The following is a 55,552-nucleotide window of genomic DNA, read 5'->3' as shown; positions in this document are numbered from 1 at the left end:
GTAAAGAGGACTTGTGCGAGAGGAAAGCGCGAGGGGATGCGGATGGGTCTGTCTGAGATAGACAAGGACGGTCGATTCTGCTACCAGCCACTCGTGTTCAATTTTCTGGTGCGCCAATGTGCTACGACCAAACTGCCTAGGTCAGTTGACAGTTGGTTGGGTCGCGCCGCGCCCTTGTTTGAGGGGTCTCCGCAGACTGGTGTGAACTGACACAGTCTGGCGCAGACTGATGTGGTCTGCAGTCTGTAGTCTGGGCAGACTGATGTGGTATGCAGTCTGCAGACTGGCGCAGACTGATGTGGTGTGCAGTCTGCAGTCTGGTGCCGACGTCGCCCGTCACAAAGTCTGGTCACAATGAGCCGCAGCTCGCCGCTCCGTGCCGGGGGCCGCAGGTGGCGGCCGACCTCTGACCGCCCTCCGCCCCCGTCAGCCACACGAACACCATTGGACGTGATTCACCCACCGCCGCTTCGATGACTGTCGGACTTCGACGAACCGCCGAAAGCACGAGACGACTCTGTTAGCCATTTACATGCAAATGTCATTGAGCTAGCTTATTTTCGTATGACAAAAAGCAGGTAAATATGACGAATAACAGGTTACGGCCAACCTTCCGCGCATTCAGTGTGGCCAATTCCAGGAAAGACGGGGGGAATAGGGACTTATCAAAAATGATCCGTCTCGTGACCAAGGGTAACTCGCCATGGAAGAATACCCACCAAGTCAGGTAAAGTGTCCCGTTTGAACGAAACTCTTACATATCGATCGAAACTCATAGGTATCCGTACTTGATAAATATTGGACAGATAAATCTCGGAATAGCTGTGAATGTTTGTTCCGGGCTGCAGCCCTGCTTATGGGCTAGTTTAGCGGCCGAAGTTACCCAAGGAAGCTTAGCCAGTTTTTTTTTAAATCACAATTTGTGTAGCCACGGTGGTAAATAACTACATGCACGGCTACAGCACACGCCTACATCACATTTACATACACTGAAAACAAATTGATCCGGCGACAGCGGGTAAAACCTGCATTTGAAGGATACCCCTATCCACCACCATTTTTGACCACTCTGGAGCGGATACGAAATATACGTGCCTCGCGGATACTGTTTATCCGTTGACAGCGGGTTAATCCGTATAGATTACCCGATCAAGGAGGGTTACTCGAATCTAAATATCCGCTACTGCCGGGTACCTCGATCCGTTGACGCAGAGTAAAATCCGCAACTGAAGGGTATCCCTATCCACCACCATTTTTGACCACCCTACACCAGGTATCAAATATACGCCACTGACTTATACTTATTACCCGTTTACTGCAGGTTAATTGGTGCAATCTATAATTTTCGTTAACTTTGAGCATCCAATTCCCCCTTCCCATGCATTCGGTTGCTGTCACATTCGTAAGCACTTAAATATGGTCTTATTTATTTATTTAGTTAGACGTACAACAATATCCACACACATGAATCATACGAGCTAAATATGAGTTAAGGTCATAAGGCCCCGGTGCCTTGCGCCATGCACCACTCCTCCACCGGTTGTTTTGTGTCTGTCAACGTCTCTCCACTTGGCTTTCAGTGGTCGAAACCTCCCATTTCGATTCGTACGCCTGAAAAAATAGCCCGTATCATAAACCTTTCCCAAATACACAAAACCGAATTGTGTATTGTCATCTGAGCTTTCGCCTTACTGGATTCGCCGCACGATATGGCCTGTGGCCACAGAGAAAAACGATTACGAGTCCACGTGGTCACCCAATGGGTACCTATATCTACACGAGATGCATTGCAAGAATCATTTGGAATCATTTTGGTGAATTGGTACACTCACTCTGTATATCTCTCCGGGTTAAAAAGTTAGTTTTGAAGAGCGTCCTTACCTCTATCCGCGAAATTCAGCAGCCAGAAGTCCATAACAGTACCACAGCCAAACCACAGCACCGTCAACACAGTCAGGAAGATGGCGTCGCACGAGATTCGTTGCCGGAGGTGCACCGCCGGCAACGCGCATGCGCACGCGCATGCGCGGGAAGTGTATCCGCAGTTGGCGGGTGAAGGAATCCACCAGGCAAGCTTGACAACCCGGTGTGAGGGAGTACGTGACACTTATCCGCGCTATACATATATAATGAATCCGCCTGGCGAGAGTAACCGATGCCTATCAGTCCCGGATTTTCCCCGCTATCCGCCACCGTCGGCTAGCAACTACACGTAAAAAGTGTATCAAGCCCCTGTCAGCGCGGATTTATCTGTTGTTTCCAGATATCGCAAGCAGGTACCCTATCTACTCGCATGGTTCTACCCGCACTTGAGCGATTAACCCCGACGTACCTTACACTTAATTAAAGGATAACCCGCCACAGCCCGGCCAATTTGTTTTCAGTGTACACGTATATAGATTGGGTCATAACCAGTGTTATTCAACCACGAACAGGATGGAAGAGTGGCCTCACTGACTCGGCTCTTGGCAGACGCCCTGCTGCGTCCACGCTTACTACAACTGAGAGCGCTGAGAAGCTGCTGCATTTTTTGCGCACAATGCATAAGTTTGCAGGAATGACATCATAGGTCACTGAGATGACCTTAAATGATAATAGGTACAGATAATGTCAAAGGATCTGACATAAATAAAATATCAGGTACATATAGGTACCCTAGTGGGCTTTCATACTTCGCCAGCACGTTCCAAGCCAGGGCGAGAAAAAAAAACTTGTTGTGATTAAAGGTGCCAATCGGATACCAGCTTTTTGGAAACTATACCGATACGAAACCGATACCAACTTGGTATTTGGCGTTTCAAGGCGAGTGCATTTGGTATTTTGTTGATAATATGAAGTCTCACTAACGTTGAAAAGGCTGATAATTTGGTAAAAAGTTGGTATTTTCCTCATATCCCCAAGTCGGTTTGGTATCGGTATTTTTCCATGGATATTGTTGGTATTTGGTTTGATATCGGCATCACGATGTTCCGTAATTGACATCACTTATTGTGATACCCCCCCCCTCCCTCTCCTCTTCGGTCGACAACAGTTAAATCAGTGGTAACTAGAAAATAATAGATAGGGCTTCTGTGAATTTAGTTACAGAAGATGAAGATGTATTGAAAGATGTTTACTAGCGAGCATGATAGAAATATGCTACCTACTCATTCTTTGTATCATCATTTACCTACAAGCGACTCTCCCGCGGTTACGGGTTGTGTCGTGGGTGGAGCATTTCCAGGGAAGTTGGAGGGGCAAAAAGTTTCCAAACCTACAATGTCTGATCGTCAAGTTGAATAAAATGCCACGCTGAATCAATATCTATCATTACAGAATACAGATACGATATTTTGCATTACACAGACATTCCAAAGCTCCTCAATGCGAAAAAGGTTGAATTACAAAGCAACAAAGTCCCACAAATCAGCTAAAGTTGGTGGGGCAAACCGCCTATTGGTGGAGCAAAAATCAAAATGGGAAGTTGGTGGGGCAGCTGCCCCACCATTAACTGCATGGGAAGCTCCGCCCCTGGGTTGTGTAGCAGCTTCGGTGGCCGCGTGTTGGAGCGGAATTGACGACGGCCGAGTGCTGGCATCGGCCGCTGCGTGGAACGCTGCAGGAGGATACGATGGACTTGGGCTACAAAAACCATATGAATCGCGCTCCATTATCGGCCCAATGCTCGAGCACCGGCGACACGGCATGCCGATTTTTCGCGTATACGGAGCTCCGTATCACTGCAGATCGCGCACATGGACATTCTGTCAGCGGCGTCAGGGACGCTTATGGTCCGCCTATCGGCCCGGCTACCGGTTCTGCCAGACCGCTATTTATTCATACCAGCCCGTTCGACACGAAACACTGGGAAAACGTCACCGGGAGGCGCCCGGCGGGCAGTGTCCCCCCCCCCCCCGGCCTTGGCGCCCGGCGGGCCTATATAAGTGGGCGAGTGCGCCCGGCGGGCAGGCACTTACCTGGACCTCCCTCCGACCCCAGACGGCCATCATGCGTGCTCAGGTAAGTGGCGGGACGCCCCGTGCCTAGCTGACACACGGTGAACTCAGTGGAACTCAGCGGGACACAGTGGAGCTCAGCGGAACACAGAAGAACACAACAGCCGAACACAGCCGAACAGCAGGCCTGGCTCGACTTGCTCATAATATATTGTCCAAAAGGGTCTGAATTTAGAAAGGCTATGATGGTTCTTTGATGCCATTAAACAGCATAATAAAGAAATCACTTCAATGTTAAAAAACAAAACTTAAAAAGAAACATATTCTTTAGCAAATTTATAAAAACGTATGGTGTTCTAGAAGTTCTAGCAAGACCGGACTTTCTTAACCCTATTCCGGGCGGGGGGTGGCCTTTAACCCGCGCCCTGGTGGGGTCTGTTTATAACGCGACCTGGTGGGGGGGGGGGGGCTATTTTTTGCCCCCCCTCGTATCTCCGAAACTACTGGACGGATCCGCAAAATTCAAACGGCGTTCGAAAGGCCTGTCAAATTTGTCGAGGGAAACCAAATTTTATTGACCTCGGGGTCACCGATGACGTCACAGGTCACAGGGCGTATTTTAAGGGATTTTCACTGGGTCGGCAATCACATTTAGGGGCGGCATTTTGCACTCATAGGGGCGGCACTTGGCATCTGAGGGGGGCGCCATACCTACTGATATTTAATGACAAAAAAGACACGTTCGACGGTTCTTTTATAACTCTTTCTAAGTAATGATTTCAGATTCAACCTACCTAAGCTCAGCGGTATTACGTCTATTTTTCCGGGATATAACTAGTATTTCTCGTGTCATAATGCGACAAATGAACTATAATTTGACTTTACAAAAATTAATTTAAAGATTTTACCTGAGGTCAAGTTCATGAACTCACCATAAATAAAACATGTTGCATACCAGTCGATCCGTATCGTCAAGCTTAAAACATTCACGGTGTTTTATGGCTCTAGAACAGTGGTCGGCAGGTCACACGAGTGGTGCCCACTTTATGGGCGCTGGACGGGGCCATTACCCCCACTTGTCATACCCCATTGCAAGCCCCATTGCTTACACAGCAAGGGTCGCTGATATTCGGCCATATCCTTTGACGCCTCTATTTTTCTGCATCTAAATAAAATGCAACACAATTAACTCTTTTTATGGGGAGGGAGAGCGGGTGGAGTAAGGATGAAGTCATACATTTTTTATTCATTAGTTTCTCGCGTAATGAACAGCGTATTGATTTGTAACGATACGTTCATCCCCCCCCCCCAAGTTAATGAATGGTATACCTACCTACTCAAATAGTTTCGTGACCCCAGTGACATTTTCATTTAGTTTTTGAAATTTGAATGACCTTCACTCGGTAACTTTCTCTCCGGATCGGCCGGCGGACAAAACGCAAGCGAAGACAATGCGGGGAGTCCGGTGCTCTACCAACTGAGCTACGGAACAGGCAAATGCTCACCATAGATACACCGACTGAACGATCCCTTTATAACTTCAGCGATTGATAAGACAAACAGTGTGTAACTGTATATATAAAATGTAAGTCTCGAAATTGCTATGTCTTTGACCAAAGGTAAGGACAATTTTGCGACCCTTCCATTAGGTATAAGGAAATGGGAGAAAATCAGGGCATGCATGCCTCTTTTTTAGGTAGACAAATGTCAAAGTTAACGAATTTAAACATCATAAAACAATTAAAAATGAAACACTTAATCGGAAAATTTCTCCCCCACGACCCCTCGTTATGTCCTTGAGGTCATGTCAGGTCATGGAAGACCTCCATCAGTTTTTTTTCAATAACTTCTGATAGAGACATGCGACATGCCTGAGCGATGAAAACACCTTAGATGATATCAGTTTGACGATACAAATCGACTGATATGCAACGTGACCTTTACCAGTCAGGTCATGACCTGGACATGAGCTCAAATTTCCCAAATGACATTTGAATGTCAAATTATAGTTCATTCGACGCATCTCGACGAGAGGAGCACAGTACTGAAAAAACAATGTCATAACTTTCGTGAGTCAATAATTATTACAGTAAAAAGGTTCTTCATTAAAACAGCTCAGTAGAGGGGCGGAGGGGGGTCCACTGTCCACTCCAACCCTCCCCGGCCCGGCACGGGTTAACCCTCGCCCTGGCAGGGGGGGGGGGGGTCGATGCGACCCCCCCCCCCTAAGGTTTTTCGAAGATAGCGTAAAAACGGCGGCGCGCAGCGCCGCCAAATTTGGCACAGCCTATGGGGCAACCTTTTTACATATGACCTGAAAATTTCAGGTCCGGGTGACCTTGGGTCAGGTCACCAGGTCAGAAAAACCGGTACAAGGTCATGGTCAAATTTCAACTTTCTTTTTGCACCTGTCCAACTCACATTTGTTGACTGATTTCCTTCAAACTTTCAGGATGTGCTAAGTTCACCGAGTTGTATAACATATAGTCCGGCTTTTTTGAGGTCACTGACCTGAGGTCAGTTAGAGGTCATTACGTCGTAATGTTAAGCCTATGGGAAAATACTAAATTCGGAAAATACTGGAGATATCCGCTTCGTTCTATCACTTTTGTGCTTTGAAACCACGGTACTTAACAGCAGGTCACTTGGTGCTTCTTTGTTTGGTGTACTTATCCATGGGTCAGGTCAAATGAGGTCAAATGAGGTCAAATGACGTTTTTACCAATAACTTGGCACATAATGACGCTAGAGCTTAAAAAATGGTATTATTGTGTTCCTGGTGATCAGCCGAATCGAATGATATGCGATATGATGCAATTTGGTTAACTTGAACTTAATTTATTAATTTAAGTTTACTTAAAATTTAAGAAAAACTTTAAGTGCACTTAAGCAAGCTAAAAAGTATATCATTCGACGCGCCTTGACGTGCTGAGCTCACTGGTGCTTTTCTTTTTGCTCTATCTTAATTAGATCAAAAGTTATAAGCGAAAAACTTTTGGCCTGTTTTTAGCGAAATTTTTACATTTATACCCCCCAAAACCCCCCTAAATATTGACCTAGAGCAACCAAATTTGCACAGGGGCGAGAACTCCAGGGGGCCCACCTACCTACCAAATTTGGTGTTTCTAGGTGCCATAGGAGCCAATCGCGAGGGGGGGGGGGGTCGCATCGACCCCCCCCTGCCAGGCCGTGTTATGAAAAATGCCCTGCCAGGGCGAGGGTTAAACTAGTTGTGCTCTGGAGGTTAAGCCGTTGATGTTAGGTCAAGTCTGAGGACTTTACATATAGGAACGTTGAAGAGCAATCGAATGCTTTTTTTCGCGGTGCTGTAGTTCTATTCTTCCCCGAGTTATCGCCAGTTTGTCAATAAATGTTGAAACAGACAACATTTCACCTTTGATGGACCTCTGGTCACCTTATATTTGACATTTGACTTGACCTAACTTAAGTACGGTTAACCAACTAACCCAAGTAGTTTTTGACACTCTTTCGAATGCCGCTTACCGCGTGTCGCTACGTGGCCCAGTAGCCAAGTTATAGGGGTCGGGAGGGGGTTCAAACCTCAGCCCGGCGCCGGTTAATTAACCCTCGCCCGCACATGCCATTTTCCCATCCTAGAACGCACATGGGGGGGGGGGTTGCCACCTCCCCCCCCCCGCGCCGTTTCGTTCCTGTTGGAGATAGAGCTTAGCGGTAAAGACCAAAAAGATTCTTTGGGAAGAGACGAATCCAATGATGCCCGATTTTACCTTCTCAGGTCAGGTCAAACTAAAAAATGTTGCTGTTTTGGGTCACCGTTGGATATCAAGTGCGCTGCTTAGCATATACCGATGACGATGCCGTTTTCTGGTGCCAAGCCAGCTAGAACCTCTTTGTCACACTACCCGACCAGATTTTTGCTGCTGAGGTCATTTCAGGTCAAGTTAGGTCAAGGTCAGTTATATGTGTTTGTATGTCTGTGTGTGTCTGTGTGTATACTGATGTGTGCACCGATTGTTTTTGTGTCCATATTACATGAAATCATGATCTGAGAAGCTTTTACCAAAAATGCAGTCAAAAAAAACTTCACAAAAAGTAAATTCAGCTTGCCTAAAACGCAATTATCTTAGATGACCTAGGTTGACCTTGACCCTGACCTTGACCCCTGTACATCGTCGAACAACATGTTCCATGATAGGTGGGAGGTAAGACTGGCAAACAAGGCCGAAATCAAGGTGTCAAAAGCTCACAAGGCCCATGGCAAACGCAAGATGTTGAGAATTGGCCATTTGGGTCATGACATGACCTAACAAACAAGGTCATATCTCCGAAACCAAAAATCACAGAAACTTGAAATTTTTAGTGGACATCAAGAAAGGATAGAGGAGCAGCTATACCAAAAATCAGCCTTCTAGCTCTAAAAATGTTGAGTGCAGAGCAGAAAGACTACCTGGGGGGGTGGCAACCCCCCCCCCCATGTGCGGGCGAGGGTTAAGGGAAGGCACTATCATTTTGGAGGCGCTGCAGATATGCTAAGGGACGACAGCATCATTTTGAGGCGCGCCACCAACTTTTTTAGGGCACTTAAACCACTTTGAGGGGCACCACCGACACTGTGAGAAGCGCAATTATCTCTTTGAGCGTTGGGGGTGGCGTACCATTACATTGAAGGGCGCCATGTGCGCAGTGATGTGGGGCAAACTGACAATGAGGAGCGCCTCCGATACTTAGAAGAGACGCCAACATTACTCGGGGGGGGGGGGGGCAACATCACTTTTATTTTGAGGACGCCACCCCATTGTAAGGGGCGGCACTGTAACTTTAAGGACCGCCGCGGATACTTTAAGGGGCGGCTCCATCATATGGAGGGGCGCTACAGATCGTTAACCCTAGAACGCCTAGGGGGGGGGGGTTGTATCAACCCCCCCCCCTGAGGTTTTTTCGAAGTCCACGCTAAACGGCTTGTCGTAGCGGGCTGAAATTTTCAATACCCTCTGGGGCAACCTTTGCGCATCTTTTGCCGAAAAAAATTTGATCGGGTCATGTCAGGTCACGGAGTTATGACGTCATAAGAGGTACAGCCTCCGGCCGACAGTTACCAAACGTGTGCGCCGAATCCCTAGGTTTTCTGCCGGTGATACCCACATTGTTTGATGGATCATGATGAAACTTCCCATGCATGTTGGGGCAAGCATTGGCTATCGTGTGGTGCAAGAAAATTGACCGGGTCAGGTCAGGTCACAGAGCTATGACGTCACAAGAGGAACAGCGTCCGGTACTATTTTTGAAAAGCGCCCGAACCACTATTTTGCTAATTCTTGTCACCTCAATGGGAATATGCAGCAATAATAGCTTCTATAGGGAGCAAATGGACCTCCCAAATCCAAAAATACAATCAGATTTCAAAAATTTAAATTTTGATTTTTCGAATTTCTGCCGCCGACTGTGACCTTGCCGACTTCCGGCGCTCCCAACGCGCCATTTTTAGAGCTAGGGAAACGAAATACATACCAAACGATAGAGAATTGATCAAGGAACACGATAGTGAAGGTTTCAAGTCGATATATCCCACCGTTTTGCCGCAATCGCCGCGGAAAGTTGAAAAAGTTTGATTTTTTTTCGGAAAATTTGACCTTTGACCGGTCATAAGTAGGTCAAATGTTGACCTAGGACCAAAAAATATACCACCAATCGCGAGATCTCGTTGAGAGCAATCCGTTGGTTTTTTCCGCTAAGCTCTACGACCTTCCGTTTCGAAACGCCAGGGGGGGGGTCGTAACAACCCCCCCCCCCTGGTCGTTCGTGTTATGAGAAATGGCCTGGTCGTGCGAGGGTTAATGGGCGGCAATAGGTATGATATTTAGGGACTCCGATACTTCGAAGGGCGCCACCGTTTGTTTGAGGGTGACATCATCACTTTGAGGGGCACAACCGATACTGTTCGGAGCGCCACCGACACTGCCAGGAGCACAGTCATCACTTTGACCGGCGCTTCTATGACATTTAAGGGCGCCGTGAGCACATTGGGGGGGGGGGCGGCACCATGACGTTGAGGGGCGTTACGGAAGGTTTGAGGGGCGACAACATGACATTGAGGAGCGCCTCCGACACTTCGAGGGACACCAGCATTTCTTTGAGAGGCGGCACCTTGAATTTTGAGGAGACACCACCGACACTGTAAGGGGCGGCACCATCACTTTGAGGGGCGCCACGGATGGTTTGAGAAGCGGCACCATTATGTACATATATGGAGGGACGCTACAGAAAGTTAGAGGGCGGCAACATTGTATTGATGAGTTCCTCCAAAACTTTGAAGGGCGCCACTGACACTGTAAGGGGCGGCACCAGCACTTTTAGGGGCGGCAGCATCATTTTGAAGGCCGCCACCGACTCGTTGACAGGAGACACCATCACATTTAGGGGCGTCACTGGCACTTTGAGGGAGGCACCATCACATTGAGGGGCGCCACCGATGCTGAAAGGGGCGGCATCATCTGCTTGAGGGGCAGCTCCATCACAATGAGAGGCGATGTGGATACCTAGAGGGGCGGCACCATTATATTGGTGGGTTCCTCTGACACTCCGAAGAGCGTCACTGACACTATGAGGGGCGGCACTAACACTTTAAGGGCGGCAGCATCATTTTGAGGGGCGCCACCGACTCGTTGGCGGGCAGCACCATCACATTCAGGGGCGGCATCATCTTCTTGATGGGCGGCATCGTCTGCTTGAGGGGCGGCTCCATCACAATGAGGGGCTATGTGGATACCTAGAGGGGCGGCACCATTATATTGGTGGGTTCCTCCGACACTTCGAAAGGCGTCACTGACACTGTAAGGGGCGGCGCCAACACTTTAAGGGGCGGCAGCATCATTTTGAGGGGCGCCACCGACTCGTTGGCGGGCAGCACTATCAATTCAGGGGCGCCACCGGCACTTTGAGGGCGGCACCATCACATTGAGGGGCGCCACCGATACTGAAAGGGGCGGCATCATCTTCTTGAGGGGCGGTATCATCACATTGCGGGGCTCCACAGATGCTTAGAAGGGCGGCACCATTTGGTACATTGAGTGGGGCTACTAACAGATTCAGGGGCGGCACTGTCACATTGAGTTGCGGGATCATCACTTTCTATAGACGGCTGTTTCACTTTAACCCGCGCACCGACGGGGGTCTGCGCCAACTTAGTACCGACGGGGGGGGGGCGGATGACCGCCCCCCCCCCTGAGATCTCGAGAACGAAGCAAGATAGCGACAAGCGGTAAACGGCATCGGATACGCACGGTCAAGATCTACAATTTTTACTAAGGTCATTTTCAGGTCAGGTCAAAGATGACGTCACAGGGGTCGAAAAAGTCAAAATGGCGGCGCTAAATATGGAGAGAGTTTTTCTCGAATAACTTTCGAATTAGTCAAGATAGGAACAAACTAAGGGCATCATCGTGATCCTCTCGTCAATCCCCATCGAATGATATATATGTTGACCTCGAAAGGTCAAGGTCAAAGGTTGACCTCAGGTCACGTGACCTCGAGGTCATCATGTATATCATTCGATGCGTCTTGACGAGCTGAACACAATGAGACCATCCACGCGTCTGTATCTTGTTCCTGTACGGAGTTATTGGCCAAAAACCTTTGGTGACCTTTGATGACGTCACATGACCTCACAGCTGCCTAACAGCAAAACAGACCTCAAGGTAGTGAAGGTTGATCGTATATGAAGTCATGTATGGTATATGGGGCCATTCCGACCCGTTTTAGTGGTAAAAACAGGGAGTTGATTTTTCCCCCATTGACTTATAATGGGGAGGTCGCGAAATTGACCTGACCTTAGGTCACCGATATCAAAATTCCGAGATATACAAATTGTAGCTACTAATGACCTAATAACATCCTGCGACTTTCAAAGGCCTCCGACATCTACTGTAGCTCTGGCACGGTGACAAAGTTGCAAAAAAGTGACTTGAGGTTGGGTCATTCAAAGTGACCTGGTGACCTGACCTTGAAAGGTAGGAGGTTCAAACTTGCACACCATGTGTAAAATTGATAAGGGAATAGTCATACCAAATTTCGCGGCGCTACGCGCCGCGGTTTTCCCGCTATTCGAGAAAAACCTCAGGGGGGGCGGATATCCGCCCCCCCCGTCGGTGCGCGGGTTAAGAGGCGGCATTATCATTTCGGAGGGCAGCAGCCTCACTATGAATGACGGCACCTAGCCTGCATGTGCGTGCTGCATCCTAGAGGGGGCGGCCACTGGGTCGGCAAACGGCTGTCACTGGGTCGGCATTCTCCGTGACTGGGTCGGCAATTGCCGACCCAGTTAACATGTTAAAATACGCCCTGTCAGGTCAGGTCAAAGATGAAATGTTTCACCGTTCACGGGTCTTCTAGGGAATGCGCTATAACACCGAGGAAAACGCATTTTGTCGGGAATCAGCGATAGGGCGTCAGTTGCCTAGTAGATATGTTGCTGTTAGAGGTCACTTGTCATACCAGGTCAGGTCATAGGTCAGGTCACCAAAGGTCACCAAGGGTCACCACATGAACCCAACTTTACTAAGGTTATGCGATGCATGTTTTATGGCCAGTTTTTCATTTCCAACTCAATGGTGTTGGTTATAAGACCATCAGGTACGGTTTAGGTCACTTTCTGGTGGAGGTCAGGTCAAGGTCAGGTCAAAAAAGGTCAAATTTCAAAGTTGATATTTTTGCATAAAATGGGTATTGATTCGATGCAGCTCGTCACGGGGAGTCTAATGGTGGTCTTTGTTTTGCGCTACGAGGTCTAGAATTGCTGAAAATTGAGTTTGAAAATTTGACGTCATCAATTTTGAACAGTTTTTTCGCTATAACTTGGCCAAAAAAAGAGGTATCGATCTCAAATTTGGTATGTAGATAGAAGGCGGTAAGGACTATCACATATATTCCGTTTTTTTCGAAATTCAAAAAACTTTTTGGATTTTTTGGCTATTATATTCAAAAAATCTATTTTTTTATTTTTGGGGGTCAAAATCCAAAAATTTCAAAAATCCGAGATAGCAGTTTTGTAGCCCTGTCCATTCTACAGCTTTTGTGTCTGAATCATTTTTCTGTATTTGCAAAGCTTTAGGCCTGACAGCTCTTCCCGCGAAACCCTTTTTTGGGTCGAAAACGGCAGAACATGACGTCACTCTGACGTCATTTCCGGCCAACCTATCATAGCCTTTGGAAAAAATTTTGGTCACAATGTGTAAAATTGATGTCCGGGAGGGTACTGAAAGTTTGGTGACGATCGGCGCAGTGGTTCTGGAGATATATCGAAAAGTCTGTCTGGAGGGGGGGGCAAAAAATAGCCCCCCCCCCACCAGGGCGCGGTTTAAGGCCCCCCTTCAGGTTTTTCTTGTGCCATTGCCAAACGCCGCAAGACTGAAAGCTCATACTCGGTGACTTTTTCTAAACATTCATTGCGCACATTTTGACAAAAAAAGTTGCCGGGTCAGGTCAGGTCAGGTCACCAGAGGCGGTTTGGTGACCCCACCTCAAAAAAGTTTGCAATCACGCCAGAGCTAGAGTTTTTGACGGAACCATTTCTTCTCTTCAGGTCTTAGCTAGGGTACCAGTATGTGCAATTTGTATGTCTCAGAATTTTTATATCTGTGACCTGAGGTCAGGCCAGACTCGTGACCTTTACATTGCAAGCCTATGGGAAAATATTGAAACGCCTCCTGCTGTGTGTAATCGAGTCAAAACCACCCAATTCTTTCAGTATTATGGAAGATTATCTCATCGGATATAATCCTGGTACCGCTAATTGACAGGGGCACCGGGAAAGGTCATCTGAGGTCATGTGACGTCATAAATCGTTTTTCTGTCAATAAATCACGACATGATGGTGCTAAAGACTTGTAATTGGCACCAAATTGCTCGCCTGGTCAAGGCACGTCGTTTGGTATGCAGCATGACCATACCACACAACCTCATTGATGAATGACCTGACCTTGACCTCGGGTCAAATTTCAAATTGATCTGTGAAGGTCATCGCATACTTATTTCGCATCGCCTCGACGAGAGCAACAAAAAATGTATTAATTTTATGTCTCTATGTTTCCTAGTTTAAAAGTTATATAGGTAACTGATTCCAAAACATTTTATCGTTGATGACCTCTGGTGACCTCAATATTGACCTGACCTGAAAATGTTTTATGTAAAAGTTGTAGATCTTTAAACGACCTATCAAACGCCGTTTGTCGTTTGTCGCTGCGATGTGTAGTTTTTTAGATCTGAAGGGGGGGGGCGAAAAGGCCCCCGCCCAGAATCGAACTTTTCAGAGTCCGCCCGGAATAGGGTTAACATTTCCCCCTCCGTTTAACACACAGGGTTAACGTTGACCTCAAACTTAAAATCTTAAGAGTGCTTTGGGAAGGTCTCGTAGAGACCTTTCGAACGCCCCCCCCCCCCCCCCCCAGGCTGTCGTGGGCACGGAAATAGCCCAGGCGGTGCCGGGTTAAGTTCAGCTGCAATTTTTAGACAACTGATACCTATAGTTAAGAGCTAATGTGTGCATGCGCTGTGGCCTGTGAGCACTGAGCATGCATCATTTCCCCATATATATATATATATATATATATATATATATATATATATATATATATATATATATATATATATATATTTGCATTCAAAATGAATCTAGGGGACACACACTTCCTTTTGCTGTTCAATATTAGTTAACCGTCTGCTGTATGAGTATTCATTTGCCGATGGTAGGACCGAACTGGTCGCTAGTTGGCAGCAGGTGCTGGCCGTTGGCTGACTGTCCGCCGTTTTCGCAGGTGCTGGTCACCCTGCTGCTGATGGCCGCCATGGCCTGGGCTGCGCCCATCCCCAGCGACGAGCAGGTCTCGTCCAAGGTCTCCGGTGGCGCCTCCCTGAGCGCACTCGGCCGCAGCGCGGCCGGCGCGCGAGGATACAACGATGACGACGACGATCAAGATGACGCTTATGATGACGACGATGACGACGACGACGATGACGACGATGATAACGATGATGATGATGAAGATGATGATGATGATGATGACGATGATGATGAAGATGATAATGACGACGATGATGATGATGATGATGATGACGACGACGACGACGACGACGATGGTGATGATGATGATGATGATGATGATGATGATGATGATGATGATGATGATGATGATGATGATGATGATGACGAGGATGATGATGACGATGATGATGATGATGATGACGACGACGACGACGATGATGATGATGATGATGACGACGACGATGACGAGGATGATGATGATGATGATGACGACGACGACGATGATGATGATGATGATGATGATGATGATGAAGACGACGACGACGACGATGATGATGATGATGATGATGATGATGATGATGATGATGATGATGATGATGATGATGATGATGATGATGATGATGATGATGATGATGATGATGATGATGATGATGATGATGGTGATGAAGACGACGACGATGACGATTAAGCAATCGGCATCATGGAAAGCTGAAGACAAGCCAGCACTGTTACTGACGAGGCAGCTGGGAGGTGCCGGGGCGAAGTGGGCGGTGAGACAGACTGCAGGGCTCCGCCGCCTGTTACAGTGCATTCACTTGTTCCCGTTCCGCGCCGGATAGCCCTACTCCGTATTGAACGGCAGCTGCTTTCGCACAGTCCTTCCACGTAATAGTGTGGCTGGTAATGTGAATCTCGCTGGACCAAGACCTTGTCGATGAGGCTCGTTCACATGCTGTGCGTTTCTTCTAGTTCTGTCTATCTCTACCTTTCAAATACCGGCTCCTTATGCCAGTACCCTACTATGCCGGCGACTGATGTTGCTACTTCCATGCTCGAAGAACCTACTGCTTTCCCTGCGCATTTGTTAACACCTGGGTGTGCACAGACCATCAGTGTCATCCTTGCATTTCCAGCTTTTGTCCTGTGTTAGTGTCTGGTCATAACGACTGCCGATACTCAGAAGGTCTGCCGTGTTGGTCTTTCCATAAGGCGCTGAACATTGCTGAGTACGTTGTTTTTAAAGAATTCTTTATTTGTTCGACTGTTTTGCATATGAAACTGAATAAACAGTTTACAAGACCTCTGCTAGCATTTCATACCGGAAGTGAATCTCGAAATATCACCAGTCTGTTCCGTCAGTGTTATTTTTGCGCATAAACTGCGTCGTCCGGTGTTTTTACATTCCTCAGACTTTTCGCAATAACAGCTATAGCCGATCCTAGCAGCTACGTCTTAGGAATGCCTCCAGCCTCATAGTCATTACTCCTTTCCGCAAAGGTTGCACGAAATTCAGTGCCGGGTCATTTAACCATCGCCGGACATAAAGGCCTGGCTACACTATGCGTTTTCTGCGTGCGTTTTTTGCGGGTTTGCGTGTTTTGCGTATTATCGTTCTAGAAAAAAGTTATAAATACCTAATATAACTTTTACATTGGTTATATACAAAAGTTAATAAAAATATTATGTAAACTAAAACTTAAGGTAAAAAAACATCACAAAACGTAATATCGTTCTTTTTTCTAGAACGATATCACGCAAAACACGCAAATCCGCAAAAACGCACGCAGAAAACGCATAGTGTAGTCAGGCCTTAATGGTTTTCTACATAGATAAAGCATACCTAACTATGTATGTCCCGTACGGGAGGGAGAGCAGGAATGACCCCCTCGCCGTTTCGCCCCTAATCATAAGCTAGAGCCTGGCGGAAAAAAACGAGCGTATGCGCCATTACAAGTTGAAGCGAATTGTACCCAATTTCAAGGTCTAATGTAAACCAGTCACCTCTGAGGTAAGGTCAAGTGCACCAAAGTAAAGGTTAGGATTTTGGTTAAAAAAAAAACTTCGCAAAAAATGACGCATGGCCGCGTGGGTTGCACCATGCTCAAGTGCGTCGAATGATATAAATTTTGTTTGAGTGAGGTCCACTTTAACCCGCGCTCTGCTGGGGTCTGATTATAACGCGACCCTGGTGGAAGAGGCTATTTTTTCGACTCCCCTTCATATCTTTTTTACAATATTTTTGGTGACCGACCCGAGCTTTTGTCGTTAGTAGCACACACTTACGCTGGGTTAGTACACCTTTACACGGGAGTACATAGTGTACCACATAGTGTAGTACGAAGCGTTTGCGGCACCCGCAAAGCGGGACAGCCTTGACGCCTTGACTGCACGCTTTCTGTCACGCACGCAAAGTGGCACCACATTTGTGCGCACGCTAGGGCTATCCCGATTTCTCGGGCCCGGCAGGTCAGAGGGCTGCTCCGGGACATGAAGCGAGACCGTGTCCATCCTCTCCATGGCAGAGCATTCTTCATAACACGGCCTGGCAGGGGGGGGGGTTGATGTACCCCCTTTGCGATTGGCTCCTATGACACCTAGAAACACCAAATTTAATAGGTAGATGATCCCCCTGGAATTCTCGCCCCTGTGCAAATTTGGTTGCTCTAGGTCAATAATTAGGGGCTGGGGGGTGTAAAAATGAATGTATGAATGTAAAAATTTCGTTAAAAACAGGTCAAAAGTTTTTCGCTTATAACTTTTGACATAATTAAGATAGAGCACAAAGAAAAGCACCCGTGAATTCAGCACGTCAAGGCACTTCGAATGATGTACTTTTTTGCTTGCTTAAGTGTACTTTAAGTGTACATCTTAAGTACCACTCAAGTCTTAAGAATGGTCGAAATGCTTAACCCTCGCCCTGGCAGGGGGGACGATGCGACCCCCTAAGGTTTTTCGAAGATAGCGTAAAAACGGCAGAGCGCAGCGCCGCCTAATTTGGCTTAGTCCATATGGCAGCTTTTTTACATATAGTCTGAAAATTTCAGGTGCAAGTGACCTTGGGTCAGGTCACCAGGTCAGAAAAACCGGTACAAGGTCATGGGCAAATTTCAACTTTCTTTACGCACCTGTCTAACTCACAGATTTGGACTGATTTCATTCAAACTTTCAGGATGTGCTAAGTTCACCGAGTTGTATAACATATAGTTCGTTTTTTATGTTACTGACCTGAGGTCAGTTAGAGGTCATTACGTCGTAATGCCCGCGCCCCACTGGGGTCTGCGTTTAACGTACCCTCCTGGGGGGGGGGCTCTTCATAGCCCCCCTCCTAACTCCGAAACTGCTAAGCTGATCGTCAAAATTCAAACGGCTTCTGAGAGCCCCGGAAAAACTGTCCAGCGAAACCTAGTTTCATTGACCTCGAGGTCACCGATGACGTCACAGGTCAGGTCAAAGTAAAAATTATTAGCATTTTGGCTTGTTCACATTTGGGCTCTGGCCGCCTTCTTACAAGTCCGATAACCCGCGCGGGGCTGGGGTCTACAGCCGAACGCGCGGGGCTGGGGGGGTGTAAATTTTACCCCCCTGTTATCTCCCGAACTAATGGTCCGATTGGAAAAATTCAAACGCCAATCGAAAGATCTCATCACGAACAACTAAAAACATGTACTTAATTTAAAGTTTGAGGTCAAGGTCAAGGTCAGGTCAAGGGTACAAATTGCAAGTTCCTACAGTATCGGCCTTGCACCGTAGTTGCCGAAGAATGGAGTCATGGATTGAGACTGATTGCCCAAAACGTGTTCTTAGGCTACCAAGACAATATTCGTTGCATACAATATCATTCAGAGGTCAAGGTCAAGGTCAGGTCAGGTCAGGTCACCAAAAACAAAATATAGAAAAGGGCATGTGCGACACATGTTTTATGGGTCATTTTACTCATAGAATTCAATAGGCACACTCAATAAGTGATATGGACCACCTCTGGATGAATTTCAGGTCGAGGTCAGGTCAAGGTCAGGTCAAGTGAGGTCAAATTTCGAAGTTGGTTGTTAAGGCCTAAAAAGGTGTCTATCTGATGCAATTTTTCATGGCGAATCGAAAGGTGCTATTTTTGTTTCCGTACCAGGTCTAGAACTTTAAAAAAAAAATCATTTTTTTTTTCTTCAAAATTTGTATGTGTCCTGACGTCATACATTTTTGAATAACTCCCACATTTTCGAACCGATTCTTCTAAAAATTGCTATGTAGGTGCACATCGACCACTTCTCTGACATATATTCCGTTTTTTTCGATACACTCAAAATTTTGGATTTTATAATTATTTTCCAAAAAAAGTCAGTTTTTTGGAAAAATTTGGGCCAAAATCCAAAATTTTCAAAAAACCAAGATAGCCATTTGATAGACAAAAAAGAGTTACGTATAACCTTTTTGTTACGTCTTGATTCCTTTAAAAATGAAAATGTTAGCGGCGTTTGAAATTTTGCCGTTTTTGAGGCGAAAATGGCGAACATGACGTCACTAAAACGTCAATTTCTCAAAAATTTTCCGACGGATTTCGCTCAAATTTTCAGGGAATGTGTAAAATTGATTTAAAAAAAGATACTGCAAGCTTGGCGGCGCTACGCGCCGCCGTTTGTGAGATATGCAAAAAATTCGCGAGGGGGGGTAAAATTTACCCCACCCCCCAGCCCCGCGCGGGATAAGACTCATTTTTGGTTTACACACTCGTGAACAAATGCTTCAGATACCCTGAGCGTACCAAACTTGTACTTTGATTTTCAGGTCAGGGTCAGGTCATCACAGGTCACGGAAATATTATCCCGGCACCGCCTGGGCTATTTCCGTACCCACATCAGCCTGGGGGGGTCGGATCCGACCCCCCCTATTATCTCGAGAACCAATGGTCGTATCGAGCCCCGCGAGGCGGCGTTCGAAAGGTCTCTACGAGACCTTCCCAAAGCACTCTTAAGATTTCAAGATTGAGGTCAACTTTCGGGTCAAGGTCAGGTCAAAGGTCAAATTCAGGGGTTTTGCATGATTAGGCTTACGGACAGCGGAATCGACAGCTGCTGCTCGAAACTCACCACAAATGACCTCAAAGACCTAGTCAAGGTACCATGTGCGTATAGGGGTCATACTAAGTACGGGTCAAGGTCAGGTCAGGTCACGAAAGGTCACGGTTTTCACTTTCTGCTACATGGGCGTGCGACACATGTTTTATGGCTTATTTTTCACGCCAAATCCGATGGTAATGGTTATATGTGACCCCAAGTCACTGTGCTGGTGATAAGTGTGCATTGAAAGCATAAAAAATCGTTTATACTAAACGAGGGCTGAGAAAAAAGGTCAATTTTTCAACTTTTTATTTTTGACATAAAAATGCACTTTTCTAGACGAGCTTTGTCCCAGGAATCTAGTGGTGCCATTTGTTTTCACATGCAATGTTCAGAAGTGCCTCTAATTCGCGAAAATGCTTATGACGTCACCATGCCCTATGCATGTTGGAGCTATTTTTTACAATTTGGGGGTCAAAAATCAAGATAGAAAGTTGAAATTTGGGACATCTAATGTTCTAATAGAGCTCTATAACATATATTCCGGTTTTTTGGAAATTCTCAAAATTTTGGATTTTATTAGCTGTTTTCCAAAAAATATAGTTTTTTGAATTTTTAGGGGTGAAAAACGCATTTTATGGAAAATCCGAGATAGCCATTTTAAAGAACTCGTTAAGCTGCGTCTTTTCATGTCCTTAATTTGCAATTTGCTTAAAGCCTCGATTTTTGGCGATTTTTTAAACATTTACCATTTTTTGACTGAAAACGCCATGTAGTTACATCACTAAAATCGATATATCTCAAATATTTTTGAAAAATTTTCTTAAAAATTGCACAGGAGACGTCAAATCGATGGGGGAGAAGGTATGCGTAGTTTCAAGTTGATAGCGCAAGCGGTTCATGAGTTATTCAAGAAAAACGGAGGGGGGGGGGGTCGGATCCGACCCCCCCCCAGGCGGTCGCGGGTTATGTCATGCGTCGGTCACGTGACACATGTTATATGGTCCTTTTAGGCCATAGATTTCGAAGTTGATGTCGTTTGTGTCATTCGGGGTCATTTTAAGTTGAATTTAGCTTAGGTCAGGTCACTTTCACGTCAAAAAAGGTCAAATTTTGAAGTTAAAATTTTTCAACAAAAAAGGTGTCTGCGAAAAACTAAAATCACATTTCGGGGTCGTTGAACTGACCTCTGACCTCAGTTCACCAAAAATAGTTTTTTATATGTTTCTCTAGGTCAAACGCTACACAACCGTGCTCGTAATTTGTCTTTATCTCTAATGCTCTATTTTTAGCAGCTATTTGAAGTTCGCGTCTGTGACGCCGAAGTTTGCCGTGCAGCGGTCTAGAAATATCGACCCTGTGACGTCATCAAGGAGGCTAGGTCCAAATTGTATTATTTCAAAAGATGTCAAATTGATGGGAGAAAAGGTATCGAATGTTTCGCTCTCCTATCCCTAAGCGTTCGGGAGCTATCGCAAATGCTTGCTGGGGGGGGGGGGGCGAAAAACGCCCCCGTGGCCGCGAGGGTTAAATGCGGATCAGGCCCGTGTACCCAAGGTAGGGGTGCTGGCTAGTGGCTAGCATAGCGGTAACCGAGCGAACACTTATCAGCTACTGCCATCTCCTGGTTAGGAGCCGGCCAAGGAAAACGCTGCCAGAGGTCAGCTTTGATCCAAGGAGCTCCCACACCACTAATGCGAATGCACTTGCCAACTGCGCCAGAAGGGTGGTCCGCCTCCCCCCCGAATCTTTAGAAGTAACGAACGAATTTACAAAACTGTTCGATAGCCCTGTAAAAGCTTTAGTGAGAATAATAATTTCATTAACCTTGGGGTCACTGATGACGCCACAGATCAGGTCAAAGCTGTCATTTTTCACCTTTTACGGGCCTTCGGGAATGCGTTATACCTAACATGGAGTAAAAGGCACGTTACCAAAAATCATCGATAGAGCGCCGGTTGCCTAATACATATGTTGCCTAAGGAGGTCACTGATGCCAGGTCAGGTCACAGAGCTCTCAGGTCACTAAGGGTCAAAATATGAGCCGAGCTGATTTCAGAATAAGTACGGCGGCAGTGAGACAATCAGCGTCCGGCGGCGTCGTTGGACGGTGGAGCATTGGACGCCGATTGTATCCGTTATATCCGTGTGTACACGAGGGTTCACCGGAGCACGACCTGCTGTCACCCGGACACCAGACAGCTGGGCGAGGGGGCGCACCCCCCCCCCCCCCCCCCCGTTCCACCTGGTGGACACCGCGTGTCCCGCTCCGTGTCCACGTCCGCCAGAGCGGGGCCGTGTCCGTGTCCACGTCCGCCAGAGCCGGGGCCGTGTCCGTGCACCGGCAGCCGGATATCAGACGGATATCAGATTGATATCAGACGGATATTAGACTCCTATCCACTCCTAGCCACCCCTATCCGACATAGCCACCGAGCCACCCGCCCCTGAATCTGGCTGCTGAGTCTGTGGCTGTGGACTGGACCACATTCATTGATTTTGTTTATGTTACCAGCCTGTGGTGGTGCCTCGAGTTAAGCATCAGCTTTTGCACCACCACCTGGACTATACTCTCATTTCCATCTTATGGTTAAAGGGACCCTCCCACCTTAACATTAGATTTGAGTTGAGATAGCCAAAATGGGGTCCCTGACTCACAATTACCGGTTTCGGCACTCACAACATCGAGAAATGCCTTAAATCGGAAATATTGAATTTCAAAATTGCAGCATTTTGATTCAGAGGGGCTAATGCATAGGAATACCCCTCTGAATGTGTGACGTCAGCGCAGATATCTAACGATCTTTAAATGTTTGACTAAAACGTTTTGTAGCACGCGGTGGTATATGCTGCTTTGCGCGCAACAAATGCCGCGCACTTTCAAAAAAAGTCGCTAGGAACAGCGGAGATCCCAAAAAGTAAACAATCGTAAAAGTCTAATATCTTGAAAACCAGTGAATATTTTTTCGATGAAATTTGGTAGATATTCGTTTTCGCTCTTTTTGAACCGAGCGACATCACTTTCATGCCAATTCATTAACTTTTTTGAAGGTGTGAGGGTCCCTTTAACAAACGTGTGTTGTTGTTGTTGTTGTTGTTGTTGTTGTTGTTGTTGTTGTTGTTGTTGTTGTTGTTGTTGTTGTTGTTGTTGTTGTTGTTGTTGACTGCACCCGTCCCCGACCGCGGCTACTGAGTACTGAGTCACCCCTTCCCTCCTCGGATACTGAGTCTGGAGTAACCTCTCCCCGACTACTGCAAGTAGGTACTGGGTCACCCGTCCCCGGCTACTGAGCACTGAGTCACCCCTCCCCGACTACTGAGTCACCCGTCCCTCCCCGGCTACTGAGCAGGTACTGAGCCGTCCCTCCCCGGCTACTGAGCAGGTACTGAGCCGTCCCTCCCCGGCTACTGAGCAGGTACTGAGCCGCCCCTCCCCGGCTACTGAGCAGGTACTGAGCCGCCCCTCCCCGGCTACTGAGCAGGTACTGAGCCGCCCCTCCGCCGTCCCCGTGTCGCTGCGCGCCGCCGCCGTCCGACAGGCTATTGTTTCCGACCGGTTAGCGTCACCGGTCCGGGCGCTGACCGTCACTACGAGGGAGATCTACATATGACATTTAAAAACTCAGCTCCTGCCTCTTCTTAGCATCGCCCTTCAGCCTCGAAATCATATAGCATTAACCACCTACCATCAGTTGTCTAGCCGCAATCCTAGCCACCTACCACCTTATCACCTTAGCCCTTACCACCTAGCCGTTACCGTCTACCTGTGCCACTTACCGCCTAACCATTACCATCTACCGGTGTCGCTTACCACCTACACCGGACAACTGCTGCTGCCACTCCGGTGCCGCGTTCAGTGCAGCCCTCAGCCCTCAATCCTCAGTCCTCAATCCTCAGCCCTCAATCCTCAGCCCTCAATCCTTAGCCCTCAGCCCTCAGCCGTCAGCCGTCAGCCGTCAGTTCTCAGCCCTCAGCCGTCAGCCGTCAGCCGTCAGCCGTCAGTTCTCAGCCCTCAGCCGTCAGCCGTCAGCCGTCAGTTCTCAGCCCTCAGTCCTCAGCCCTCGGCCCTCGGCCCTCAGCAGCCTGCAGCAGCCCGCAGCCGGCTGACACAGGGCACACGACAGCTCCCCTGCTCCCGCCCGTGACTATATCCCCTGCTCCCGCCCGTGACTGCCGCCTGCTCCCGCCCGTGACTGCCGCCTGCTCCCGCCCGTGACTGTCCCCTGCTCCCGCCCGTGACTGTCCCCTGCTCCCGCCCGTGACTGTCCCCTGCTCCCGCCCGTGACTGTCCTCTGCTCCTGCCCGTGACTGCCGCCTGCTCCTGCCCGTGACTGTCCCCTGCTCCCGCCCGTGACTGTCCCCTGCTCCCGCCCGTGACTGTCCCCTGCTCCCGCCCGTGACTGCCGCCTGCTTCCGCCCGTAACTGTTCCTGCCTGGTGGACGATTGCCACGTAAACTAAAAATTGAGGACATAATAGAACACTTGAAAATACCATAACAACAATTCACACCAACTTAGTCCATTGAGCAGTTTTAGGAGAATTGAGAAACACAACATGATATCCGAACAAGCTCTTCTGTTTCATGGACTGATTCTCTACTGCTGAAAGGACAGCTCATAACATGAACAGAGCACAGCTAGGTACAATTGTAAGGATACAATGGTTTCTAATTTCGCCGAACTGGCCGTGCAAAGTGCATAGCTGTCGCATCCGTTGGCGTGCCTATGTACACTTGTCGGTGGTTTCTGAGAAGCACCCAGCTCACCGCAGCTGTCCTGCTACCTACCACTACCTATCACTAACGCTAACCGCCAACCGTGTAGCCAGGTGCTTTCTAAAAGTGACGAGTGGCCCTAAAGCATTATTGGGCAGCTAGCATTTAGACCATTGTCTTGATAATATTATATGTATATCTCTTTAACCCGGCCGGGCCCGGGGGGTAATCCCAACCACCGCAGCCCGGGGGGGCGTTTTTCGCCCCCCCCTGTCTAACTCCGTAAATAAGGGAGCTACGGAAACAAAAGCGATACCAAACGAAAGGTCCTTACGAGACGATTCTGAAGCACCTAAAATTTTTGACCTCAGGTCAATTTTCAAGGTCAGAGGTCAAGGTCAAAGGCAAAAACCGGCACATGTGTAGTGATCTCAAAGTAAGCCTTCTAGAAGACGGCAGGCGGCATCAAACCGGCAAAATTGGGTGTCAAACGAAAGAAGAGAATCTGAGGATTCTGAAAATTTGCTCAAAGTGAAAGGTCAAGGTCAAGGTCACGCTCAAAATTGACCTCAAACTTGGCACTTTTTCGCACATCTTGCGTGCTAACTTCCAAGATGTTTTGAAATGTTTTGAGGCTTATCAGTTCCCTATTTGTGGTTCATCTTACGATGCAAGGCTGCTCAAAGGTCAAGGTCACTGAAGAGTATCCCTGCTAGAGGCTATTTCACTAATTCAAGTTAGAAATAATAATTAAGACAATTTTGCCATCCGGAAGCTCTAAATGAAGGCTTAGAGGAAAATAGATGCCAGATTCGTGACCAGCGGGTACAAATCCATCATAAACGACCTTTCATGTGTCAAGGTCAACCAGAGGTCATTCGAGGTCACATGAGGTCAACATAAAACTTGACCTTTTCCGAACAAAATATATATCATTCGACGCGGCTTGACAAGGCGAATGCGATGGTACCACTGCCGTAGCTCTAGGACCATTTTTGTCGAAGTTATTTGCGAAAAACTAAAACCACATTTCGGGGTCGTTGACCTGACCTCTGGCCTCAGGTCACCAAAACTATTTTTCTATTTTTCTCTAGTTCAAACGCTACACAACCGTGCTCGTAATTTGTCTTTATCTCTAAAACTCTATTTTTAGCAGCTATTTGAAGTTTGCGTCTGTGACGCCGAAGTTTGCCGTGCAGGGGTCTAGAAAAATGGACCTTGTGACGTCATCGGGGGCTAGGTCCAAATTTTGTACTTCAGAAGATGTCAAATTGATGGGAGAAAAGGTACTGAAAGTTTCGCTTTCCTATCCCTAAGCGTTCGGGAGCTATCTTAAATATTCGCCAGGGGGGGCGAAAAACGCCCCCCCCCCGGGCCCGCGAGGGTTAAAAGAAATGATACCTACTGCACACACAGAACATAAAAACAAAGCTAAAGGCACACACCATCGGCGCAAAATACTGAGTTAGGTGAAGTACGTAAAGTTTAAGTAGTTATGGGTAGTAAAGTTTAAGTATAAAGCCAACGGCCGCATGTTGGCTTTACCCTCGCATGTGTAGGGGGGGGGGTCGGATGGACCCCCCCCATGGTTTTTCGCGAATAACTCGCGTAAAAAGCGGCCGATCGCGACGAAACTTTCAGTACCCTCGCATTGATCAATTTTACACCTACCCTGTAAATTTCATGACCCTGACCCAAATGACCTTTGACCTGTGACCTCTTTTCCGAGACCATGTTTGGCCGGAATCGCGATTTCGCGTATGTCGGCTCGCACTAGCCGCGTGTTTGCAAGCATTTTGTGGTTTCAAACGTTCAAACATGTGATTTGATGTTACTCCCGTGTGTGTCAAGGTCACCCGAAGGTCAGGTCAGGTCATTGACCTTTGGTGACCTCGGGTGACCTCGGGTCACTTTTTCGAGTTTTACATGTTTCTAGGCTAGTTTTTGGAGCTGAATTCGAATTTAGCAACCATTTGAACATTTACTAAGTAGTTTTGGTGACTTCGTAACATGTTACGAAGCTGTCAGAGGCGGTTGACACGTACTACGATTACCCGTCACCACGCCTACTGGTTGACCTGACCTGACCTGACCCGACCTGTTCTAAATGCTTCAAGACATCATCTGTGATCAAAACTAACACGATATTCGTGATCAGCACCCCGAAAAACCCCTTAGCAGCCACACTTTACGACTTTCTAACAGGTGCCGATTTTCCCGACTTTGGGTCATTGACCTGACCTGGAAGGTCAACCAATGACCTAGGACCTTAAAATTGGGTATCATCGGCTTCCTCTCGTCACGGACAACACGCTCGTTTTTTCCGCGAAGCTCTAGCTCGATCAGGGGCCAAACGGCAAGGGGGGGGGGGTCCAACCGACCCCCCCCCCCCTACACATTAGAAGCTGGCAAACACCGCACACATGCGAGGGTTATGGGAATCGACTGCAGGAATCAACTAGCGTATCAATGTTTTACCATGTATAGTGTGACGATGTAGGGTGATAAGGTGCGATGATCTGAGACATCAGCATTCAGCAGCAAAATGACCGGTTCGGTGTTAAATGCGGCAAAAGTGAGTTTCCGTGTACCGTTGTAAGGAAGCATTGAAATATCTGATCAGCTTTGAAATCTACGCCTGCCTGTGTCCGTGTCACGTACAATGCACATTGTTGGCACGTTTGTATCTGCGCTGTGCGCGGCCAGTGCGTCCACTTCCTCGTGGTGTGTGACAGAGAGACCTTGGTGAACTGGAGCCGGTATTTAAGGGAGCGGGCCCCGAACGCAGCGAGACAGTGTGACGCGGTGGGACGGACGCAGAGTGGGACCCTCCCCGAGCCGACACCGGCGCCAGAATGACTCCTCTGGTGAGTACGGCCGCGGCCAGTGTCTGCCGTCAACCAATGGTGACGTAATTCAGGGCAAATGAAATCGTCATCGCTTCTACATGTTACTCATATTTGGACGGGAAAGCTGCTCTCTAGCATCATTATCAAGGTGATTATGTAAGAGAGCAATTAGAGATAGTAAAAAATAATAGAAGTTTCCGCTCAAAGTGATGATTCATTGTGCATATTTTCCGGTGAACTGTAGCCAGAATCCGTGTAATATGACACAGTTACATGTATAGCGGTGGTCTGTCCTATAACTCTCGACCACCTTTGACGCCCTGTGTTGCCCTGTTCCAGGCCCTCCTCTGTCTCCTCCTGACCCTGGGCTCGGGGACGGCCCGTCCGGACGGACGACTGCTGTATGCCGCCACCTCCGGCCCCGCGGCAGCTGCCCCCTCTCTGGAGCAGGCAGCAGACACCGCGGGCCCCTCCGCCGCGGGAGCTGCCCCCTCTCTGGAGCAGACGGCAGACACCGCCGGCCCCTCCGCCGCGGGAGCTGCCCCCTCTCTGGAGCAGGCGGCAGACGCCGCCGGCTCCTCCGCCGCGCGCGGGGCACACACCGACACCGGTCTGACACCGGACGGAGGTCGGCCGGCAGCGGCGTCAGAGTCGCCGGCGGGTGACGCAGACGACGACGGAGGGTCGGCTGCCCCGCGGCAGGGTCAGGACTCGGGCGAGCTCGGCGCTGACGCGTCCAGCGCTGACAGCGGTGAGGACGGCAGTGCGGACCTGCTGAGCGGCGGGGGAGCGGCCGCCGCAGCGAGCCAGGGTGACTTGGTGGACGACATGGGCCAACAGGAGGACGGTGGAGTGGAGGGTGAGCAAATGGACGATAGCGAAGGTGACGGTGCTGACGGAGGTGACGACTATGACGCTGGTGGTGACGAAGGCCACAAGGCCGGCAGTGAAAACGATGCTGATGATGGTGATGACGATGACGACGACGATGGCAATGATGCTGCCGATGATGATCAAGACGACGATGATGAGTATGATGAAGATGATGATTCTGAGGATTATGATGAAGAGGAGGAAGATGAGGATGAGGGTGATGATGAAGATGATGAGGATGAAGAGCAGGAGGAGGATGAGGAGGATTATGAGGATAAGGATGAGGATGATGAGGATGATGAGGATAATGAGGATGATGAGGATGAGGATTATGAGGATGAGGATGAGGATGAGGAGGAGGAGGATAATGAGGAGGAGGAGGAGGAAGAAGATGGCGATGAGGAGGATGATGAGGATGAGGATGATGAAGATGATGAGGAAGATGATGAGGGCGGTGAGGACGATGAGGATGAGGATGATGACAATGAGTTTGATGAGGATGATGATAATGGTGATGACATTGCAAAAACTGAAGATGATAAAGACTCCGTTAACGACGACAACAAAATCGAGGATGATCACAAGGACGATGGACAAGAAACCGTCGATGGCGATCAGCTGAAAAGTGAACTCGAGGAGGGTGGACACGGGGACGACCAGGACGGGCTGGCGTCAAGTGCAGAGGGAGCCGCCTCTGCTGAAGCCACCGAGGGAGCGCAGCCGGCGGCCCCGGAGAGCGGCTCTGCGCCGTCTCAGCCGCCCTCTGATGATGCTGCTGATGCTGCTGCTGCTGCTGATGCTGCTGCTGTTGCTGCTGCTGAGGTGACAGACGGCGAGAGTGGTGTCGCCAGTGACGCCAGTGATAGTGATCAGGACACCAACAGTGACTCGCGATGAATTTTACCAGTACCAAGCTGTTCTATCGTCTGTTTTTCTTTCTGAGGCTATTTTTTTATACATACTCTTCTGAAGGCTGGGTATACTACAGGCTATTTTGATGTGTTCTATTGTCTACATTTGCATGTTTTGTTTGCTCTATTTAATACACGTACCAGGGTACCTATTATAACACAGTTATCCAAGGCTTCGTCCTCTTCTCACAACACCAATAACCCGCGCCCCGTAGGGGGGCCGAAACGCCCCCCCCTGTCCTTTTCGGTCGATATCTCCTAAACGGCTGGAGATATCGCCACCAAACTTTCAGGACCCCTCCGGGCATCAATTTTACACATTGTGACCAAAAATTTTTCCAGAGGCTGTGATAGGTTGGCCACAAATGACGTCAGAGTGACGTCATGTTCTGTCATTTTCGACCGAAAAAGACCTTCGCGAGAAGACCTGTCAGGCCTACAGCTTTGAAGATACAGAAAAATGATCAAGACATAAAAGGTGTAAAATTGACAGGGCTACAAAACTGCTATCTCGGATTTTTGAATTTTTTGAGTTTTGATCCCCAAAAATTAAAAAAAAGCATTTTTTGGATATATTAGCCAAAAAATCCAAAACGTTTTTTGAGTTTCGAAAAAACCGGAATATATGTGATAGTACCTACCGTCTTCTATCTACATACCAAATTTCAGATCGATACCTCGTTTTTTGGCCAAGTTATAGCGAAAAACTGTTCAAAAATGATGACGTCAAATTTTCAAACTCCATTTTTGGCAATTCTAGACATCGTAGTCCGTAGAGCAAAACAAAGACCACCATTAGACTCCCCGTGACGAGCTGCATCGAATCGATACCCATTTTATGCAAAAATATCAACTTTGAAATTTGACCTAATTTGACCTGACCTTGACCTGACCTTCACCAAAACGTGACCAAGGCTGGCCCCAAAGGCTGCCTAACCCACATAATCGCATTTGTCATGTAAAATGGACCATAAAACATGCATCACACGACACATTCATATTGTGTTTGTGACCCCCGGTGACCTGACCTCGCTGTGACCTGACCTGGTATCAGTGACCTCAGATAGCAAAGTATGTGTTTGACGAACAATATACCATCGATGGTTTTCAATAAATTACCAATTTACTCGATTTCACAGCACATTTCTTGAATTGCCTGTGAACGGTGAAAACCTGACCTTTGACCTGACCTGTGACGTCATCGGTTTGACCTAGGTCAATGAAATTTGGTCACAAGGTAGTTCCCGGGTAGGGCTATCAAACGCCGTTTGAATTTTGAAAATCGGCCGGTAACTTTCCGAGATCTTAGGGGGGGGCCGAAACGCCCCCCCCCCCTACGGGTGGTAGGGTCCGCCGGTAGCCCTACGGGGCGCGGGATAAGCTTTCCGCTTATCACAGATGCTTTTGCAGCTAAAACAGATACTAATTGCCTGATCAAATTGCTGTATTCTTATGCTGCATTAAATGCTTACCTACTTATGCCTATGTATAGACCGTTTTCACGACGAGTTATCTGGCGAGTGGCGAATGAACTAAACTTGACCAAATCTGCACCAAATCTCATTTACAGCAAATATTGCCATATCGTGAATTTATTTCAGCGTTTTAATCGCAATTTTTATCTTCTGAGTCTGATAATTAGAAAAATCATGTTTATAAGCAACTAGTGGAACCTAGCTGATAATAACAAGAAACACAATGGGCCTAATTTGACCAAAATATGCACCAAAACTGCACCAAATGTGAGCCAAATATGTACCAGATAGCTGTCGTGAAAACGGCTTTAGTTAGGTACCTACTACGTACATGATTGTTTTTGGATATTTAATAGTTGCACGTCTTAAACTGTACCGATTTTTCGTCTTCTTTTTTAGTTTGAACATTTGAACAGACGGTTTACAGGATCATATTGCATGTATGTATTATGTATGATGTGTGTATGTATGCATGCACCTATTAAGGACCAAGAGCGATCCACACATACGAAGAGACAGCACTTGGAGATGACTAGAGTTGTCACAATACCCAATCGGGAAAATTATGTCGCACATGGGAGAGGGCGATGAGCAGGCCCATATACCTGCGGCTGAGCTCAGTCAGATACATGGGCTGGCTTCCAAGGTCGGGCTCTTCTTTCACAGTCCCACTGCGCATCGCACGTATTGTATGGCGCCGTGCTTACGTTAGCGTTATACGTCAACATGCGCTAGCGGCCTCTGTCGGCGGCCTCCGGACGCCGCGGGCTGGTGGCGCTGCGTGCATGGCATGCGCCATGCATGCGCAGTGCATATATTGCATAGGCACACCCGCAACGAACAGATGACAAACACTCAGATTGCTGAACCCTCGCCCGGTGTGGGTATCAGCCAACTTGAAGCCGAACAAAGCAACCTCTATAAGTTCGTGCAAATATGTGAAAGGTCATGTTTTGATCAGGTCAATGCTGAGGTCAGTAGAGTTCATCAAAAGCGGAATTTTCAGGTCAATTTTCCCCGTTTTGACATTTTCGTAGACCGGAGCATAGTGGTGAGTCAGCTACAGCATCGCAGAACAGCGCTTTCGACAGCTTTTTCAAAACTCGTTTGTAAACATGCCTTCGAATTTGATCTCACGTCACATGCAATGGTTTGAAAAAAAGACTAAAATCGATAGAGCTAGTCATCCATATTCAATTTTCTTAGTTTTTAACCTCTGGATGATAAGCTACCTATAGGAATAAATGGGTTGCAAAGTATTTTAGACGCATAGTTACTAAGTGGCCTGGTGACCTGACCTCAGAATTTAGATGTTTTGGGGTCAACATTTTTGCACACGGCAACATTTTTTTTGCATTTTTTTGCACAACTTGAAATATAATAGGTAAGCTATGCTAAGCCAACCGCAATTTGCTCCACAGCTAAACCCGTAAAAATTGACGAGTGAGGCCAACCTCCCCCTCCCCCATCCCTTTCCAACAAGGTGAAGGCTGAGCACCTATGCAATATGGAGGACAAGTTAATGAGCACCGTAAGGCGAGTTTATTTGATACATACACGCGTTGGAGTGAACAAGGTGGTACAAGTGCCCAGTTTTGATGGGCACACTCAACTCTCGGATTGAAACCCACCCTTGGTGGGTTTCACCCACACTTGGTGAAACTGGGCCCAGAATAGCGCAATCAGACGGTCAGTGTCGGGGCCTGCGCAAACTCTGATTAGCACCGACTCAGGCTCCGTCAAACCGTACGTCCAAACATTCTGCAGCTCCATACAAGGTGCGCTTTTTAGAGCGCGTATAAAATTGTGATGATCATTTTGCGCCCATAAAAACCAAGCCTTTTCGCAATAGTTGTTTATTTTTTCACCCACGCCGTGCTGATGGTCTGAATTTTCCGTGTTGTGTCAGAGAGGGGGGGGTCACGTCCCCCCGTCTTACTCAGCTCATGGCCCACGTAGCGACACGCGATAAGCGGCATTCGAAAGAGCGTCAAAAATAATGACGAATATGCTACAGTATTTTTTTAGTTCAGATCAAAGGTCAGGTCACCAGAGGTCATCAAAGGCCAAATTTTGTCTATTTCAACAGCTTTCGAAACACACAACGCATAACTCGGAAACCAATAGAGCTACAGCACATAAGAAAAGCGCGTTCGATAGTTTTTTTTTTCACCGGCCTTTCTGATTCCTGTTTTCAGATTTTAACGGTTTAGGCTTCAGAGGGCAAAAACTGTAAAAATAGCCGTTCTTACGAAAAATGATTTTCGGTATAGATAGCTTTTTACTTAATCAGGCCACGACCTTACTTTTGCCAGTATCGTGTTCCTCTCGTCAAAACGCGTCGAATAAACTATCCCTCGCCGGACCTATTGGTTTTCTACATACGCGCCGGCCGAGGGGGGGGGGGGGCGGGTACGACCCCCCTCGCCGTTTCGCCCCTGGTGGAGCTAGCGCGTCGCAGAAAAAACGTGCGTGTGCGCCGTTACGAGACGCAGAGATTGGTACCCGATTTTAAGGTCCTAGGTCAACTGGTGACCTCTGAGGTCAGGTCAAGTGCCCCAAGGTACGGTTCAGTTTTTGGTGAATAACTTCGCAAAAAACGGCCACAGAGCGCCGATTTTGGCAGCATCGTGTTCGCCTCGATCAGGCGCGTCGAATGATATACTTTTTGTTCGGGTCAGGTCAACTTAGGGTGTTGACCTCAGGTCAAGGTCAGGTAAGCACCCCCAGGTCACGAAGCTGGTCAAAAGAGGTCATGTCGCACATCATTCGATTCGGCAGGTCTATCTGAGTCCATTGGTGGCTTTCCCGACTCGCTAGCTCAATTTGATCGGGAGTTATTGACGAAAAACTAATATGACCTTGATGACGTCATAAATGACGTCACGCAAGGTCAACATTGCAAAAGTGACGCATCTAATCTTGCTAGGAGTGCATCAAATCACGATTCTGTGTGCTTGAGATAGTTGGAGATCGTTCCCGGCGCCAGAATAACAGTTTTCATTTTCCCCATTGAGTTGAGGTCACGAAAATGAACTGACCTCATGTGACCTTTAGGAAAAATCCGAGATATACAAGTTGTGAGACTCATAATGGGTACTAGATCCTGCAAGTTTCATTTCCCTGTGACATCTCCTGTGGCAGTGAGGGCGTTGCGAAGTTGCGACATCTGAAGACCGTGCAGAGGTTCACTAATGACGTCATAGGTCAGTGACCTGACCTGACCTAAAAATGCGGTTGGTGTCAAAAGATTTGGCTTGAATCAAAGGTCAGGTATGCCAAGTTTCAGCTCTCTATCGCCAGCGTGTTTGGAGCTATCGCGAAAAAAACCTATGGAGGGGGGGGGCGGCCGCCCCCCCTCGGCCGGCGAGGGCTATACCTAAGTTGACCTTATCAGGTCATTAGAAAAAAAATGGCCTCAGGTCTAGGTCATGACCTGACCGGAAAGGGGCATGCTGCACAGCAGTCGATCCGTATCGTCGAACTGAACACATCTGACGTGTTCTTGCCACTCTAGCATGTCTCTATAAAAAGTTGTAACAAAAAAACTGCTTGTGACCTTTCATGTCCTGAGATGAGCTCAGGGGCACACAGAAGGGTCACAGATGCAATTGGTGTCATGTTTACCTATAAACCGATGTTTGAGAGTGTTTAGAACGACATTCGTCCAAAAGGAGCGCATTTCAAATTTCTCCCGTTGGCTTATACCTAATGGACAGGTAGCAGAATTGACCCGACCTTAGGTTACAGATATCGAAATTCCGAGATAAACGTTTTATGCATACTGCTACGCTTATCAATTGCTGAAAGTTTGAAAGTGGCCATTCAGTCGGTGTAGCTACAGCGAGCCTTTGAACTTTTTCTGCGGTAAGGTCACATGACGTGATCTGGTGACCTGAAAGCGATCGGGGTCTGAAATTTTCACATGTGCGGAAAAGATGTGTGAACACTAACAGGTGTACAAAACACGGTGGCGCTGCGTGCTGCCGTTTTTGAGATATTTGCGAACAACATGTAGGGGGAGCGTAACCCCCTCCCCCAATGGGTTAAGCACAGAATTAATTGTTTTGAAAGTTCAAGCAACCAAAGCATAATAAGGTGCTTGAAGGCATTCATTAGACCTCAAATCAAACGAAGGCATCAAATCTCGAGTAAGCCGAAACCCACGCCTAACCCCTCATTAATCTGGCACTTTGAGCCGACCGCCTGCCGACCCGGCGCCGAGAAATCACTTCCCGGCCCTAACGACAGTCCGCTGACCGATAGCTACGCATACCCTCTGATGGCGGGGTCCACGTGGGGTGCGGTGGACTCGGGACCGTCCCCTGTCCTGAGCAGACGAAACCCCGCCTCAGGCAGGGGGCGCCCCAGCCCGCGGGTGCCGGACGCACCAGGGTATGGACGCCCGACCGGCGCCAGTCGTCGCTCAGATGCGCCGTGTGAGGTTGTCCCCGTGTCTCTGTGCTGCGTGCGTGCCACCCCTGCCCCCGCTGCAGTCGCGGCCGCCGCTGTGTGCGGGTGCGGCGACTCTGACCGTGTGTGCACCATCCCTGCCCTGCGCCATGCCGGCCGGCCGGCGGTGTGACGACTACCGCTCTCTGGCGTCCACCCGGTACCTGCAGCAGGCGGCACACCGGCTGGACAGCTCGGTGCGGGAGCGCGCCGGCCTGGTGCCCTCGCTGGGCGCGGCGCTGCTGCTGCTGGTCGGCCTCGGCGGCTGGCTGTGGGGCCGCTGTCTGATCTGGCCGCAGGAGGAGGTACCCGGACCCGGCCCGCCGGACGCGCCGCTCGCCGCCAACGGCACGGTGCTGTGGAGCGAGTGTCTGCGCTCGCGGGGCTCGGCGCTGCTGCTGGCCTACGTGCTGCTGGTACTGGCCGCGGCCGTGGCGATGGTGGTGGCGGTGCGCGCGGTGCCGCGGCTGCGCCGGCAGCTGGAGGTGGCGCGCCGCCTGCTGCGCGCCGACAGCGCCGGCTGCCCGCCGCTGCCGCTCACCGACGTCATCCAGGCCGTGGAGGCCGCCGACATGGCGGAGGCCGAGAGGCTGATCGGCGGCGGCGCCGCCCAGCTCAGCCGCTACGGCGCCCTGCGGCAGACCCTGCTGACCGTCTGGGCGGCCGGCGAGGTCTGAGCGCGACCGGCGGGCGGCCGAGCGACCCCGGCACCCTCCGGCGACCGGCGGACAGCCGGCGAGGTCTGAGCGCGACCGGCGGGCGGCCGGCGAGGTCTGAGCGCGACCGGCGGGCGGCCGAGCGACCCCGGCACCTGCCGGCGACCGGTCAGTGCCGCCGACCCCGGCACCTTCCGGCGACCGGCCAGTACCGCCGACCCCGGCACCTGCCGGCGACCGGCCAGTTCCGCCGACCCCGGCACCTGCCGGCGACCGGTCAGTACCGCCGACCCCGGCACCTTCCGGCGACGGGTCAGTGCCGCCGACCCCAGCACAGCAACCCAGCACAGCACCCCAGCACCGCTGACCCCAGGCGGAGCAGCTCGCACTCCAACGACAGACCAGGGTCACGACTGCCAAGGCACGGCCCTGATCACACCGAGACACGGACTGTGAGGCAGTGAGGCAAGGGCTGGGAGGAAAGAGGAGAGGCGTGGCCATGGACCGTGAGGCGGTGAGACATGGACGTGAGCAGGTGCCACCAGGGCTGTGAGGAATAGAGGCACGGTCACGGGTCGTCAGGCAGTGAGGAAAGCACCGCGGAGACGAGAGATATTGGCCGTGAGTAGGTGAGGCACTGCAGAGAGCTAGTCTTTTCCAGCGGCCGAAGTGTAGGCGATAAGTGAGAGTGAATGGAAGAGGGTCCGGAGAGGGATTTTTTGCCTTGGGGTTTTCCACGTGACACAAACAGGGATAGGATTTAGCGTAACAGCTCGACCTCGGCTGTGGGCTGTGGCAGCTCGGACTGATCCGCAATCGGTTTAGTTGTAGCCTAAGCCAGGTCAGAGTGTGTTAGCTGGGGAGCTTTTTTTAGCTAATTTGAACACCATTGACTTTCAAAAGTGGGCTTAATTGATGTCATTTTACCTCTTGAAACAGGGGACTTATGTACAAATGGTATGCGGATAGTGAAGTGTTGACTGTTTAAAGCGAGTGGTTTTATTATGTGACTGACCTGGCATTGACCATTTGCGCTGTAAATGTGTTCATAGATATAATCGCAGCTGTCGTTCATACATTTGTTCCATCCGTCGGTCGAAACTGTGAGTATGTCTTCGACGGAATATCCAATACACCTTCGCATAATTGCTATATATTTTAACCGGCACTCGACTGGGATTTTTTATGTGAAGAACATCAATGAAGGACCTCAGATTGCAGATAGTTTCTACAGCCATACATAGGACTCGACAGCACCTTATCGTTTGTCTCAACTAGTCCAATCGTTTTTAGGTAGGTGGATATTTTGAAACTCAATATGTGCAAACGTAGGATTGTTAGAAAAAGTCAAACAACATTGTCTCTTAAGCATGTATTAATGACAAATGGGTAACGTGCTAGGTAGGTTGTAGGTACCGTTACATACAATGTTGCTTATGTTCGCCGCAATGCACGTCGCGTCAATAAGTGCACATCATCAAATTATTACCTATAATGACATACACAAATGTCAGCTTATTATACTCCTTGATTTACAATAGGTACGTCATTAATGCCCATAATCATCAATCGTTATTCCCTAAGCTAAACGTTTAAGCAGTACGCCACAACGGCAAACGTTTGATCATCGCATCCGGGGCACCAGTGTCAGTGGAGGCAGCCGCTCGGGACTGGTTACTGTATTGTATACCAGTGTCAGCGGAGGCAGCCGCTCGGGACGGATTGGTTATTTAGCAACAGTGTCAGTGGAGGCAGCCGCTCGGGACTGGTTACTGAGTACCGGTGTCAGTGGAGGCAGCCGCTCGGGACTGGTTACTGAGTACCGGTGTCAGTGGAGGCAGCCGCTCGGGACTGGTTACTGAGACCAGTGTCAGTGGAGGCAGCCGCTCGGCACTGGTTACTGAGTACCGGTGTCAGCGGAGGCAGCCGTTCGGGACTGGTTACTGAGTAGAGTACCGGTGTCAGCGGAGGCAGCCGTTCGGGACTGGTTACTGAGTACCGGTGTCAGCGGAGGCAGCCGTTCGGGACTGGTTACTGAGTACCGGTGCCGGTCAGGCAGCCAGCCGCTGCTGGTTCAGATCCAAATGCCGGGCGTCCCTGGCTCAGAGACCAATGTCCGACCATCCTACCGCCCGACGATGTGGAGTCCGAAGGCCAGGGGCCAGTGGAGGACCGGCCGCCCTGGAGAAACTGAGCGCGATAACGGCACATACCGCCGGTCCGCGTACAAAGGCCGCCAGTCAGAGCCGACTGCGGCAGCGGCGTCATGGTACGCGGCCCGGAAATCAGTGTTTAAGTCGCGCGTCCCTCGTCAGTTTGGGTTCAAAGCCCAGAACTGCACAGAGTGCAGCAGAACGGGACAAAAGACGAGCCGGACGACAGCGGGCGCCACCAGCTCTACACTGCTGCCGCAAATAAAACAAAGTGTTCAGCGAAAGTTCAATGCTGAGTTCAGCGACATCAAGCACTTGGAACACCAGATCGCATCATCATATTTAGAGCGTTTGAAATGATATTCCACAAACGTAATGGAACGGTGCATGTTAAGATAACGTTTTTTTTTTTCTTTTTCGACATCATTGTTTCGTCAACAAGTTTACTCACTTTGACAAATTCGTATGCTTTTATTCGTACCTATAAATTCTTCAGAATGTTGAAAAAGTCACGTGAACAGGATGCTCGCCTTCTCAACGGCAGTGTGTTATTTGTGTGCTGCTTGTGAGAAATGTGCTCCCGAGGGAGCACCCACGGCGCCAACTGTCACCTTCCGACCGGCAGCAGGAGCATGTCTTACTCTACTCATCTGTAGAGGAGCGTTATGTCAGCCGTCCGGCCATACACGTACTCCTCTGCAGCTATCGTCCTGTTCCAGCTGACTTCACCGCTGCTGCCTCTACATACCAGCAGTGGGCCCATTCAGCATCCCCCCCCCCCACCCTTCCCCACCCGCAACCCTTCAGCAGGCCCAGCGGAGCAGGCTGGCCGCCGCCAGCGGGCCCTTCCCCGGCTCAGCAGCCCCAGCAGAGCAGGCTGGCCGCCGCCAGGAGCAGCAGCAGGCCGCGGCCGGGCAGCGGGCCCCTGCTCCTCAGCAGGCCCCCCAGCGGAGCAGGCTGGCCGCCGCCAGGAGCAGCAGCAGGCCGCGGCCGGGCAGCAGGCCCCTCCCCGGCTCAGCAGGCTCCCCAGCGGAGCAGGCTGGCCGCCGCCAGGAGCAGCAGCAGGCCGCGGCCGGGCAGCGGCGCGCCGCCGGCGCTGTAGGAGCGGCGCCGCTCGGCCCTGGCGTACCTGTCCTCCAGCGAGTTGGAGACCACCCAGACGGGCGTGGAGGACTGAGGCTGGAACCAGCCCCGGTACGCCGTGGTGCTGGCCGCCGGCGCAGGCGGCGACGGCGACGGCCGCGCGATCGGGGAGCCGCGCGACGGGCCCGGGGAGCCGCCACGAGCCGGGCTACGGGCCGGGTCACTGGGCTGGTCATTGGCCGGGCTGCGGAATGGGTCACCGGACTGGTCATTGGAGGACTCGCGGAATGGGTCACGAGACTCAGTCTGGGTTGGATCGCGGACGGGTTCATGAGCTGGCTCAGGGACCGAGTCGCGGGTCTGGTCACGGAGTGTGTTTTGAATTGTGTTGTGGAAGCTGTCACGGGCCAGATCAATGACAGGGTCACGGGAGGAGTCGGCGGCGGGACCGCGAGATGGGCTAGGATTACGAACTGGATCCGGAGCAGAACCCATCGGTGAATCAATGCCAGAGAAGTCCTTGGCAGCGGTATTCACAATCGGAGTGAAGCCATTTTCGAGGTCGACTGGGTGATTGCTGCTTTGAGCTCTGTCCTTTGCGGCTGCCGCAGCCGCACTGGGTCGGTCTGCAGAGGACGGCTGGGGCGGGCGCTCCGGGCCGGGTGCCTCGCCGATCCCCGGCGGCCGGGACGGCCCGGCAGACCCGGCAGACCCCGGTGCCGCCGGATCTCTGGGCTGCCCAGCCGCGGGAGTACCGGCTGACACGCCCCCACCGCTGCCGGGACCGGGGAGCCGCCGCCCGCCGTCCCCCATCCTGGCGGCGCGGTCCCGAGCGCGGGCCGCCGCCACCGACAGGCCTCCCGCGGTGTCTGCAGGAGGGGGTGCGGCCCCGCCGGCGCCGCCGCTGACAGTCGCGGTCCGCTCGGCCGAACTGTGGTACTCCACCCGACTGGTGCGGCCCACCTGCAGCGGGAACTGGCGGTCAGTGCCGCTGGGACTGCGCTCGGAGCCCGTCTGCGACCGGCCCGGCCCGGCGGCCTGACCGACCGGGGAGTCCGGTGCCGCCGACGGCTGTCCCGGCCACGACTGCGGCCCGCGCGCCGGCTCCGGGTCCGTCCCACCCCGCCGGGGGTCCGTCCCACCCCGCTGGGGGTCCGTCCCACCCCGCTGGGGGTCCGTCCCACCCTGCTGGGGGTCCGTCCCGCCCCACCGGGGGTCCGTCCTGTCCCACTGCGAGTCCGTCCCGCCCCGCTGGGGGTCCGCCCCGTCCCTGCGCCAGGCAGAGCCGTCCCGCCGGGCGGGCCGGTCAATGCGGTCCATGAAGGCGGGCCGGCCACGTGCCGCCAGCGTCCCGGCTGGCAGCAGCCGACTCCAGCCGTCCGGCGAGGACACGGACACCGCCGGCGCGCCGCCGACCCCGACCGGGTCGGACGGGCGCCGACCGCCGACCCCGACCGGGTCCGGCAGGCGCCGACCGCCGACCTCGACCGGGTCGGGCAGACGCCGACCGCCGACCTCGGCGCGCAGGGCCTCCCGGACGGGCCCGGCCGGCTGGTCAGGCCGGTCGGGAATGATGTACGGCCTCTCGGGGCCGCCCAGCCGCCGGTCGGGTCCCTCCGGCCGCAGCCCCACGCCGGCCTTCATCAGCTCCTCGTGCTCCTGGCGGGGAGCGAGCTCGGTCCACTGTCCGGCGGAGTGCGGCGCGCCCGGTCCCGCCGCGCTCCGGTCCCCCGGTCCGGCGGCGGCCCCGGTCCTCTCCTGGATGCGCAGCAGCTGGCCGTGCTCCTGGTGCTCGGCTCCGGTCGGAGCCCGCGCCGGCTCCCCGCGGGCCAGCCGGGGAGCGTCGGCCGAGGGCCGGCCGCCGTGGCGCTCCATCTCGTCCACGGCCACTGGGGTGATCTGGCGCCGGCCGGGTGCAGACCGCTGGCGGTCGTCAGTCCGCTCGGAGCCGAGCTCCGAGTCCACGCGCTCCCAGTGGTAGTCAGCCGAGTGCTCGCTGCCAAAGTCCGAAGGTCCTTGCTCGTAGTCGGAACGCTCTTGAAAATAGTCTGAGCGCTCGGGGCCATAGATGGCGTACTCTGTACTGAAGCCGGAGCGTTCCTGGTCATAACTTGTGCGTTCCTGACTGTAGTTGGGATGGCGTTCTTCTGTAGGGAAGTCGCGCTGTTTGCTATGGTGCTCAGGATGGTCCCGGACCAAGTCGGGCCATCTCAGACCGTACCGAGGACCGTCCGAGTCTGCGTGACGCCAGTCTGCGCCATTATCGCCGCGAATCGACTGCCACCCTCCCTGGCTGCCGGCCTCGTCACAGGAGTCCAGGGTGAACCTGCAGAAACAGGGCGAGGTCAATCCATTGGTCAAAGGCAGTTGACGTTATTACTAAACTAGGTGAATTGTAAGCTATAGGAAGAGCCTACTTACACTAAAAATATGCATTTGCCTTCGCTCTATTTATATACAGCTCTACGTAATCGTCTTAGATGTACAGACGTCTAAAGTGGACCTTCTTTATGTGCCTCCTTACTGCACGTCATGGCAGGTCTCTGTAGAAAGTATGTTACTTCTCACTTCTCACCTATTTTCTATTGAGTACAATTCAGGTCGTTAATAGGCGGTTTGGGAACACCCGGCATGTGTCCAGTGCCTGCCATACTATGCTCTTTGTCCGGTGTCCACCGCATGCAGTATTGTTACCCGCGAGTGTGTGTTTTTACCGAGTGGCCCTCTGACCCGTCCGGCCGGAGCCTGGACCGGCGCGGCGCGTCAAAGGTCGCCCGATAGGAGATACGGCCGACGCGCTGCGTTTGCGAAATAGGACCAACAACACGTAACGAGCGGCCGTGCGATTTTGCAACGGAGCTCTGGCGTCCCCGGAACTGGCGCATTTGTTTTTGCCCAGATGAGATAACGCTTCCGAATAATAGCGTCCCTCTAGTCGGCGGTGTAGTAACAGTCCGACGGATACAACAAATATCTGCAGCAGCCGTCGCCGTCGGGCGGTACACGAGCGGAAGGGCCGGCGCTTTAACCCGCGCCCGGCTGGGGGTCCTGGATTTCCACGCCCTGCTGGGGGGGGGTGTTTGAACACCCCCCCTTGTAACTCGGCTCCTGGGCCACGTAGCGATACGCGGAAGGCGGCGTTCGAATGAGCGTCAAAAATAATGACGAAATCACTTCGGTCAATTTTTTGGTCAGGTCAAAGGTCAGGTCACCAGAGGTCATTGAAGGCAAAATTTCGCCGATTTCCAGGTCGAATGTCGAAAATTTCCAAGAAGCCAACGCATAACTCGGGAACCAATAGAGCTACAGCGCCGCGGAAAAGCGCATTCGATAGCCCTATTAACGCCCTTTCTGAGTAATTCTCTCAGATTTGACCTAACGTCAACGGTTTTGCCTGCAGGGGGCAAAAACTGCAAAAATAGCCGATTTTTTCGGAAACAGTTTTTCTGCAATAACTTTTGACCCAAGCCTTGTACGAGCTTACTTTTACCGGCATCGTGTTCCTCTCGTCAAGACGCATCGAATGAACTATAACTTGACCTTGAAAGGTCAACTTGAAAATTTGACCTCAGGTCAAGGTCATGACCTGACCGGAAAGGGTCATGTTGCATATCAGTCGATCCGTATCGTCGACCTGAACACATCTAAGGCGTTTTCATCGCTCTAGCACGCCTCTATCAAAAGTTATTCGCGAAAAACTGTTAGATATCATTCGTGACCTAAGATGACCTCAGGGCATAAGCAAGGGTCACGGACACTATTTTCATGTTCAGTGTGTCTAAACCACTTGTAATTCGGTGTTTGGGAGTGTTTATAATGTCTTTCGTCCAAAAGAGGCGCATTTCAATTTTCTCCCATTGACTTATAATGGGGAGGTCGCAAAATTGACCTGACCTTAGGTCATCGATATCAAAATTCTGAGATATACATTTTGTACATACTATTGCTCTTAGCAATCGCTGAAAGTTTCAAAGCGATCGGTCACTCGGTGTAGCTATGACAGACATTGAAACTTTTTATGAGGTGAGGTCACTTCAAGTGACCTGGTGACCTGACCTTGAATGACCTTGGTCTGAAATTTTCACAAGATGTGTAGAATTGATGTATGATAAGGTGTACCAAAAACGGCGGCGCTCCGCGCCGCCGTTTTTGAGATATTCGCGAAAAACCACAAGGGGGGGTGTTCAAACACCCCCCCCCAGCAGGGCGCGGGTTAATGACAGGCTAATTAAAGGAAATAGTTCACTTTTTAACATGGGTTTTGAACTGGAATAGCAGTTCCGTAGCTTGGGCTGAGACGAGCATAAATCAGGAGCTTTTACAGCCCAACGATCACCCTAGGCAAAGATATTCTATTTCTCGTCCCGAAAAAGGTGTCTTGCGTTGAGGATGTGTGCCTTGCATATATTTCCATCCAGTATGAAAAGAGCATGGGTCCCGAAAATTCTTCAGAAACTAGAGAAATTATCTACGAGAACTCTAGAGAAATTCTCGTACTGATCAATTAGGACATTCAGGGGAACATTATCAGATCGAGCAGATCGCCCAAATGCCGGTGGCTGCGATAATTTCTCTGTTTCTGAAGAATTTTCGGGACCCATGCTCTTTTCATACTGGATCGCGTGTGCCTTACAGAAACTGAAAAGTTCTTCCTATATCAAAATATAGAAAAAAAATATTTTGTTATAAAAAGGTTTTATTTTCTTTGCTGATTATTTTGAACATAAAAAATAATAAATCGTTGCAAAAAAAAATAATTTCGTGAAAGTGAACTATTTCCTTTAAGATTACAGACCACGATACTGCGCGGTGCCAGCGCAGCGGGCCGTGGCGACTCACAGACCGCTGTGGCACAGTACGGGCCGTAGAGACTCACAGGCTGCTGTGGCGCAGTACGGGCCGTACCATCTCACAGACTGCTGAGTGCTGTGGCGCAGTACGGGCCGTAGCGACTCACAGGCTGCTGTGGCACAGTACGGGCCGGAGGGACTCACAGGCTGCTGTGGCACTTGTGCACGAAGACCTGCAGGCCGTTGTCGAGGAAGGTGTTGACGAACATGGTGAGCCGGTTGCCGGAGGGCTTGTCGGCGCAGCCCGGGTCGGCCGCCACGCAGGAGCGGAACCGCAGGTACCGGCTGCAGGGGGCGGAACGAGGGGGGGGGGGTCAGGACCGTGCTTCTGCCCTGACCGTTTACCTTATAACCATATACGCCTGCTCCTTATAAAAGGTTTGGGAAAGTTAAGCATACAGGCGTTCGGCCACGTTATTTGACAGACGGGCAGATGGGAGCGCCCCTATATAAGGTGCTAACTGTAACTGGTAACCGGGTCCAGACGCGCAGACCGCCGCTCCGGCTGGCGTCATCCGGTTCCCTCACCAGCAAACGTCCGAGTCGGGTGCTGCGTTGATGACAGCGTCCGCCATCTTTGTATAGTCCTCGCCGCAGCGGCTCTTGTCCATCGTCATCTTCTGGATGCACGGTGCGTGCTCCAGATACTCTGCGGAAGTTGACAGGTGCAAATAATACATCTATTCAAAGATACGAGGTAACAGTTACTTACTTTCAACTCTGGGGTGCGACGGCATAATGCGTCAGTGAGTAGGAAGCGATGATAATTTAGACGCGGTATAAACACATAAACCTTCCGCACCGATAGGGCATGTCGCTTGACGATCGCACCTCGGAAAATGGTTACTTATCCATTAACAATTGACGTAAGTCGTTAGCGCGTTTTACGAATCAGACTGTGTCAGACTCTGCGACCTGCGTCCGCTGGGGGCTGACCTTTGCTGTAGTCGGGGTCGCTGCACATCTTGTGGACGCTCTTGACGGCCGTCTGGACGGCGCCGTTGAAGGCCAGCTTCTGCTGCCGCGAGTAGCCGGACATGACGAACTTGTTGATGCAGTCCACGAACAGGCGCCAGTTGCTGCGACACGAGCGGGCCGGGTAAGAAGAGAGGGTAAGAACAGGACACGACACGAGCCGACGAAGGTACCTATACACAGGGAGAGATAAAAAAAAAAACAGTCGTGGGCGGAGCATAGTGTCCTGATGTATGAAAGCCTCTATCCGGGATGGAAAAATATTACGAGTCAATGACAAGTGTCACAAATATTTGAGTGACAATCAGGTCTTGAAACGGCTATTTCCCAAATATGGTTGAAATTCTTCCACGCATTCACAAACAATCGCGAAAAATTAGGGTCTCAAGGGGTATGGCGCCAACAGTAAGTTATCTTATCTGCCCGGTGAACATATGCAGCCATCAGTATCTTTCTGGTCCGTGGATAATATACCTATATAGATAATGGATAACAGTGAGCTGTGCACCCAATTAGCGTCCCTTTGTGTGTCTGTGGAGCACCCAGAGGCTGTCGGTGGCCGCGCCGTCCGCGCTGTCGGCTGTCGGTGGCCGCGCCGTCCGCGCCGCCCTCCCCCACTCACCGACAGACGGTGGCCAGCTCCTCGTGGGTGGCCGGCACCACCATCCGGGTCTCCGTCACCAGTGGCTGCGCCAGCTGCTGGCAGTGCTCCAGGTGAGCGGCTCCGCCGGACGCCGCCGCCGCCGTCACAGGCCCGCCTGCCGGTCACAGCGGGTCACAGCACCGGTCAAACCGGGGCGCACCAGGGCACACCGGGTGGCAACAGGATCACAGGCGTCAGTCACACCGGATCACACCGGATCACACCGGGTCACACCGGGTCACACGGGTCACACTGGTCACACCGGGTCACACGGGTCACATCACCAGTCACACTGGTCACAACACATGTCACACAGGTCACACTGGTCACACCGGGTCACAACACCGGTCATACGGGCCACAACGGCTCGCAACAGGGTCACAACAGGGTCACTCGAGGTCAGCAAACGTCACGGGGGCGTTTGCTGGTCGGGGCGCGACCCAAGCAACACACAACCTACGTCCGGTCATACGAGGTCATACGAAGCTGCAAGGTCATACGGGTTCATGAAGGTCTTATCAGCCTAAGCTCATATGGACGCTGGACAATGGATGCGCGGGACCATGCGGCGTGAAATAGCCTACTGAGAAGCATCCACAAGACATAGTGGATGGTTCTGCGGCGATTCACATGAGCTCGCCATGGGTCATGTGAGGTCACAAGGGCTCGTGGAAGGCTGCTTGTGATGATGGACGGCCTGAGCCGCATGGAATAGCTCGCGGAGCTTCACCGTAATATCCGTTTGTCCGTTGCTGGCATTTGGTGCCCGGTCTCACTTTATCTACGCAGTAGGCAATTGCGTGTTGTTTATATGTTTCAGTATGTGCAGTACTGTATACCATATCTTTCCCCGCGTTCGATGTCTCTCGGACGACGAAGATTCTACGTCGTCCGGCCAATCACGTTTCGTAACTGCAGCCGAGCCCCCGCTAACCTTGAACGGGACGTAGAATCTTCGTCGTCCGAGAGACATCGAACGCGGGGTTAATCTGCTGTAGACCACGTCCCCATCAATATTTTTTCCCACCGGTCGTTCTCTCCCTGCGTCACAGCGCGTCACAGGGACTCCTATGAGTCCGATATATACGTCCCGTATGAGGGGAATGTGTGTCCTGCTGCCCCGTCCCTACTGCCCGGGGTGCTGTCCCACCCCACGCCGTCCCGTAGGGTCGCTGGGGGGAAGGGGGAGGGGCGCTGGGGGGGAGGGGGGAGGGGCGCTGGTAGGTGCGCTGGGAGTGTCCCGTTAGCGGGTCGGCGCGCCGCGGCCGCGGTGGCACAGGGGCGAACATGGCGCACCGCAGCGCAGAGCGGCGTGCTGCGGCGCACAGCCGCGCGCCACCCCCTAATTCGGCGACCGCTTCCGGTGTCAGCGGCCGCGCCCGCAGCCACCCCGGCCCCGCCCCGAATCAGTGGCACCGGCCCGCCCCGAATCAGTGGCACCGGCCCGCCTCGATTCAGTGGGGTCGGCCGGGCCCGCCCCGCGCGCCCGGCCCGGCCCGGTCCGGCATACGTAATAGGTATGAGTATTTTGGCTACTCACTTTCCGTCAAGCTGGATTTTGGTGACCTTGCGGAATGCTTCACACCGCAGTTGCTTTGTGAAGCTATAGCTGCTAAAAAGTGAAGTATGTGCATAGTCTTTGCCTATCGCCTATACATACATGCATGCCATTTCAGTTCCAGCCGTAAGCGGCTCTAACACTTCAACCTACTCACCGTTTGGCTCTGTAATAGTATGTGTTCGGTCGTTCCGTCCCTTCCCGTCCCCGTCCCGTCCCGTCCTACTCCGTCCCGTCTCGTCCCACCCCGTCCCGTCCCCGTCCCGTCCCACCCCGCCGGTCCCGTCCCGTCCCGTCCCGTCCCTGTCCCCGGATCCCGTCCCACCGGATGGTATGAGCGAAGGGAGGTGGGTGACCATGCAGCTCGACAGAGCGTGGTCAGAAGCCGGATCCACCCCTCAGTGGAGGTCACAGGTCAGCCCTACACAATACAGGATGATGCCAAAAATGACCGCTAGGCCACAGGGTGTCGAGGTAGCCAGTTGCTTCCGGGGTTCGTGTATTAGTGTGCTGTGCTATTGTGCTAAGGCGTCTGTTGACGCAAACGCTGAAGGATCAGCCACATATGACATATTAGTGAGCTGTATACCTACATTTGATGATTATTATTCAGCAATTCACTTATCAACAAGGAATTACCAAAGCGGCATTGGCATTGCCGGAACCGTGAAAAATGATTGGTTTTTGATGTAGAACAATGCGGAACGGACATAGTGAAGTGGCTCAGAAGAGAAGTTCAAATTGGTAATCATTTCCCAGGTAAGTACCTGTATATCGAATAGTGTAATATTGATCTTATTCCAATGTCGCTTAGACGCATACACAATGTATGTATGTACATTGCTGCGGTCGAACATCCTTAAACACCAACCTGTCCAAACAAACAAAAGACGGCTTCGAATATGGGCATATGCGTTAACCCTCGCATGTGTGCGGCGTTTGCCAGCTTCTAATGTGTAGGGGGGGGGTCGGTTGGACCCCCCCCCCTTGCCGTTTGGCCCCTGATCGAGCTAGAGCTTCGCGGAAAAAACGAGTGTGTTGCCCGTCACGAGAGGAAGCCGATGATACCCAATTTTAAGGTCCTAGGTCATTGGTTGACCTTCCAGGTCAGGTCAATGACCCAAAGTCGGGAAAATCGGGACCTGTTAGAAAATCGTAAAGTGTGGCTGCTAAGGGGGTTTTCGGGGTGCTGATCACGAATATCGTGTTAGTTTTGATCGCAGATGATGTCTTTAAGCATTTAGACCAGGTCGGGTCAGGTCAGGTCAGGTCAACCAGTAGGCGTCGTGACGGGTATTCGTAGTACGTGTCAACCGCCTCTGACAGCTTCGTAACATGTTACGAAGGCACCAAAACTACTTCGTTAATGTTCAAATGGTTGCTAAATTCGAATTCAGCTCCAAAAACTAGCCTACAAACATGTACAGCTCGAAAAAGTGAACCGAGGTCACCCGAGGTCACCAAAGGTCAATGACCTGACCTGACCTTCAGGTGACCTTGACACCCACCCTAATGCATGGAAGCAACATCAAATCACATGTTTGAACGTTTGAAACCACGAAAAGCTTGCAAACGCGCGGCTAATGCGAGCCGACATACGCAGAATCGCGATTCCGGCCAAACATGGTCTCGGAAAAGAGGTCACAGGTCAAAGGTCATTTGGGTCAGGGTCATGAAATTTTCAGGGTAGGTGTAAAATTGATCAATGTGAGGGTACTGAAAGTTTCGTTGCGATCGGCCGCTTTTTACGCGAGTTATTCGCGAAAAACCATGGGGGGGTCCATCCGACCCCCCCTACACATGCGAGGGTTCTATGTTTCCGTTTGCTTTGGACTGTATTTCAGTGTTTACTAACTACATCCACTGACAACCAGACATGTGCATGGATCCGAGTGATGGATCTATGATCTCAGTGGATCTCGAGGCACATTGCAGGTTCTGATCTATGATCCCACCGCATCCGGCGTGGAAAATTTATCCTGGACCTATGATCTCACAGGATCTGACGATAAAACAAGAACATGGATCTATGATCTGAGTGGATCCCACCATGCACAACATTTGAAACCAGGTTTCCAAGTGTTTCAATGTCAATAAGTGCCATAAAATCCGTGTTATCACATAAAATCACTAAATAAGAACGTTTTTGAGTTGCAGCGAGTTATATTTTGGGATTTCTGTGTTGACCAAAAATAAATTAGGATCTATGATCCCACTGGATCTCAAGCAAAATACTAGACTCGGATCTATGATCCCTGCGGACCTCTCGATAAATTAAAGAGCTGGATCTATGATCCCGACGGATCCGAGATCAGGATCCGTGGGATCAGATCCCAGATCCATTTTGTCGGATCCATGCACATGTCTGCTGACAACTACTAAGCGTAGGGGAAATTGCGTCATCCGTTCATATATCTAACGACCTATTGTATTAAAGGGACTATCCCACCTTCTAAAATGTTGTTAAAACCAGTTAAATTGTGCCCGAATTTATAGATTGGATGACCAGGAACACGGTTCTGGCATCTATTTTTCATTAAATATCTTAGGCTTCCCATATTCCAAACACAAACTTTCAAATATGTGACGTCACAGCCCAAAATTACCTCCCTCCCCAGGCCACATTACTGTCATAAAGCTGATTCTTTTTACTCTGTAGGCACCACAACAAAGTTCAGACCAAGTTTTAAGCGATTTTTCAACGAACAAACCCATTTAAATCAGAATGACTAAACGAGGTGACGTCACACTAACGGTCGCTCCATGTTGAAGATAGGGCCTTGTACACTCCCCTACTAAGTGATGTTCGCCCCCCGACGGCCCAGCGTTTGACTGGAGCGGTAGACTGCGCCGTCTCACACCCAGGCTCAGCGGCACAGCACATCCCTCTGGCCTCAACGGTAGACTGTGCCGCCTCACACCCACGCTCAGCGGCACAGTATATCTCTCTGGCCTCACACTCGCTACAGACGCGTTTGACCGGGTCAGGGACGCGCCGCGCTGGTTGCCTTATCGCTCACAGTCACATATCTGTGGCTAGGGGGCCTGCTGCGAATCGCTGGTCTTTCTGTGTCGACTCGAATATGATGCTTGTAAGTGGTCACGATCGCATTTAGCTCAGTAAGATTAGTTATAGCAATTTATATCGTTTATTTTCTCCCGGGTGGGGTGGGGGGGGGGGGTGTTTGCCCACACTTGCCAATGTTTGTGTGTGTCTGTAACGGAAACTGCGGCGCACAGCGACGCAAAACTTGGCACAAGTTATGAATTTCGTATCGTGTCTGGAATTGTTGACACCTGGTCACATCATAAAGTCAGGTCAAAATGTTCCTCTTTTTAGCGATGGCACCCGGATACAGGTGAATAATGGCACACCGAATCACAAAATTCCACTCTTGACCCATTTTATGCCCCTGAAGTCATCTCACATCATGATACGTCTCCGTAACCCTCGCCGGCACGGGGGGAACTGAATGCACCCGCCACCCCCCCCCCCCCCACCCAAGGCTTCAAGCGAATAACTCGCGTAAAAAGCAGCCGATTGCGACAAAGCTTTCAGTACCCTCGCATTGATCAATTTCACATCTACCCTGAAAATTTCATGACCCTGACCAAAATGACCGTTGACATGTGACTACTTTCCGAGGCCATGTTTGGCCGGAAGCGCGATTCGGCGTATGTCGGCTCGCATTAGCCGCGCGTTTGCAAGCTTTTCGTGGTTTCAAACGTTCATACATGTGATTTGGTGCTGCTCCCATGCAATAGGGTGGATGGCAATGTCACCTGAAGGTCAGGCCAGGTCAGGTCATTGATCTTTGGTGACCTCGGTTCACTTTTTCGAGTTTTACATGTTTCTATGCTGGTTTTTGGAGATGAATTCGAATTTAGAAAGCATTTGAACATTTACTAAGTAGTTTTGGTGCCTTCGTAACATGTTACGAAGTTGTCAGAGGCGGTTGACAGGTACTACGAATATCCGTCACGACCCCTACTGGTTGACCTGACCTGACCTGACCTGACCTGGTCTAAATGCTTACAGACATCATCTGTGATCAAAAGTATAACACGATATTCGTGATCAGCATCCCCCCCCAAAAAAAACCATAGCAGCGACACTCAACCAATGACCTAGAGCCTTAAAATTGGGCATCATCGGCTTTCTCTCGTCACGGGCAACACGCTCGTTTTTTAAGCGACGCTCTAGCTCGATCAGGGGCCAAACGGCAAGGGGGGTCCAACCGACCCCCCCCCCTACACTTTAGAAGCTGGCAAACGCCGGACACATGCGAGGGTTAAAATGGGATATAATCGGTTTCCTCTCGTGAGGGGCAACACGTTTGTTTTTTCCATAAAGCTCTAGCTTGATCAGGGGCGAAACGCGAGTGGGGTTGTACCCCCCCCCTCCCCTTGTGCCGTCGAAGGACGCAAAATGGCCTGTGCCGGCGATGGTTAACAGTTTTTGACAATGTCTTTAGATAACACATGATAGAACGCTGAAAAACACCGATGCGTTCAGCTCAATGATAGGAATCGAATGATAGGCACAACATGACCTTTTCTATGAGCTTGACCTGAGATCATTTTTGTAAATTAAATTTCAATGTATGGTTCATTTGACGCGTCTTCACGAAAGAAACGCGATCCCGGTTAAATCAACGTAATAAAAGCATGACGCCATAGGTTATTACAGAAAAACTATCCGCAAAACGTCAAATTTTGAAAGTTTTTGCCCTCTGGAGTATAAACCATTTACTCTAGGTCCAATCTGAGAAAATACACACAAAAAAACTCAAAGAGCTATTCAATGCGCTCTTCTACGGCGCTGTGCTCTAACAGCTCCAGACTTGACTTATGCGCCGCTTGTGAGAAGTTGTCAAAATGGGGAACCAGAATTCGTGATAATTTTAATGCTGGTGACCTGCAGTGACCTTAGCGATAATCTGATGGAATAATAACCCATGAAAAATCCAACAGTGGGCTATAGATTGCTTTTTACTGCGTCTTTTTCTTTTTTGCTTTCTTACCTTCCGAGATAACCATGCGTGGTCAAATACTTGTGTTGCCCCCTCCCTCACCCCCCACCATGGTAACGTTGGCTGAGAGGCCCACCTGTCAATTGCTCGGGATTCACCGACCACCGGCGCCACGCAACCACTCGACCGTTTTCTCCGAAGCGCCAGTGAACAACCTCGCGACCCACGTTCTCCCCTGCCTCGCAGACAAGCTGTGGCTGAGCCCTCACCTCGAACTGGTCACATGACTGACCTCGCCCGAGGCTCGCCAAGTGACCAAAGCGCAGACTGGGCGCCGCGGTGCCATGGGGTCGCCACCTATCAGAACAACAGTTTCACTGCGATAACACTCGAAAACCACCACAGGTCCGTGACGCTGTGGTTAGAAGGTGGGCTTGTAATTGAGAGGCGGTGCGTTCGGATCCTGCGGACGTCGTAACTTTTCTGCAGAAAGGAGATCCGTGCCATTGAACTCATAGCTGGCTGTATGAACTCATAGTTTCCTGTATGTCGTTGCATGACTTACCTGTTAACGCGTAGCATTACTTGAAATTATCTACTAGTGTGTATAGAAAGGAAGCATATTGCAGCGACTTCATTAGATAAAGCCCAGTTACTTATGTCTGCAGAGAGATGTCATCAAGGATGCTGAGTGGTGTCAAGGCATGCCGCCAACACCTCCGCACGTTCCACCATTTACACAGGCTTTGGCCTGCAATTGCAAACTGTAATTGATACCTACGCTGTCATCCCACAGCCGTTAGTTATAGGTCGTGGGCCCCGGACCTGGCTCCGCCTTGTGTTTACAGTGTCAAGTCATTTACCACCGGTCGGCCGGTCACGTGACTGACCTAGCCCGAGGCTTGGCCGGGTGACAGAAATGCGGGCCGCGTGCTGACTGGTCGTTTCGCTGAGTTCGATGCACCTCCACGGGCGTAAAACGCTGGGCTGCGCGGGCCTACGAGGGTGTGCCGCAGCGGCAGAGATCGTACCGATAGTGGGATGGGAACGTCCCGATAGGACAGCCCGTCCTGCCGCTCAAACGGTCACCCCGGAAATGATGTAATCGAATGAGGAGTTTCCGTCACCTGCACCGGTCGTGTGGTGGGGTGACCGCCGTCTGGAAAGGGAAACATGAGGAGCATGATGACTTCGTCCCGAGGAGGACAAGAATTAATTTAATGCCGCGCTAGGAAAAACAAGTTCCCAACAAAAGCAATCACCCCAGCGTGGCCCGAACACACAACCCTCCAATCTATAGTCCAGCACCCTGCTGCTACGCCACGGAATACGCACAGACCAAGGCACAGACTCCCAATTTGAAAGTAGATAAGTTTGTCGGAAGCCGCGGAGGTGTATCAATTGTGGGCGAAACGATCAGTCGGCACGCGGCCCGCACTCTGGTCAGACAGCCGGGGCTCGGGCTAGGTCAGTCACGTGACCGACCGACTGGTGGTGAAGGACTCCACACTGTAAACACAGGCGGAGCCAGATCCGGGAGCCAAGGATGTAACTAACGGCCGTGGGGTCAGGGGTGCCAGATTATGTGTGACAGGTAGGGCCTTGGCCTACAGTTTACAAATGCAGGCTTAAGTGAAAATGGTCCTTGTTATTGCATTGGTGCAACGAGCAGAGATGTTGGCGGCACCTTTGACACCATTTACGTAACATTTAGGAAATGACATGTCTATGCAGTTGTAAATATCTGGGATCTAAGTAGGTATGCAAGTCGCTGCAATAGGTATGATTTTCTATTCTTGATAATTAAAATAAATGCAACGCATAAACACTAAACAGCACGCAACGATAAACACGAAGCTATTAACCAACCAGCTGTCAAGTTACAATAGCACAGATCTCCTTTCTGTAGAAAAGCAAAGACTCCCGCGCGATCCGAACACACGACAATTCAAAGGCCAGCCCGACGCCATACCACAGCGCCACGGATCCGCGGGCTGACCCGGCCCGGCCGGCTGCAGTGTCGATAGGTCGCGACCCTATGGCACCGCACCGCCCAGCCTGCGCTTGGGTCACTTGACCAAGCCTCGGGCGAGGTAAGTCATGTGACCGGTTCGAAGTGAGGGAACCCACACAGAATCCAGTAGTGAGTGAGATACGGAGCCCCGGGGCATAACCACGTGCCTGTAGTTAGGGACTTGAACCACCACCAGGGTCCCGAGGGCCGAAGTTTATACGCGGACAATATAACTAAAGTTTTTTATAGTCTATATTACCTATAAAGTTTATATAGTTATCCTACAAAGCTGCACTTATTTGTGGGCGAGTGGCTGCTGGCGGTGGTGGGTCTCGTGATGATTTATGATTGATGCGTTTTATAAGCAATTAAATAAATAATCAGGATACAAGAGACGGGCCAACACAGAAGTGAGAGCAGACTTTGGGTTTGTTGCTTTTCTCACTCTTTTTTTTTAGCGGGATAGCCGGGTTGTTTTCCATTGCCGCGCAGTTCCTTTCAAGCGCTGACGGATTTGTTCAGCCGCAGCTTGGCTACGGGCAGGGGAGAACGAAGGTCGCGAGGTCGTTCACTGGCGCTTCGGAGAAAACAGCTGAGTGCAGTGGTTGCGTGGCGCCGGTGGTCAGCGAATCCCAGCATCTGACAGAACCAAGGAGCTGTTCGTGACCGTTTCTCTCACTCTCTCTCTAGACCAATGTCAACGGCCAGATATTTCGACCATTGTGTCAAGGCCACAGGTAGGGTTCGCTAACGAACCACCACGGAGGGTTTTTGAGAATATAGAGATAATATTCTGATAATATTGATGTGAAATATTGCCATGAATGGGCTGCAAAGTGCCGACATGGACCACAGCCCAATCTAGCCGTCAAGGTATTCCATATTCTTCATAAAATAGTTACAATAAACACAGTTATAGCACAGTTATAATGAGCCTTGTATTAGGCATACTATAAGAAAGGGAGAAGGAAAATTAGGAAGGATATTTCGAATAAGTATGAGAGTGGTTCAGATGTTCAGAGATTCTGAGGGCAAGGCAGAAGGATGCCGTGTTTTGAAGCTGCACCGGCAGTTTTGTAGCCTATCCGGATGAGATGAACGGCATGGCATCGCTCTGGCACGGTTCGTCGGAAAGTCAAATCATTCACAAAAGAAACGACATATACCATTCGATAGCTGACGGTGGGACGATGCCATAAATGTGTTTTTATCGAAATCGTTTGATGGCCTTTTTCAAAAATTGTGTTTTTGTAAAAACGTAATAATTCTTTATTCAACCAGCTGTCCAGGACATTCTTAAAAACATATGCATGTTTGTTTCGTTTTCCAGTGAAAGCTGAATGCCAAAGAAACAATATGTAGCAATAAAATATCCTCAAATATTAATATGCGCTTCTCACAGCCGGCAACAGGGCGCAATCACACAACTGAACGTCACGATGGATCAAAGTCATCCACACAGACGGCGTGAAATGACCCTTATCGACTCGCCGACCCACCGCTACACAATGATGCAAATGGGGTTCACGACTCACGAGTGGCCATAAATGCGCGAAAAGGCCCAAATTTCAAGTTCACCTTATCGAA

The 55,552-nt window shown here is 50.5% G+C and overlaps 4 protein-coding genes across 4 annotated transcripts; 3 read left to right on the top strand and 1 right to left on the bottom strand.

The window, feature by feature from the left end:
* Positions 1 to 3,948: 3,948 nt before the first annotated feature.
* On the top strand, positions 3,949 to 16,037 carry LOC122374020 (acidic repeat-containing protein-like). The gene is made up of 2 exons (XM_043352526.1): positions 3,949 to 3,999; positions 14,726 to 16,037. Exons 1-2 carry the CDS (start codon positions 3,988 to 3,990, stop codon positions 15,419 to 15,421), a joined length of 708 nt encoding a protein of 235 aa, XP_043208461.1. The 5' UTR covers positions 3,949 to 3,987; the 3' UTR covers positions 15,422 to 16,037.
* Positions 16,038 to 27,245: 11,208 nt separating this feature from the next.
* Positions 27,246 to 28,516, top strand: LOC122374023 (nucleolin-like; the record flags this gene model as incomplete). Its single annotated transcript, XM_043352529.1, has 2 exons — positions 27,246 to 27,367; positions 27,689 to 28,516. Coding segments are annotated over exons 1-2 (840 nt in total), but the record flags the coding sequence as incomplete, so codon positions are not given.
* Positions 28,517 to 28,588: 72 nt separating this feature from the next.
* On the top strand, positions 28,589 to 29,285 carry LOC122374022 (nucleolin-like; the record flags this gene model as incomplete). Its single annotated transcript, XM_043352528.1, has 1 exon — positions 28,589 to 29,285. A coding segment is annotated over one exon (531 nt), but the record flags the coding sequence as incomplete, so codon positions are not given.
* Positions 29,286 to 37,082: 7,797 nt separating this feature from the next.
* On the bottom strand, positions 37,083 to 45,535 carry LOC122374019 (collagen alpha-1(III) chain-like; the record flags this gene model as incomplete). The annotated part of the gene is made up of 5 exons (XM_043352525.1): positions 37,083 to 41,278; positions 43,947 to 44,087; positions 44,331 to 44,451; positions 44,739 to 44,881; positions 45,400 to 45,535. Coding segments are annotated over 5 exons (2,936 nt in total), but the record flags the coding sequence as incomplete, so codon positions are not given.
* Between the last annotated feature and the right edge of the window lie 10,017 nt (positions 45,536 to 55,552).

The sequence above is a fragment of the Amphibalanus amphitrite genome, unplaced genomic scaffold, assembly GCF_019059575.1.
Source record: "Amphibalanus amphitrite isolate SeventyFive unplaced genomic scaffold, NRLGWU_Aamphi_draft 001588F_arrow, whole genome shotgun sequence".
NCBI classification, from domain to species: domain Eukaryota; kingdom Metazoa; phylum Arthropoda; class Thecostraca; order Balanomorpha; family Balanidae; genus Amphibalanus; species Amphibalanus amphitrite.
Note: the sequence above shows the minus strand (reverse complement) of the source record. Positions and strands in the feature narration are given on the sequence as shown.